Here is a 72,089-nt window from a genome sequence, read left to right on the forward strand (position 1 = left end):
AGTTTTGGCAGAAAGAGACAATCAGGCATACTCATCACTTGCTGCAGAATGAAATAGTTATTTTTAACCGAAACAACAGCGAATCAAGCAGCATAAGTTGACTAATAAAGAAATGACCCATAATTGAAATAAGTAACAGACCACAACTGGTCAAGCGAAAAAGTCAAAATGAGATACTTTCTTATGACTGGATTAGTTACTTGACATTCATTATGAAGTTAGCTGTTAATCATATTATTTCAGTGAAAAAACTTTCAAAGTCACATCTACAAGTAATGTCTTTGTGGCAAATTTTGTCATCACCTGTATAAAAATATGAATAGCTTAAAATAACTTATTGAATGTGTTGGCTTTCATTTTCAGTGCAAAATTTTGTTACTGATACACAAACTTACTTCAGTTTAATAGAATTAGTTTAATTTAGTTAGATTTTATCTTAACCTTTTTTTAGTCATCAGTTGGAAATTTTAAGTATATAAATTTAATAGGAACTGCAGAAAATGTTCCTGGTTAAAATAGAAATTCTTAATTGTGAACATTTTTAAACCATACTTGCATAGTAGATCAAGCTAAGTTAAAACCGTAGTTTCTTTCTTTTTGTAAATTTAAATTGATAAAAAATATATTGGTTACTTAACAGACTTAAGCTTATTTAATCACACAGTTGAGAAATAATCTTCAAGTATAGATAGATTAAGATATTAAATATAATGGGTTGAAAAGATCCACATTATATAGTTAACTTTTACTCTTACACTTGCAGTTATGAAATGATAAGTTATATGATAAGTTATAAAATTATTAAGAAAAATTTACTTTTGTTATATGACGTATTAATCGAACTAGCTCGATATCATTCACTTAAAATTTGAGCGCCAACTTTAGTATTTATAACAAAATGTCTTTTTTTGCTTTAGTATCAGCTTGTTCAGGGAATTTTAGTTATTTAAAAACATCTCTTATTTCAATTTAAATCGTATTTTATAAACTTAAATTTGGATATTACTTTTAAAATAAAAAAGCGTAGTCATCAAGAAAATGAAAATTTTTTATATCCTATTTTTTAGCTAAATGTTTTAAAGTTTCATATTTATGCTTGCGAAAAGTAAAAAGTTTTAATTCCAAAACTTTAAGTATGGATGAACAAGAAATAATACTAAATATAGCTTAAAAAACAATTAATAGTAAAATAAGACAAATTTTTTTCAATGGTTAAGTATTTTTTTAAAAGAGTGATAACAATCATATTATCTAAAATTATACAAGATTTCTAAAAAAAAATATTCGAATGATAAATGATTTATGCTGATATTCATTATAGCATAATTTTTAGAAAATATTTAATTAATATTATTTAGATAAATAATGATCAATTAAACAAAAGTATTTTTTGAGTACTCACTAAGAAAATAAAACTAAAACTTTAAAATTACAAATACAATTTTCTATTAAGTAATTGTTATTTAGTTTGATTTCAGCTTTTGAACTAAGTTTTCAGCAGAACTTTAAGATAGCTCCAAAATGATAAGAACTTGTATAAAAACTTATTAATTCTACAATAAAATTTTATTGTTTATGGTTAAGTCAAACTATGTTGTATATGTACTAAGAAGTAACAAAAAACTAACGTCACCGTTAAAAATATCTTTCTTTTATTTGCTGCTCAATTTATCAACCACATTTAATTAATATTTAAGTTAATATTTTTTAAAATCGTTTAATAAACTTTAGAATTATATAAAAATATCAGTTTTTAAAATATCGTTTACAACATTTCTCAGTTTTGAATTTTTACAACTTATAATTTTAATACTAGTTTACAAGGTATTCAAACTAAGTTTTATAAATACTTGAGATCTACAACAAATTTTTATTTTTCTTGGATTTTAAAAACTAGATAATATTTAATGTTTAACAACAATAGTGCTTTTAAACAGTTTTTTTAAAAAGTCTACAAACACAAACAACTAACATGTTTTGTATTAAACTAGAAATTTTGAATAACTATTACGATATTTTTCTGCGAACTATTTTATGTCAAAAAATTATTTTAAAACCGCAAAAAAAAACTAATAAACTCAAATATTATAAAACTACAGCAGAATAGAATCATTATAAATCAAAATAAAAAGAAGTATAAGTTATAAACCAATGTTTTATAAAAATAATACAATAAAATAATTTATTTCAGATAAATAAAACTTTATAAACAACTACATTTGCTTTGTTGAACATTGTTATACTTGTGTCATTCAAATAGCTTATAATCTATAGAATTCTCTTCACAAACTAAAAAATATAATTTTACAGTTTTATTCACAAAGTATGTACTGCAATATATATAAAAAATAAGTACATTATGATAAAAATACAAAATAATTTTTTTTTTCTACCTAACTGCTGACTATGATTTATAGCTCCAGCTATTGAAAGAGAGATAATCAAAAGTAACTTAGATATACAATTGAATTTAAAATAAACAGAAGGATAGTTTTTTACCAAAGTTCTATTTTGATGTTTTGTTAAAAGTTCTTATTAACAAATTAAAACTAACAATTTCTAACTACAGCTTATAAAGCGGCAGTAGTATAAATGACAATAAAAAAAGTTACCAGTCAAATTTTAAGTACAAATCGCAAGAGTAGTTTAAAGTTTAGTGTGTGACAAGCTAATCCTTAAGTAGTTTTTGATTGAAAATTTTTTGATTAACATTTAAAACGAATTTACTTTTAATGACAACCCTTTACTTCATCAAAACGGAACTAATTTAGGTAACTTTGATATGTTTTTAGAACTTTTTTAGTTATTAAATTGCACAAACGATGAAAATAAACTTTAAGTATACACTGTTTCATAAACAATTGTACAGTAGTAATTTTAATAAAAAGATGATTTTTGTACCTAAACTGTATAAACTATTTGATATTTTTTTATAAAAGAAGAATGTATTTCATGTCTCTTCAACCAAAAAACTTAAATTTCTATAAAACTAAATTAAAAATAACAATAAAACTTTATGATCTTTCAAAACACTTAAGTATCAATAAACGAAAACACTATTAATCTAAGATTTTTAAGGTTTTACAGATCAGTTTTTCCCTGTTCTGTTTCAGGAATATCTTTGAAAATTCCTGATATTTTATTTTCAGTTTTTGGGCTGAAAATTCGTGGTCGCTGGGTTACAACCGGTGAAGTTCTTGACAATCTCTGAAAAAGTTGGTTAAGTTGTTTGTTTTTGCATAAATTTTTGATAGGCAGTATAGTAGCTTAAATGTATAGAAAAACTAGTTCTGAAGTAGGTTTTATGCATAATTATTAAATTTAAAACATATGCAAAAGTGTTATATGTTTTTTTTTCAGTAAAAGTACAAAAAAAATGAGTTAACTCTTGTTTTTTTAATAAAGCTGTTTAATAAGAAGAAGAGTAATAAAATAAGTTGCAATCTAAATAATAATGTATAGGTTTTAAACTAACAGGCAATGGCTTAGGTCTCGTTCTTCCGTGGAAGCTCTTAGAACTGTTCTTTGCCATCTCCAACCCCAACTTTTTCTTCCTCATCATCACAGATCCTCCGTGAACTAATCTATGTTGTGGAGGAGACTCTCCATGAAGAATTTTTTGCTGATTTGAAGGCGATTTGTTGTTGTTTTCGTTCGAATTTTCACCACTAAGCGGCGCCTTGTTCAACAAATTGTTCAAACTTTTGCGGGAATTCTGCAGGGATTTGTTGTTCCGCACCACAGATTTCCGCATGAACTTAAAAGTTAATATAATAGTTTTGTGCAGGAGATTAATTAGAATTGTTATAATATAGATATCTATAATGACGTTCAATAAAGTTTTTATATAAAGTAATGGATTTATATGCCTTATTTTTAACTGATAGTGTTTATATTTTTTTTAAGTACTTGTAATATTTTTATAACAAGTACCTAAAAATAAAGTTAAGCTTATATCAAGTGACCCGCATACTAATGAAACTGCAAAATTGTTAGTCTATATTCAAAAGTGTAACAACTCGAATCACCTTGCAGGCTTCGTTGTTATCAGGTGGCTTGTCAGGTTCGTTGTGATTGGACGATTTGTTGAAGTTGTCAAAACTGACGTCAATTTCCGTGTCGAAGTCGCAGAGAAAATCAAAATCGTCAAAATTTTCTGATGAAGATGAAGAATTTTTCTCATCTGTGGGAATTTTTATTTATAAAATTTTCAAGTTTTAATAGGGTTTAAAGTACAACAAATTTAAATAAATTTAAATTTTTATTTAAATTTATGCAATAGATATTGTATGAACTTGTTTAAGTTGTGTTTTTAGTTGCTTGGTGAAATTAGAGTAAAAATTTTGTCGTAATTGCAATTTTTTTAATTTTTGTATTAATTAAAAAGGAATTTTGTTAGTAATTATAAATTTAGTACAAAAAACTATTAAAACTTTGAAATTAAAAAAAAAAACAATATGTTAAAATTATACTACTATTAAGAAAAAGCTAGTCATTTAGACTGTGTTGGGTTTTAAAAAGTACTATTGTGATTGTAAAAAAAATTGTTATAAAAATCAACACTTATAATGTGATAGAGAAAACATACCCAAATAATAAACATTTTAAAAAGTCTTTTTTTTTTTCTGATGAGTCAGTTTATAACTTTAGTTTTTATGTAAAACTAGTTTAGTTTGTTGTACTACAACAACTGTGAAAAATTTCGTTAACAAATTTTTATCACTTAAGTAGTGTTCTATTAATATATTTTCTCTTAGTACATATAAACTTTATAATATTTGGGTTCACATTAAAGCATTGATGTGAAATCATGCGTAGTATTAAACCACAGTTTTTTACGCTTGCATGTTTTGTTAAAAGGAGAAAAACACATATTTTACGCTAAATTGTTTAAATTGCTCGAAGCTAAATGTTGTAAGGAATGTGTATAGGTTTTTTGAATTTTAGCGAGCCAAAGTTTGCTTCAGATGAAAGTTGTGATAAGTTTTAAAATGAAAAGTTTTAAACTTGATGTAGAAGTCCTTGCAAACAAATGCGAAAAATTACGCCTTATCATAGATACTAAACTTAAAAGAACTGCTTTAACGCTGTGTTTAAACAATGAAAATTAATCATTACTAATTCGGTTGAAATTAAAAGATTTAGAAACGATTTTGTTCTTAACAAGATTAATTTGAGAGAACAAAGCCGTACATAGCGCGTTTGACATAAAAACTAGAAAGTCTTGCTAAATAAAAGATCGTGTTTTTTGTATACAGTTGCTTTTTTCAAAGCTTTAGCTTAGTTATTTTTATACTGTTTTAAACATACAATAGTTTTAAGTATTTATTTTTTCAAGTTTCAAATGTTTACAATAACTGTGTGCTTTGTAACTGCAACTGTTTTTTTTTTTTTATAAAATAATTGTTACACGGTTTGTTATTTTAAAATAAACAGTGATTCTATACTTATCAAATTATTAGTTTACTTATGACTTAGTTTATCTTTTAGATTTAATGAGAATTATTGTGTTTAAAAAATTTAATTACAGTAAAAAATACTTTAGCTACAGTTATTGGAAATTAAAAGATATTAGTAGTACTTGTTCCAAAAAACATATTGAAAATATTATTGCAAATTAACAAGAAAACTTTATTTCAAACTAAATAAAGTTTAATTTATAAACTAAAACCTACATACCCTTTTTAAAATAATTATATTTATTTGTAAAATATAGGTTTGTGTGCACAATAAATAAAGTATTAAGACTTTATTTGCATAACTTTTTTTGAAGTACTTCAAAGTTCAAGTGGAAAAACAAATAAAACAAAATTTGAATTAAATAATTGTTTGTCTTGTTCAGAAAAGCTTCTTTAGAATGTGTAAGAATACATAAGCAAATTTTATTTTCTCACATTAATAGTTTTTGTTTGCTATACATTTTGAATCAGCTTGTTTGTAGTAATTATTTCAATTTATAAGCACATTTAAATCGCAAAAATAAACCATGCTTCATAAAATTTAATACCAAGTTAAAGAGTTTATGATACATGACAAACTTGAGGTGTAAAGCTTTTAAAGTTTAACTATAAGTAATTTATAACACTTTTTTTTACTTATATTCGTATTTAAAGGTAGGACAAAAAAAAATTTTTCTTACAAGCTATGTCGTAAAAATTGAATGTCTATTGAAACAGTATAGCATTTTACACTCTAAATTTATTTGAAAAAATTTTTTCAAAACTCAATCCAAAATTAGTATCTAGAAAAACTTCTTAATTGTTCTTATAGATAACTGTAGCTCCTGAACTTAATTTTGCACCCTAGTTTTATACTTTTTAACATATAGTACCTATTTAAATAACTAATAAAAGGACTATTTAAATAACATTTCATGCGGAATGGTAATACAGTTGAATGCTGTAAGTTACTTCTGTAATTTGCTATTATTTCTTTATTTGGATTGAAAATACTTGGTCTTGATGCACTATGAGGTCAAAGTTTACGATTACTTTTATACTTCAATAGGGTTTCCCAAACTTTTTTTCAAAAGGCCCCCTAAATAGAAATTAAAAAGTAATGGCCCCACCGAGAAGATTTTCAAATTCAGTTGTGTCCAAATAAGACCTTTTTTTGCTCTTCATCATCAACTCTAGATTAAGTGTAAGTTTCAAATTATGACCTTCTAAATTCCAAGGGAGCCACTTGGCCAAGTTTGGAAAACCCTGTACTACAACAATAACTGCAAAGCTGATTAAACAATGTCCTAAAGGCAGTTATTTTCTTTAGTACCTATTTATGTTTAGAAAACTGCATTATAAAACTATTTTAGAATTGAAATTTCAAATAGGAGCAACTGTGCTAATTTTTTTTAGATTTCTTGTTTTATTTGGACACAACTGTTTTATTTTAATAGACCAAAAAAAGGCATCTTGAACAAACGTAAGTATGAAAACTTATAAAAGTTCATACCTTGTTTTGTATAAAACCTTGAATTATAAAACAAAACTATTAGCTATTTTTTGAACTACCTGGTATACAATATAACATCAAATAATTATTTAAATGCAAGATTTTAAGCTCAGTATTGATATTGTTTAATTATCAGGCTGGTATTTCATATTCAAGCTGTGATAGTAATTAATTTTTTCTAACTACCTAGTAAGCTTTTATTATATAGTATATTAAACTTTAGTTTATTGTAAAACAGACCATAAAACTGTTTTGTTGAGCTTAAACAACCTTTATTGAAAATAAGTTACTGAGTTTTACATTATTTTAAAGCATTTTTTAGATGTTAACTACTTAGATCTATGATGATTACAAGAACAATAATTGCTTTGTAAAACGAATACACTATTGTATTCTTAACTAATTTAAACTAAATAAGCTAGTAACTAATTGTTTAACTCGAGGTTATAGTAGTTAAGTACTTCGAACTTATAAGAAGTTTCTTCAACTTGGCATTTTTGCTTAAATCAATATTTACAACATCGTAGATATGATTTCTTGTTAATCAAAGCTAATTTTATATAATGTTGAATTTAATGGAATGAAAAATTTTAGTAAAATACTTTTGCAGTTTTTTAATGCTTGTGGAATACTAATAACACTAAAATATAAGTTAGCATTATGTGAATATTTAAGCATACTGTTAATATATAATTAGTAGTGTAAAGTACTGAAACTAATAAAAACTGAAACAAATTAAAGTTTTATTTTGCCATGAAAAATTAAACATAAAAATGATAAAGTAAACTATTTGCAATAGAAACAGAAAAATTAAAATGATTGAACGAAAATATTATCTGATGCTAAGGTAAATGAACTGCAATAAAATAAGAGTTTAAATTTTTCATAAAAAAGGTAATTATTTTGATCAGTAATAAAAAATTGTCAGTTTTAGTATGAAAAAGTAGGTGTAGTTATATTAGTGCAAAGTTTTTTTTTTCAGTTATTCAAAATTTATAATTAGTAAATAAAAGCAGATTATAGCATTTGTTAACATAAAAAATTACAATCATAAAAAGTGAAATAAGTAATAAAAATATAAACAAAAAAATATTACTGATTCGTAAAACAAAAATATACTTAAATGAAACTATCATACACTAGTATGAAGCGGTCATAAGCTTACTAACTAATGTAGGTCTTGGAAGCATAATATGAAATATATGCAATGATAAACTAAAACAAGCACCAATATAATGTTAACAAAAATTGGATCATGGAAACTAATATTATCTTAAAAAACTTAACTTTAAACACAACTAATTCAAGAAAAAAAAATAGTTAAACGCTTAAAAAAGAATTAGACTAATCATGTTTAGACTTTTACCGTAAAAAATAGCTTTATGAGTTTATAATGCATATAAGTCTTTGCAGCCATAAAAAAAATTAAAAACTTTATTGTCAAAAACTCTGTATAAAGTCAATAGTATTCATTTTAGTAAATAACTTCAGAAATATGTTGTTTTTGAAAAAATATTTACTATTTTAAAACATTAAATGGTTATTACTACCACCCAAATAAGATTGCATAAAAAATGAATATAGTTTTATAAGTTAAAGTTAGGAAGCCAAATGTATAAATATTAAAAGGTGCAATTTCTATATCAAGTAACTAAAATTTAAATTTAGCTTTATACCAGAGCTACAGTTGAAATTTTGAAAAATACTCAAATAACTTCACTCAAGGAGGTATGACATTAAACATAAGTAAATAATGATTAAACCCTATTAAAACCTTGTTATAAAATCGCCTTTATTCAACTTAATTGAGTTTTCCCTTTTATATCCTCTAAAAGGTTTGTTGAACCTAAAATGTATATTATGTTGAACCCTAAGTTTATTTTAGACAAAAATATATATCTAAAAAGTTGAAGGTATAAAAAAATTCCCATCATAAAAATCAACAGTGAAATTTTTGTAATAATACCTTTGAAAAATTATACGCATGCTCCAAAAAAGTATTACCCATTCTCATAAGAAATATAAAAAAAATTATCGCCACAAACTTGAAATTAGTTAAATCATTTTATTACACCCAAACTTTTATCAATTTAAATTATTTTTCAACACCAAGAGTAACAAAATTAAGTAAAAATTTTTCATTGCCATTAAATCACAACTCGCTGAGCATTCACAGCTCACAAAAAATTATAACTGAAACAATTGGAGCTCAAATATTTTTCATCACCTTGATTAAATATTACAAAAAACAATCCGCGTGAAAAATATTTCAAAATAATATCCGCAAGGTAGCGCTCTACTAACCTTGCTGCTGCTTCTTCCTCTGCACATTCTTCCTGTCCGTGCTCCTGAACGCCCTCGACCTCTGAAACTTCATCTCGGGGAATCCCCCTTCTTGCACCCCCTCCAAGCTGTCACCCACCAGCATCTTGATCGAGTCGTTCGGAGTGACCTTCTTCATGTCGGGGGAAATTTTCTTCTTTTGGGTTTTCGATTTTGGGGAACTCCCCTCGCTGACACCTTCCTCGTGCGAGAGTTGGCGCCAGTCCTGGTGGAGTCGCGGTCGCCGCTTCTTTATCCTGGTGAAGGGAAAGTTTCCGTTTTTGTAGCTGATTTGTGACGTCATATTACGAAGGTGGTTGCATCATGCGCGTTGTTGTTTGTAACATCATAACACCGAGAACACAACCATCATGCAAGTTAGTGAGGCAGGCAAGAAAAAAAAAAGAATTTCGGTTAGTGACATACACCAAGAAAAAAGTAGAATTAAATAGTATTTAGTTCAAATTAAAAAACAAAAAAAATAATTTATTTTGAGCTAGTGGCATATTATAAATTAGTCATATTTTATTTCAAGTTATATATTAGCTCAGTACTAAATTAGTACAATATTATATTTACAATGTAAATCAATTTAGAAACCTTGATTAATGTTAGTTTTACTTATATTGATGCTTTGTTGAAATTCTAATAGTTTCAAAACAATTTTGATACTTTTTAATGTTTAAAATAAAACTATGTAATTTTAAACTTAACCTTTTTTATTCGAATATAATAGCTAGTTTTTACTGTTAATCTTTAATTTATTTAAAATACAACATAAATAGGCTATCAAACTTTTATTTTATACATCTAATCATATACACTTATGAATGAAGCTAATCTAAACATGCATGATTTGAAAAAAATTTGATACAAGTTAAAGTTTAATAAATTAAATACAATTTATCGAACACTGATTGAAAAGTAAAGTTTTATTGAGCAAAAAAGAAAGACACAATGGAAATTAAAGAAAGTATTAAGAATCAAAAGTCATAACTTTTTAAAACGGCACTAAATATAAAAACAAGGTAAGTTACTAGAAGCGGAAAGGCTAAGAAACTAAAGAAAACTAAAAATTTAAAAACTAAAATACATTTTCATGTTGTTTTTTGTTTATTGATACATTAATTTTTGGAATATTTCATGTAATTTTTTAACATCTTTATATTATCATTTTTATGAAAACTTTAAAAATAAAAACAGCTTAAATTTAAAACTTTTTCTGTGAAAAGCTAATTCTAAAGCGTGATAAAAGCCAAGCCTGTGTTACACTACACTCAATAAGGAGAAAAATTTACAGAAAAATTTCATGTTAGTCATCACATATGCAGAAATATTTATTGCATGATTTAACTTTTTCGATATCTTTATACAACATTTCTTCAGTAGTAATAAAGTTAAGTGTTATTTTATTGAATAAATTAAAGTAAACATAATTTTGCAATATAAAAAAATAATTTTAGCAGCAATTAAAGTTAGGCTGCAATGAAAAATTCTTGAAGTAAAATTGTTTAAAAACACTATCAGTAAAAGTTTATTTAAGCAGCATTCTTAAAAGTTAAAAACTTCATATATTTATATCTATCCTTCGTTTGAAAGTATTTGACGATTACATTATGATTTAAAATTAAACATTTCATTTAAACTTTGATTTTATTTAAAATTCTTTTGAAGAAAATACAACATAAAAAAAACAGATGAAGGTTAACTTTCTAAAAAATATACAATATATTAAAGTAATAATCACAATAAGCAAGACTGATCAAATTGAATTACACAACATTAAAAGCAGAAAAAGTCACACAATTTTGAATTGTTGTTAGTTTTGTGCTAAGCGGTGTCACAATGAATTAAGTTAGTGAATGAGTGAAAAATTTCTACACTATTTAATCTAATAACTAATCTATAAATCTGTATGTACTTACAACACAGCATATTTCACTTCTGTTTAAACATTCTTTTTACTCAACTTAAAATATGATTAAATTTTACAAAAAGTTTAGAGAAAGTAATGAAGCATTTTACTTCCGGATGCAACTTAACTATTAATAATTCATTATGCATTTAGCGTTTGTAATTGATTTTAAAAAGTTCACTAAAATATCTTTTTTTAAGTTTAAAAAGTTGTTCACTAAAAGATTTACTTTTGCAAAACGTTTCTGAATTAAAAATTGTTTATATATTCCAGATAAAACAACTCGCAGTTTTATTTTTTGTAAAAATGGAACTCACTCAAAGTAAAATTTAACATTTACAACTGGAATCTACTCACAAATGAAACTTGCTGTACAGAATAATTTACATTTACCCAAGTTTGTTCTAAGTAAGCAACTAAGTTAAAAGCTACAGAGTTCTGTAGAAACTATTTTTTTGTAGAAAATAAAACACTTTAAACAATACGTTTTTAAAATTAAAAAACATTATAAATTTTATGTAAAAGCTAAACTAATAATAAGCTAAACTGATCTGGTAAAAAATGTGATCATAATCAAAGCTAGCTACACCACACAACTATAATATTGAACTCCAGAAAAATTTAGTAATTATATTCACCTCTGACTGGGTAATCTGACAAACGCGGGTTTCAGTTTCCTGAGCGTTCCTTCCTTGGGTAAATCCCCATCGTTGAAAAGATCCATGCAATTTTCAATCATCATTTCAACCACAATGTTGCAGAACTTTATCTCCATTATTGATGTGAGGCTTTCCTGGATTGATTAAAATATTAGATACAAATGTGTCTTGTTAGAATGAAGATAAATAATTTTTATAGATAATATTTCAAATAACAATGTTTTAATAATAATTAAAATAAAAAAATGTGTATATTTAGCTAGCTCAACATATTAGCTTTGTAGAACCACTCTACAATCATACAAATTAAATAAACATATATGTATATCACACAGTTGTTTAAAAACTTTCTCAGTTTTATATCTTTATATTTAAATCAAGATATATTGACATAATAAAAAAATGGCATTGCATTGTACAAACACTGCACATAGTAAACTATTATACAAATATGAAGGAAAAACAAACATACATAACTTATCAGCACTAATTATATATGATACAGTAGGTATGTTGAACTTCACAAAAAAGATACATATCACTTGAGAGTGAAAATGTAAAAAAACTAAAGTTTTATTAAACTCTATTTCCGTTAATGATGTCAGTTTTTAAAACCAAACTTTGTATTATGTTATTATGACAGTAATACTTTAGGCATTTTTTTGAAACGCATAAAAGTTTCGAGTCTAGAAAACAAGACAGATCGTTCGCAAAACTAATGCATTTAGTGTATTACAATGGAAGGTATCAAAGTAATCATTAAACTTTGTGTGACAAAAAAATAAGTATTTTAGCAACTTAAAAGTTGAGTATTACGTAAGAGTTTCCTGTGAATTAGTACTTGTTTCATAAGTCATAACTAGTATAAAGTTTGCAAGTCAAAATAAATTAGTATAAAAAATCAATTACTTCGAAACTTTTTTAACTTGAGTAATCAAAAACCGATTTTTTTAAACAAAAGTTTTAAACTACACTTAAGTATTTAAATGCACATAAAGTACGTTTACAATCTATTTTTGTTAGTCTAAAAATTTAAACAATATATAAAAAAATTACATAGTTGAAACGTTTTATAATAATCGTAAAAAAACCAGAATATGAAGTGTATATATATTATCAAAAAATATCTCCTTAAGTAAAGAAAAATATAATCAAAATGAAGTTAATAAAATATTGAATGTTTTGAATAAATTTTCAAATCATTTTTTTAAAAATAAACTAATTTTCTTTAAAACATTTGCGTTGTTCCTTTTTTTTTTATTCAATAGTTCAATAAACAAAAATTATTTAGTGTTATAATCACTTAAAATAATTGTAATGTTAGACTTTTTATGACTCTAGTATGATAATCATTGAGATAAAAATTACTATTTTTAATAGGCATTGTACACATTATGTCAATATTGACAATTTAACATGTATACTACTGATATGTGTAAGAAATCATGAGATGTTATCTGTGTGATAAAAAAACTAGTTTAAAATAATTTGTTTATTTAGAAAAATAAATAGTAAACAGCTTTAGTTTAGAGGTTTAGATAGAATAAGCTTTCATTCATCCTACTCAACTTGACTTAATTAAATCGATAAGTCAACCTGGAATAAACAAAAATTTGGCATTGAAATAACTTTGTTTTAATCAAACAATGATTATGCATATTTTAATTTATAATTTTTCATTTTAAATAACATAAAACAAAGTGTGATAAACAAATTTTATCAGTACACAAACTAGCCTAAAAGTTTTTAAACAATTTTGTTTAAAAAATATATAGTTATTTGCCTTAACTAAAAAGGATTGCTCAATTTACTGAATTTTTAAGAGTTTGATATTTAATATTGCTTGAAGAGGTCTTAATTTTTTGTCACCGAAACCGGTCGCAAATAAAATTTTTAATTTGCACATCTCTGTTTAAAATAAATATAAATGTTTTTTTAAAAAAGTATCTGAAATAAAGTAAGTATGTAAACATTGTAAAAAACATTAAACCACGAACTAAAAAAAGTAATTCTCTTTTCATCCTAGACAAATATATGCTATTTACTTAAAGTGAGTTTTGTACTTTACAAAAAACTTATAAATTTCTAATAAATCTTTTTTATAAGCATCTGAATAAAAACAATATTACATACATATGTTTGTAAAACACTTAATGAAAATAAAGTTAAATTAAGTACCTGACATGAAACAGTAAAAACTAGCTTTTTTTGCAATTATGAGTGCACAAAATGTTTTCAAAGCAAAATATTTTAAAAATTCATAGAAATTTCAATTTAAATATTTAATCTAAATTATTCAGTCCATGCGTACTTTATAATAAAATAAAAACTTTAATTAAAATATTAGTTTGAATTATTTAAAAACTTTAGAAATTAAAAAAGTTAATAAAAATTAATTGTCGGACAAATATTTAAAGCAGTAAAACTTGAATTTTTTTTTAACTAAATTTACATTAATTATCCAATTTATATATACTAATTACCAATTTGAAAAACTAACAAACTTTTTATAAACCACACAAAAAGATTTTAATTTAAATTAAAAGCCTGTGTTTTAAAATGTTTAGGTACTTTAAATTTTTTTTAACTACAGAAAAAACTTAATCTGGAACAAAAATTTAACTAAGTTTATTATTTTTATAAATTTCAAAGTAAAAATATAATATAATAAAACAAATCAAACAAACTTGTTTTTCCCTCAACAAAGTAGGGCCGAAGCACACGCCAACATTCATTAGAGACATTTTGTTGACGTGACTTTTCTGAACCACTTTGTTCAGATGGAACGTCAGTATCTTCAAAGCTTTCCTGTTTTGTTCTGGTAGTTGATAGACTAAATCGCGTACTCTGTAAGAAAATATTATTTATATTAACTTTATAAAAACTCTAAGTAGGTATTAAATTGATTATTGGTAAGAGTAAGACAAATTATTTTTTAAAGTTGAGGTAAAATGTATCATATTCTAATAAAACATAATTTTGAGCTGGATTCACAGTTTTTTTTTATGAGTATAAAACAAATAAAACAAAATAATTAATGTTGAAAAATAACTATTTTATGTCGGTCAAACTTTGAACAACTTTGTTTCAAAAATTATCAATACTTCTAAACGTTGTATTAAAGTTATCACCCAAACAAAACATGAATAGTTCTTAAATAAACAAAAAAAAAACCAAGTGCTAACTTTTCGTATCTGGCAGTGGGATCTTGCAGCTTTGCAGCGTCAACAAATTTCCTATGCAGTGCGAACGTGCACACCGGATCCGGCATCTTCCTGAAGAGATTTTTAAGAGCCGAGGTCAGCGTGGTGAAATCTGCTTGCTCAACAGAGGACAGATCGTATCTGGAACGAGGAGAATGGAATTAATAACAAAATGTTTGTGAGTCATAAATTCAAGGAGATAGATTTACAACAAAATAAACCGTTGTACATGTAACAAAAGAGAAAAATAAAAACAAAATACTTATATCTACAGCAAATATTTTCCTTTTTTTTAGCCATTAAAAAACAAGGATATATATATATATATATATTAAAAAACATTCAAAAAAAACCAAAACCAACTTGTCAGCAGTTTTAGGGTTCGTGCAGGTATTGATCAGCTGGTCCACCCTGGATACGACCCCTGACACCCGGTACATCCCCTCCGTGTCCACGCCCCTCCTCTCTATTTCACTCACCAGATTCCTCATGAGCAAAAGACCATTTTCGTTCAATTGAAACGTGTGCTGCTTCACCTTGGACTCCCGCTTCGAATCCTGATTGGAATTTTTAGTATTTATTATTAACTACTATGTTTGTTTTCTGGTAGGTGAAAAATTTACTGTTATATATTTAAAGTCTTCCAAAACAGCATGTTAATTTGGTAACATATATACAAATAAGTCAATTTCTATCAACAACTTTTTCTTAGCTTTTGTACAGCTTTAAGTGTTTATCTTTTTTTAGGAAAACACTTAATCTTGTTCATGGCTCATTAAATTTATGAACGGAACTTTTAAATTATACTCAACCCCTTAAAAAAATTCTGATAAAATTTATTATTAAATCATTTTCATGTTATAATCTTTTGAGTGGAAAAATTTCATTGTGTTATAAAGCAAAGAAAAATAACTAGTACAAAAATAATATATATACTGTAATATTAACTTACCTGTTTACTAAAATTTTTGCTCTGCAAAGGTTTATGCTGTTCACCCTATATATAATAAAAAATAAATGTAATTAATATATATATATATATCATTCTTACTTGTTTATTACTATCTCTACTTTGCAATGGTTCTGGTTGCTTACCGCCCATGGCTGCCATCCATTTTTTCCTGTCTTCTTCTGATATTGCCTGGCAAGTCAGCGTTTTAACCACTTTGCTGTCCATGTCCATCCCAGCTATGTCCTGTTTAATTGTTTTCGTATAACGTTTCAAGTTCGTTTAGTTGTTGACAGGAGAATAATGAAAAGTTGTGTGAAAACATAATCAATTTAATACAAAAACTTAAACAAAAATTAATATTGTACTACAAGTGAATAACCCAATAGAGTTTACCTTTGCAAGTTTTGAAACAATAAATGAGCAAGTTGCATTTAGGAGATCAAAATAAAATTAACTTTAAGTACAAGGACACAAAACAAACCAGTAATTGAAAAAAAGAGTATTAAACTTATCACAATCAACTTCGTATATTTAACTTCAACTTTGAGCTACATTGAGCTAGGGTAACATAGTAGAACAATATTTTTTTAGGTTTACTTGCTTATAAATGTTTTATGAACATTTATCAAACAAACCTGAACTTCGAGATCGAAGCAGAACCGTCTGTCGATCGAATCGCTACTTCTTCCCACGCACGAGTGCACGACGATCGTCTCCAGCTGCACGTTGTGAGGCTGCTGTGACGTCATAATCAGGTTGTTCGTGGACGGGTGGAAGGGAGGGGCCGTTTGGAAGAGCTTCGAGCCGGAGTTGTAAGTGCAGAACAGCTTGCTCCACTTCGTGCCTGTCAGTCTGTGGTAGGGAAAATATTTTGAAAACTATTGTAAAAAAGTGAAAATTAGAAAGCACTCATTTAACTTTGCTCAATGCTTCACTTTGCACCGGTCAGTCTGTTGAGGAGAGTTGAAGTATTTCGAAGTTAATAAATAACAGCTTGAGTGAGCTTGACTTATTAATGTTTGTACTAACTGCTAAACTACTTTTTGCATTTGATAAATAAATAATCATTTTTTCAAGTACAGACTAGTATGGTACGTTTTTTAAGTTGAGGAAAAATATGAAAATGCTTGTTTATGGATAAAATTGGTTGACCAGTTCGTTTTGTAGTATAATAAATAGTAAATAGTTTTGTTATACTATTAGTACTACAATAAACTTGCAGCACATTTGTTTTATTTCGTGCCAATTAGTCTGTGGGAGGGAAGTGTTGGAAGAAAAAAAATTGCAAGAATTTTGATTTATTTTTATTGACGTAATAAAATACTCAATTCGTTTTGTATTATTCATTATTAGTTTACATTTACTGCAACTTCAAAACAATTTAGCTCACTAAGATTATCTTTAAACGGAAATATTTTTCATTTAATTGGTTATTAATAACATTGTAACATATTTAATAAGTGCTATACCGGTTAATTAGTTAAGATCAACAAAAACATCGGCGAAATTCTACAGAGCCGAAGCATGGACTTCCACATGCCGTAAGACTATCTCAAGTTAACAAATATTGATCATACCGATTCGATCACCAGTCTAAAACTCATTTAACCGAAGGCTTGTGGTCTGATTATCGAATTGGTATGATTAAACCTTTGGTTAATTATTTAGTAGTTTTTTTAAATAAAGTTTGCTCCATTAAGTAAAATCTAGTCTGTAAAAGGAGATAGATTTTATTATCTAGATATAAGTATAACGTAATTAAGTAAAAGCTAATTGTTATAAAGTCTACTTAAGTTGTAGAAGCAGATAAAGTTTTTGAACAAAAATCTTGGTTTTTAAGTTTTGTCAAAATAATTTGTTCTTTTAAATAAAAAAAAATAGGGTTTTTAAAATTCATTACTTAAATTAATTATTTTCTGTGTAAAAAATCACAGTTTAAAATGATGAAGAACAGACGTAACTATTAATAATTTCGGAATTTTCACATTTTACTTTATTTTATGTGAAAAGAATTCACAAACTATACATTAAATGTTAACCCGGCTAGGTATTTTGCATCTGAAGTAAAGTTAATGAAACGGAATTTCATATATAATTATAAAAAACAAATAGATTTAAACACTTAGATTTGACCTGTTGTCATACAAAATTTCAATTCGTTTACACTTAGATCTTTATAAATTTTTCAAATTGTTTATTGAAATGTAAAGAAGTAGCATAAATTTATGCAGACTTTTTAGATTTTAAAATATGTGTTTAAACAAGGTTGTTATTACAAGTCACTATCATTATCAAAATAAACATACTTGTTCATTTGTTCGCACTATTTTTTTCAAACTAAAAGAAATACATTACATACAGTAGCTTTCATATTGAAATTAAACAAATATATAATTCATTAGTTGTATATCAAAAAATATTTAAATAGAAAACAAGAACATTTTTAACAGTAGCTGTAATAGTATATAAAATACTTAAATTAAAAAACATGGCATAAATTAAAATGTGGTCATAGTAAAAGTTGTGGTTTGTAGTGGACAATGTAGATGTAATCAGTTATTATTTTCTCAACTTCGTATAATAGTTTAAGTTTATAGTTCTTTGTCAACTGCACTTGAAAAAACCTAAGGAAACTTTATAAATTTACAATAATACACTCTAAACACAACCTCGATCCAAAATTGACAATAAAAATTACTCTATTCTATTCATAAGTTCCTATTATACAACAGTATTTACATTGAAAAACATTGGACATATTTGAACATATAATAAAAAGTGAGGATTTTAGTGGTCGTAGTAAATATATCATCAATAATTACTATCTCAACTTCCAAACTAAGACTATTTTTAGTTAATGAGCAAAATGTAACAGTTGTACAAATTTATTGAAAGCTCTAAACTGCTGTCAACATTTTTAAAGTAAAATGTAGCTATAAAACAAAAACAATAATAACATAGACTTACTGTAACAGGTAATACAAATTTTAGTTTATAATATATAAGTATATATGTCAATAACTTTAGTTTGTATTTTATAGAACTTAAGTTGTTAAATCATTTTAAATACCAAACAACTAAACTAAAAGCTATGTTCTTATTGAGTATCAGAAAACAAACTAAAACCTAAAACTTTAAATGTAAATATAACTTGTATGTATTATCAAACTAGCAAAAAGTTAGCCAGGTTTAGTAAAGTACTTCAAACTGGTATAAAATTATTGTTTTTATATATTTTGATTGACAATGAACAAAGACGTTCAACTTTGAAAGAAGCGAGTTTAAACCCATTAAATATTTCTGTGCGCGCCATTTCAAATCAATACAAACAAATTTACTTGTCTGTCGGCGGCACATCAAAGAAAAAAAGTTTTATGCAAATTCAATACGAACAAGAAACGTCACTTTGTCATGAAATTGTTATCGATTTGCATAAAATTTGTAGGATGAACAAAAAGTTTTTAAACTAAGGCTGTATTGACTTTTTGTTTTTTATGTTTGATGGGTATTTAAAGGAAAAACAAAAACTTCATAATAAATACAATTCGATAATAATAACAAATTATTAGAATAAGTGTCATTTTGTCATGAAATTTTTTATCGATTTGCATAAAATTTGTAGAATAAACAAACAGTTTTCAAACAGAGTTTATTAGTTCAACGGCTTTATCTGAATTATTTAAAATGTCACTTTACAAAGTTTGTTTTAGTTGATTATAAAAATTGATTATTTTACTTTTCGTGGAACAAACAAGTTTTACTCAACTGAGGTTGAGCTAAAAACAAAGAAAAAATACTTAGTTATGAAGTTTTTACACAAATGCTTTGAGATAAACAAGCTGTCTTCCTATTGAGGTAACACTGACAGTTTATGTCACCTTGTTTTTAGTATTTAAAGAGAAAAATAAAAACAACTTTTATCATACTTCAATCAGGAGCTCTCCAAAGAAATGTCACTTTGTTTTTAAGTTTGTACTTATTGATTTTTATAAAAGTTATTCGGGATAAACAACTTTCAACAAAGTTTATAGAACGAAATACATTTTGTTTAAGACTTTTTTTTTGGTAGAATAAACAATTAAAAAATTTGTAAAATTTACTAAAAATCCTACATTTTATTATAATCTTGTCTAATGTTTTTTTTTTAACTGTTTAAACATTTTTATTCATAAAAAACACCTGTTAGAAATCTTATCACATACTTATATATACAGTAACCTCTCGGATCTTTACGCACTCGTGACGTTACGCACTCTCGTTTAGTTACGCATTTCAGAATTCTATAAAATTCAGAAAATAAAAACTTTCATTTTTTTTAGTATTGCACAAATTAGGTTCAATGTATATTTTTGAATTAAGATATGCTTTTGAATGCTAAGACACCTCTCTATATCTTTAGACTTTGTAAATTTATGTTCTTTGACTAATTGATAAACATTTATTTATACCTCAGTATATCAGAAATTTTGTTAACAATAAGAGATTAAATCAAAATTCTGAAATAAACATGACTGTGTTTAATAATAAAAGTATAATAAAATAATGAGAGTTTAAAACACAAAGAAATAATACAGCAGTCTTGCCCTATATATTAATAAACACCATTTTATAATTGTAAAGAAATGCTTAATTATAAATTGAATTTGCTAAGTAGAAAAGAATATAAATGTCACATATAAATAAAGATAATTTCTACTTATCATTAAAATAGTAAAACTATTTCTACTCGTATTATTATTTTATAGAAATTCAAATCCTTTTTATTAATATATGTATAGTTTTATCTGTTGATTTCATATTTATAAATTAAGTAAACAAATAGTTAAAAGTGGGAAAGTGCCCAGTCTGCTTTTAACTAGAAGCAATATTAAAAAACAGCCATTATAGTGAGTATTTTTGGTACCTCTCGTTTCTTTACGATCTCTCATATCTTTACGCACTTTTTCTGTAGACACAATGTGCGTAAATAAGCGAGAGGTTACTGTAAACGCACTAAGTATTCATATAATTTACACAAATTTATATATCTTTTAAACAAATGAAAATGTAATCAAACTCAAAATAACGTTTATCATTTAATAAACACCACCTTTTAAAAGCTTTTAATAAAAGAATATTTATCTTTAACAATCTTTCTTATCATTGGTGATTTATAAACATACAAATAAATTATGTTTGTTGGTAAATAAATAAACAAACTTATTAAATGTTTAAGATTATAAACTAGATGTTTGACATAAACTACAAGGTACATGTTACCAACAAAAATTTATTAATACGTACCAGCCTGTATAACTATTGTAAAAGTATCCGCATAATAATGTTAACTTTTGTTTACAATCAAATTATTTCTACTTTTATCAACTGTACACAAGTTTTCGCAATTAACAAACAGATACCTGTTTGAACTCTTATCATTAATATACAGGTATCCACACAACAACTTCAATACATATTAGTAATCATATCGTTGATATACAATTGTTCACATAATTTATTTTTGTATTTTTTAATATAACCAACCTATTACTGCTTTTATCATTGATAACACATGACTATTTACTATCTAAACCAACCCATCACTGCTAAACACAACTAATTAATATATTTGTTAAGTACTTATTTTATTTGTCGAACAAACCTGTTTGAACTCTTGTCGTTAATATACAGGTATCCTTACAATTTATTTTTGTATTTTTTAATAATTATTATACTGAATATTATACTAACCTATTACTGCTCTTGTCATTGATGTACAGGTACCTGCAAATTTTATTTTTATGTTCTTTTAATACAACCAACCTGTTTGAACTCTTGTCATTGATATACAAGTATCCGCACCGATCCCACCTGGACATGTCCTTGTTGGGATCGTTCTGCATCTTGGACATCAGCTGGTGGGACTGCTCCCTCGTCGAACTGAATTCCGCCCTCGTTGCTTCTAACTGGTCCTGTTTAATTTTATATTGTAAATTAGTTGTATATTGGATGTTTATTAAATATGTTACTAAATTATTAAGGTCTTTTAAAAAACATAAAAAATATACTAAATTAAAGCAATATTTTATTAAACAGTTTTAATGCTTGTTGTTATTATCGTGTTGCTTCTAACTGGTTCTGTTTAACTACAGTTAAACTTTTAGAATGAACGAATTTTTAATTGTTTTGTTAGACTATTAAATTTTCATAACATATATAGAAATTATACTAGAAAATAAAATAATTTATTTTTACAAATATTTATAGTTTTTTCATTTAAGGTTGTGTAAGACAATTAGTTAATTTTTCGCTTAAATATTATTTTTCAATTAACTATTTAAATACAGTTGAACTGAGCTCTACACTTTTGCTTTAAATCAGTTTAAAAATTAAATTATTTTCTTTAAAATGGTGTTTTAAAAACAATTTAAATACTATGCGCATAAAATATTCGTACAAAACATTACTATGCTATAAATTATTTGTTTAAAAACGTTAATTTATTTTTTTCTAAAATGTTTTAAGTTTAATGTTGATCATGGTTATGAAAATGACTGTTTACAGTTTATTCGATTGTTTTTATCATAACTAATCGCTAAAAGTAACAAAGGTCAAAGTATGAAACTTTTATTGTAGTATTGTTTTTTAACAGCTTTTGTCAAAACAATACAATTGTTTTTATCAAACTAGTTTTAACAACACCTTTTTTAGTTTAATATAGATAAATACTTAAACAATATTTAAACATAAAAAATTAGTAGCTGATAAGTACCTTTTTTTTCAAAAAATAAAAAATTATTTTATCTTTAATGTTTTAGATGCAGCAAATGTCTTATAATTAAAATCTAAGTTCATAAAATACTAGATTTAATTAAAACAATATTTCCAACAAAGTCAAAAACTTCAACCTAAAGTAAATCACTTAAATAAAAAAACACATAACAACTTTTAGAAACAACTTACAAAAATTATTAAATAAAAATTTATAAAAAAGACCTTATAATGTAAGAAGAAATTTACGTTGAATAAATTTGCATACAATGCTTATGACTTTGAAACTTATTTATAAAATAAAGGAAATCTATTAAAAAGTATAAAATTATAAGAAATAAACCTTAAAAAAACCTGATGATTTCATATAAAATATACCTTCATATAAACTATCAAAACATTTGAATAGAACAAACTTATCAGACCATAATAAAAACTGTTTTATAAAAAATAAACACGAAATAATAACAACATAAAATTATTAACCTCAAAACATATGATGATTCCAAAATATAAATAACATATTTACAATAAACTGACTTCGGTCTGTTGAATGTACGGTTTGTGTTCTTGAATTTTCCTGTTTGAACTGTCATAGAAATCGAAGAAGCTCTGAAAAGTTTAATTTAGTTTGAAATTTCACGTATCGTGTAACCGCATTTTCGTATTATGGCAGCCAGTATAAGCAGTTTTATACAAAATATATATAATACAAATAAAAACTTAATTGAAAAAACGGGAATTTTATCAAAGCACATAAATTTTGTTGTTTCATACTTTCAGGCTCAGTTTTTAAGCCAACAAAGCTTTTTCTTCAACTTAAAAAATAATGAAGTTATAAACAAGCTTTTATATTCATAAAAAAAACTATTTAAACAAAACTTAAAATAAAATATTTATATAAAAAAGAAATAATTCGAATCGCAACTATTTATAATCGGTACAAATATAAACAAACACGATATTAAATCGTGATCAGTTTATGTGTACTTTGATATTTCTATAACTGTTATTTATTATTGTTATGCTTCGATAACAAAATTTAAAACTAGTTTATAAATTTAAAGTAGTGTAAAGCAAACACGATTTTAGTCTATAATCTTGTTATAACTTGTACTTTGAACTATCTATATTAGTTCTAACTTTTTATAATATTTCAGTAATATATACTAGAATAGAACTAAAGGGTTAAACATAAAAACAGTTAAAAAAATAAAACGGAAAACAATGGTTAAAATAATGTTTAAGTTTGAATCATTTATAAAACAACTTTATGTTTTTTTAATTATTTCAAATAACAAAAAACATAAACAATAACTTATACTTTGAACTATCTATATTAGTTCTAACTTTTTATAATATTTCAGTAATATATACTAGTTATAGAACTAAAGGGTTAAACATAAAAGCAGTTAAAAAAATAAAAAGGAAAACAATGGTTAAAATAATGTTTAAGTTTGAATCAATTATACAACAACTTTATGTTTTTTAATATTTCAAATAACAAAATACATAAACAATAACTTATACTTTGAACTATCTATATTAGTTCTAACTTTTTATAATATTTAAGTAATATATACTAGTTACAGAACTAAAGGGTTAAACATTAAAGCAGTTAAAAAAAAAACGGAAAACACTGACTAAAAAAATGTGTAAATTTCAATCAATTATACAAAAACTTATTATTTTGTAGAATTATAAACTACATTCATCATGGTGGTGAACAGCTTGACAAAGTTTAATTTTTGTGTGATCTGGGTTTCCTGAAGAGAAAACACGTAGTTGAGAGATTCTTTGTGGAACCTCGCTTTTGTCTCTAACAACTCCAAGTCTTGATCCTGTTTGAATATTGTACAGTTTTTGAATAGTTTGATTTAAAAATTAACTTCTATTGAGTATCAAGTAGTTGTTTATAAGTTTTTGTTTTACTATTTAAAATGCTATATTTTAATTTTATTGTTATACTGATTACTATCTATCATGCACTTAATATATCAAGATGTTTAAATTTCATTGTTGGTTATAGGTAGGTGTTAAAAATGCACGAAGGGACACTTTTGCACGGGTTAAAGTTTTTTTCTGTTATTTTTTTTTTAAACAACTTTGTTACCTCTAACCCTTACCCGTGGTTGGTACTTTTTCTATTGTTGTTATTATTTTCTTTATCTTTATTAATATCACTGTTACCCCTAACTCTTACTCTTGGTCGGTTTTTTTTTTACTCTCGTGCAAAATTGACCATTCGTGCAAAAATTTTTCGTGCATATTTTACCCGTCCCTGTTGTTTACACGCATATATATTATTTTCTAAAATAGTCTTACTTGAATTGTACAAGTACTCCCCAGAACTTTAAAAACAAAAAAAATACATGGGTTGGATTTAAATTTCTAAATTTTATAACAACTTAGTTGAAGTTAAACATTTTCTTTAACGAAATTATCAGAAAGTTTTAAAAGATATTTGTGTTCTGCAGTTCAAAATTAAATAGTTATGTTTTATGCAAAACTTTACAAGATAGCTATTATAAAATCTAGTTATAAACATTGTACAAAGGCATGTTTAATAAACAGTAACTTTTATTACCATATAAATTATTTGTTAATAATAAACTTAGGCATAAACAATACTTTTACTGTACATAAATACATTAATTAGTTTGAAAAAATTAAGAAAAAATATTTATAACGTTGTATGAAACCTCTCATAAGGCATCACAGTCTAAAATTTACTTAACTGCTGTAAGAAAAAAAATAGAAACTGTTTTTTATCTAATCACTATGTACAAACCAGACTTTTGCTGGAACAAAAGCGATTATAACGTCATTAGCATTTAAAAACTCACAAGGAACTTTCCTATCTATTTTCGTAAAAATTATTTCAGTCAATCTATTTTCGTTTGATTAATATTCACTCTTTTAGTTATATTCAAAAAAAACACTTAGAACCAAACTTTAAAACAGTAGGTGTATCAAACAAATATTTTTATAACTTTGAAATTTTTTATGACGCACAACTCTTGAGATGACCGGCCACTTAAAACCACTAGAATTTTCCGTATTAGTATGACGTCACATTGAAAACTTACTGTGACATCACAGTTGAAAGTTAATGATGCGTAGTTTGCATTATGTCAACAAGGCATATATGTTTGTACGAACTGTTGTATTGTGCTTGTTGTAATTTAGCGCGAAACTTTTGTACGAGCCTTAGAAAACTTTTGGAATTTTTAAATAAAATAACTATATTTAGTATGACTAAATAAGATAATTGCATTATGTATTATCAACTAGAAATGCATTTGAAAAAAAAAATTACTTATTGAAAACATTTCAGATTTCTTTGCTAAAATTTCTTTATTAAACTTTTTTTTCATAATTACGTAATTTGTTTTTGTCTTAAAAACGTGACCGACTTTAAGGGAAAGTGTAGAAGACTTGTGAAAGTACTACAAATAAAATCACGACAAAAATAAAAATAAAAGCTGTCACGAAGTTAAGTAACTCTTTTTTTCTAAAGTCATACTTTAAGTTTCAATCAACTTTGAACGTTTACGAAGTGTGAAAATCATGCTTTAAACATTTTGATTTTATTTACGCCGTAAGTCGAATATAGTTCAGAAAATATTTGACGCCACACCAAGCGTGTAATGTGCATGAAATTAAGTTTGAAGAAAATATATAAAACAATAGAAACATCCAGTATTAGGCAATTAAACTTTACAGAAAGTATTCTAAACAATAGACTTGTATGTTATCACACTGTAAAATAAAAATATAAAATTCGGTTTAAAAATTTTTCTTTATGAGCTAAAAAAGCTTGACCAAAGTGCAGAAATAAAACAAATGAGAACTTTTTGAAAATTTAAAATATTTACTTTGAAAAGCTTTTTCAAAATTGCCAACAGTTTTGTTAATTTTAAGTTAATAAAAAAACTTAAACTGTAGAGATGCTACTTGAAACTGTAGAGATGCTTTGATCTAAAAAATAACTTAATGAGTGTCTGTTTAATCCTACACAAACTGATATGAACACAAATATCACTTCACAGACACTGACATTTTGTAAGTGATAATCACAATTATCTTTTGACATTCAAGACAGCCACAAGACATTAAGCAAATCTAAACTTTGAGTGCACAAGAAATAATTTTTTTAAGAATTGTATGAAACGCATCATGTTGATAGAAATATATTGTAAATTAGTTATATAACAGGCAATACTTATGTTAGTTTAGCTAAACAAAGTTTAAATATATGATTTTAAGTGTTAGAGCTTTTAAAATCTTAATAATTTTGTTATATAAAACAATAACTTTAACTAACAAAAGTTAGTAAACAACTATTTTTAGCCAGCACTTAACAGTTTTGTAATCATTTATTTTTCCTTGCATTTATTTTTTAAAATATTTTTCTTCATTTTTTATCCAAGTCTGCATAAGTGATTACAAAAAAATTGATAATAAAAATTATTATTTTTTTTTCTAAGAAGGAAGATCTTTAATTAATAATGTTTATTTTGGTTGGTATAAAAAGTTAAAAGATGTTTTATGAAAAGTATAATGAATATAATTACATCATAATAAAAGCAGACTTGTTACGCCTGGTGTGCACACAACTATATTTATATATTGTGCAAAGCTTTAAGAAACTAATAAAGATAGAATTAAGAATAAACAACTTTATTTTAACAGAGGCATAGATGTGTTTTGAATCTTATTGTCAAAAAATAAAATCCCTAAAACTTTACAGGTATGTAATTTCTTGCAAACAGGTCTTTTTCTACCAATTGCAATGCTTAATGCTTTTTATTATAATACATTACAACAGTAATCAAGCTTAAAAAACACAAGTAATTACATATTCTTATCCATTCTATCTATAAATTAGACAAGCTTGCTGACCAACTGCTTGTTATAAAGCAAGAACCACCCTAATTGACTTAAACAACAGTACTCGATTGAATTAACAACTATAAGAAACAAACCTTCAAAACTTGTTCCTTCTTCTTGTGAGACAACGCCAAGTTGGACTGCAGACACTTGTAATAGAGATCACTCGATTTGTCGAACTTCTTTTTCTGCTCTTTGTAGTTGGTGATCTCATTCTTTCTGAAGCTGTGATTAGATTTTGATTTTTTATCAAAGCATATCATATACTTAAAAGTTAGCTTATAAAACAATCACGCTTGAAGAAAACATCAACTTAAAAATTAAATTTACTTTTACTTAAATTAAAATATTCTATTTTACCTTATGAATTTAAAAAATACCTTCTGTTTGAAAATATTAAAGATATATGCATCACATCGTGCAAATAGCTGTTTCTATTTTTATATAAACTAAGTTTCAAAATTTCATAAGACATTCAAGCCTAAAATAGTGATTGCTAATTAATAACACCTAATAAATTTTGTATTTAAAAGAAGGTTCAATTTGAACAACACAAACCTTAAAAGTTTAAAATAAAGTTTTCAAATACAAAGTAAGCAACTAAAGTACCCAAAAAACTATTTTTTTTGATGAAAGGATTTTTTTTTAAACAACACATGTGCCATCAACATGCTATTACACAAACATATCAACCAACTTTTCCAGAGGCTCCTGAAAGTTTTTCTTGATGCTGTCGATTTTTTCTTGCCAGTTCTCTGACACAGCTTCGAGCAAAATGCCATACTCGTTCAGTGTTATTGCTGGAAAAAGAAAATTAAAATTTCAATTTCATAACTGTTTATTCAAATGGTAAAGTTCTAAACAATAATTAATGTGTTTTTTTTGAAGTTGTTGCTTGAAAAAAATAAATAATAGTAAAAATAATGTGAGTAAATCATTTCACAACAATTGCCATATAAAATATCAAACATAAGTATCATGTGTTTTTATGCTTATTGATTAATAAAAATTTGATTTATACATAATGTATAAGCTATAATTAAAGTAAAAATCTAAAAAACAGATTTTCTTAAGTTTGTGTACTTAAAAAATTTGTTTTTAAGGATATTCTGTAAATTTAACTTTTTAAATGTTACGTACACAGAAAACAGACTTTATAAAAAAAAAAATTTAAAATACAATGCAGACTTTGATCTAGGAATATAACACAAATCAAAACAATTCATACAAATAGTAAGTAATTTGTAATTTTTAACCAGGTATACATGGTATTATATGTAAGTAATTCTTAATGTATACCATTTTAAAAATTACATTAAGTTATGTTATAAAAACTTATAATATATTATAATTACAAATTATCCTCGATTCTTGTTTTGAAAAATAAGGAAAAAAAAAGCATTTTACAATGGATCAAACCTTATCAAAAAAAAGTATAAATTTTGTAAAAAAGTTTATCATTTTAATTTAAACTACTAGAAAAAAATTGTTGTGTTCCAGATAATGTATATACCCTTTTTTTGTTAAGTAGTCGTTTCCTTCATTTTTACCATCTATTATTATATAACTAGAAATTAAAAATCACAAACTTTTGTTTAGTAACAAAGACTAGGAGTAAATCTAAAAATAGGAATGAAAAAGTATTAAAACTTAAGAAATAATTTAAGTGATTAAAACCAAATCTTACTAAGTGATATATAATAGTAAAATAAAATTTAATGCAATTTAATTAATTTTACTTCAGAAAAAGTAAAAAAAATTGTATTACATCTTTAAAAATTACAATGAAACTTTTATGTGAACTGTTTTCAAAATTTACTGCACTTTTTTATTTTTGGTTTTGGTATACTCATAAAAACTCGCTTGTTGTTAAATTATTTAATAATATGAGAGTCAGTGATAAGAAAACAGTTTAACAATAGTTTTACATACAACCACTGAAACAGCTAAGAAATATATAAGTACGTCAGTTTTAAAAGTTTTAATTGTAGGAATCATAACTACTATAGTTTACTTTATAATTCATGGTTGTCATAATTCAGAATTAAACATTAAAGATAAATGAAAGCTTACAAAACTTTTTTTTAAAGAAACAGTTTAAAAACTTACCTCAAAACACATTTGAAACAGAAAGCACAGAGTGTAAACTATTTACAGATTAAAAACTTTGCACTAGTAAACATAAGCTAGCATAACATATTATTACTCATAGCATTACTTTACAAAAATTAACATTTGCCCTAAAAAGCTTGAACTATGAAAGATTAAAGTATAAAGTACAAATAAATTTATATAGATTATTGACTAATTAACTTTTAAGATACTTATTGTTTTTTTTAAGCTTTCAATCCAAACTTATGCTTTCACTGTCAATTTTCATTAATAGACATAGATACAGAAAATTTTTAATGTTTTTCTTGTATAATATTTATTCTTTCAAGACTTTTTTATGCAAACTAAGTTTCGGTCAAAGACCTTGTCAGTGCTTATATAAAAAATCTTTTTCAAATAGAACTTTCTTGTATGTTAAAGAAAATTAATAAAAACTAACTTAATCTTTCTTCTCTGTCTGTCATGTCTTCGCCTATGCGGTGGAACTCGAACCCCTTCAACTTCGCACTGAAGGTATCGAGTCTCTTGTGATATTCCATAGAAGCCGTCACGAGGTTCTTGCTTTCCTGTGAAAAATATTAATTGTTAAACTTTTTGGTGCATGTAAAAATTTTATTGTTATATCATCCTTTTATATTAGTCTAATATTTGTCTGTTTCATAATAAAAATTTCTGCTTTGAAAAATTATTTAGTAAGTTTTTTACTGTTACTATATGAAAACTTTACTTTTTTCATTAAAAACAACTATCAATAAATACTATATGTTTAAGGGCATAGGGGGGTTTGACTTTTTTTTTCACTAAAAATATTATTGGATCTTATATGAAAAAATACAAGCCAGTTCTTATATAATAAAAAAATCTTACTTAACTTTTGAGATATTGTCATTTTTATAATAAGGAATGTTTCTTGGAAATTTGAAAAATCACTAAAAAGCTATCTTCTCCTTAATTTTTTGAGCTAGAGACCTCAAGCTTCCAGAAGTTCTTTTTATATTTTAATACCTTTGAATGTTGCGATTTTAAAAACATTGAAAAAATAAAACTTTTAGATAAAAATAATAAAAATAGGTGGTATTTTTTTTAATTAAAAGAAATTTCTGCATTCAATATAGTCTTTCTGTAAATTTTGAAGAAGGTTGTTTAAAAAAAGGAGGAGATAGATTTTTAGTGAAACAATCTTTTTTTTGCGTTTTTAGTTTGAGCCTTCCATTAGGTTTAAACCTACTGAGGTCACTGACTTTGAACGCTCATAACTCAAAAATTACATAGAATTTTTTGAAGCGGTTAAAAATGTCTGATAGCTCAGATAAAACTCTTAAAATAAGATCAACTTGTAAAAATCAAAGTGGACCCCCCCCCCCCATATCCTTAATCTATTACTGAAGCACTTTATGCTAAAAAAGCATTTTTTTACAAAATTTACATCTCAAACAAAACAGTATTTTTTAGTTATTGTTATCAAGTATTATAAATAGTTATACTAAAAACTTCACTCAATATTTTAAGTTGATAATGAAGTCACAAAATTAATTTAAAACATTTTAACTAGGATATTTATTAAAAATTGTGTCTTTTAACACAACACTATGAAAGTTATTTTTGCTATCTTTTACAAAAAACAAAGAAGTACTGCTTTACTATACTTTAAAAAGTTCATTTTAATAAAGCATAATTTTTTATATCAATTTGCTTTATTTATAGTATTTAACGACTCTCAAAATATTTTTACTTTTGCTTTTTTTTTTTTATTAATCAGTTTTGCCTTTAAAACAAGACTTATTAAAACATATAAATATTCTATAATTATCTATAAAAATTTTAGCAATTCCCATAATAAATTATATTTTTCTGAATATCTTCACCTTAAAGATTTTTAATTATTTGTATTTTTTAAAGGTTTGTGAAACCATTTAAAAGACAAGGTAATTGTCAATAAAAAAACATAATTCTTTTAAACAGCAAAGTAAACACCTCAAGTAAAACAAAAGTAAAATACCTTTAGAATACAATTTATAAAATAAAATCTTTACAATCAATAAAACTCCATTCACCTTGATGAGACCTTTTATTTCATTGTTGGTTCTGACAATGGACTCCTCATGTTCCTGAACGCTCTGTCTGAACCAGGGGCTGTCGGAATAACAATCTGAAAACTCCAGCGGCTGTAGAACTTGCAGCACCATTGCAAATATGTTAACATAAAAGCTGTGAAAACATATGTTTCTGTTTTGTTTTAATCTAAAGTACCAGCAGTACCACTTCACTTATTTTTATATAGCACAAGTAAAAGTATTTAAAGTTAGCACTAAACATATGAGATCTGTTTTATATAAACTAGTTTACAATAAATAAAGAAAAGTGCTTCAGTTATTTTATCAGACGTTTATATAACTTTAAATTGAAAAGTTCTTTGTGCAACAGGTCCTAGGACCAAAGAGCGTCTTTTTGTGTCGTTCAATATATTTTAATTACGTTTCACTGGTGTTCTTATGTAAAATCAACACTTATTTACAATTACAGTTGAGAAAAAAAAATTGTAATTTACTGTGAAAAAAGATTGATAAAAATTTAAACAAAAATGAAAATCTTCAAGCTTGTAGTGCAAACTATGAGTCAATATTTATTATGGAAAAAAAATTATGGGCAAAGGGGGGAGAGTTTTTGAAGAAACTTTTCCATACATTGACAATTTTCTTTTTTTTTAAACAAAATAAAGTAGTAATAAACTTTAAAATTTCTAACTTAATTATTTTATTGAAAATTAGCAAAAACAATAAAATTTACAATTATTTTTTATAGTCATAAGACTTTTTTTATCTATTTTCCAAGTACATAATTGTCTTATTATTGCCTAGAAAATTTCTTACAAATTTAAAGTATGCTTCTACAACAATGCAGTTAGAGATATACTTTTTTCTTAGTTTTGAGTAATTAACCCATCCAAAACTTCCCTTTGTTTGTTGTATAAAAATAATTTTCAAAACTTGGCAAAAGTAAATACTTTAACTTATTTATTAACTATATATTCTAAAAGAGAACCATTAAAAACAATATACCTTAAATGAATTATTAAATTTACCATAAAACAAGCAAAGATTGTTTTTATTGTAAAAAATATTGGAACTCCAAATCCATGGCTTTAACAATTAGACTATTTTAGCAACATAAAAACACTCAAAATAAGCACTACCAATAAGATAAAGTGCAGTACATAAAAAAGTAAAAAAAAACTACAAACTGTTACACTAAAGTTAAATACTTGTGAAGTTATTTTAATAATATTAAAGCAATAGTAGTAACATTTACAGTCTACAAAAACATCTACAAACTTATGAATTTGCTATTAAAATTGTGTGTAATAAAAACTAATACTTGCAGTAACCAGTTTAAAGTTCACCAAATAAATAAGCTCACCAAATAGTGTAAAGCTCACAAAATAAACAATTATTTTCTGCTGAAGTCCAAAACAATGTAGTCAACCAAAAGTTTGCAAAAATGAAATTTGAACTTATAGTATGTTTTGTATGATGAAATGAGTTATTTTTGAACTTAAAAAAGTTTATAGTAAAAGAACTACAATTTTTTGTATCTAAAAAATTATAAGTTATATAAAACTTATAGGCTTTTTTATAAGCTTTTTTAATAAAAATAAGTGAAACTGGTTTAATAAAGTTAGTAAAAAAGCACATTCAAAACCAAAAATACTATATAATATGCATTGATGAAAATAAAACTTTATATTTTGAATGTAGTATTCAGTACTCAATTACAGACAACTTTTTTTTGATTGATAATAAAATGAAAACTGATTTTACAAAAGTTTATTATAACTCTAAGTAAAGCAAGACAAATATCTATAAAAATCAAAAAACTAATTCAAAATAAATTAGTGGTAAAAATAAAATTAGGCTATGTCAAAAAGCTTACAGTATCAAAGTTTAAGTCAGGGTTTTCCAAAGTGTGCCAAGTAGCCCTCTTGGGGGCTATGAAAGAAATTTAAAGGGTCATGAGCAGTAAAGGGGCCAAAGGAGGGAGCATGATGTCATAACTTATTACTTACATTAAATATTATGGTCTTGATGATGAAGAGAAATAAATAAAGGTCTTAGGGTTTTTTATGGTAGTTTTGAAACTTATACTAGATATTATGGAAACATTTAGAAAATATAGGGGCCACAAGCAGTAAAAGGGGGAGCCACACAGCCATAAGTTAAAACTTACACTATAAATTTTGGAGTTGATGATAAAGAGCAAAAAAATGTCTTCGGCATTTATTTGTAGTTTTGTTGGAGGGGGATAGCTTTTTTTAATTTGAGGGGGCCTTTTGAAAAAGTTTGGGAAACCATGGTTTAAATTATCAGATGAACAGTGCTGCTAATGGTGTTTTGTTAATTTCTTTTAGGTTTTGTTTCCATAAAAAACTCTATAAAGGTTTTTAAATAAGAATATTTAAATGATAGCAAAAAAACTTTATTATTATAATAGATACTTTTAACTAATCAGAATTTTGTTACTTAACATATAAAAACTATTTAAAATTCTAGTTTTTTTGTTATTTTTGTTCAAAATTAAAGGTTTTTTTAATTAAAGTTTTTTTCAATATTTCTCAAATTCCAGGTATTTCTAGGCTTTTTTTGCTTAAATTGTCACATTCCAGGGTTCTAGGTTTTATGGCCACCCTGTATGGGTGGTCAGTTTAAATAAATAAAAACAGTAAGTTACCACCCAATATTTACTCAAAAGTAGAAAAAAGTTTATCACAGTTTTTTATCATATAAGCAAGTAAATAAACTTATCATTTGAAAAAATTTATAAACTATAAGGTCCAGAAAAAAAATCCAATGACTCTCAAGAAGTTTACAATGTAAAAGTCTACATTTTACATGAAACATTTTTTTATATTCAGTAGCACAATAGCTCTAGCAAGTACTTTTGACTAATTAAAACAATATACTTAAGAAAAATATTATTCAGTGAGCAATGGCTCAGCTGTGAATAGGTTAGTATGGCAGCATAAAAAACTCAGTTTAATGTTGCAATTTTTAAGCTTGTTAGTCCACCCAGGTTAATAAATATGAAAAAAAGGTTGTAGTATGGCCAACATCACATATAGTTTATAAAAAATATTTACATAATTTTAAAACTTTACCTTCCTAAAAATTAAGTTATGATTCATACAAAGTTATAAACTATGTTTGTTAATCCCTCAAAAAAATAAACAACTGATCAAGTATTTTTTCAAATACTAATTTAGTTTGGGTTGTAAGCTTCCTTTTATAATGGCTAAAAACAGCTGAGCTATATTGAGTTCGTTTTCTTGAGATAAAACTTTAGAGACTGATGTTATAAAAAAAATCACATTAAATACCATATTTTATGATCTTGTTAAACACTTTACAAACACTTAAAACAAACTGAGTAGTGTATAAGATTAAACTTTGATTAAATAAACACATATATATCTAATCATAACACAGCATAGTTATATTCAATTTTTTTTTTAGAAGATTTGTTAAAATGTATAAGTAAAACTGTTTTAACCTCTTGCTCTTAAAAAAGAGCAAACCTTGTTTTAACTTTTTACTTTAAGAAAATTTAAACTTTAAATATTTAAGAAACTAGCTTGCTAAGACATGTTGATATTTAACTTGTTATTATTTCAAGTAATTAGATCTGAAAAATTTAAACAAAATAAAAAATAATGATTGAAAACAAAAAACTTTTTTTTTGTCAAAAAATTCAAAACTTAAAAAAAAACATTTTAATACACCAATTTCAGTTATAGTCAGTTTTAGAGGACGTATTTCCCTTATTAAATTTACTATTTTCAGAGGTACTTTTGATATTATATTTTCAAAGTTTTCCCTAATTAATTCAATTTTCATATTAGTAGGGCTAGGCCCTGCGAACATTTACATTTATTATCAAAGTCAGTTTTAACTTTTTATTTAGTTTTTTTATAAATTTAACTTATTAAACAATTTTTATATTATCACTGTTACCTTTAACCCTTACCCTCAATCTGTAACTTATTTTATTTTTAAACAATTTCTTTTTTCTAAATTATTATTTGTGTTTTATTTTTTAATTTTACTATCACTGTTACCCCTAACCCTTACCCTCAGTCAGTAACTTTTTTTACGTTTTTTTTAGTTAATAATTTTAATTTGTTTAGTTTTCTTGTTTTGTATTAGTTATTTTCATAAATCAGTAGCCCTGCTAATATAAGAAATTGAATTTAAAACCCAAAATTGACTATAACCCTAAATTTATTTCTTAAAATAATTCTAAAACAAAATCTTAAAAAACTGTCTGAAAAAATATGATTTTGATACATGACATTTACTTTTGATTTATTCAAGGTTTTCCAAAGTGAGCCATGTAATCCCTTTTGGGGCCATTACAAAAATTTAGGGGGCCATAAGCACCAAAGGGGGGCTTAAATAGTAAAGTAGGGCAAAAGGCCATAACTTAATCTTATACTAAGTATTCTGAAGTTGATGATGAAGATCAAAGAAAAAATTGGTAATTACCTAGTATGATGTCGCACCAATATAAAAAAAAATATACTTTATTAGAGGCTTATTTCAACACAGGCATTAATTTAGCTCCATTAGCATTTTTGCATTTAAAAAAATTCCAAACATTAGATCCAATTATTTTCCTTATCTTTAAAGCTAACTAACTTTTTTTTTAATTCTATTTAATGCTCCTTTGCCTTTAGTAAAAAATAAATATCCATTGGATTTGGGTTTGAATTTTTGTGGGGCAACTTGAAAAAAAATGTATTTTTTTTAGAATTCTTACTCTGACGGATGTATAAGCAAAATAATATATTTTTTATTAACATTCTTACTTTGCTGTGTTCTCAAGGGTTGTTGTTTTTTTTTCCTAATTTCTAAAATTTTAATAATATATACAAACATGCCCAATTGTAAATATCAATTGTAAACCTTCAATTTTCAAACTATCACTGTAGCAAAATAAAATAAAACTTTCAAACTTAAATTTATACAGTTGATTATTACTATTTTAAATGGCTTATGCTTTTTTTATATAAACTGTTTTTATGTGAGACATGACCCATGTACGTTTTACTAAAATTATCATTAATTGAACATGTAATCCTTCATATTTCTTTCAAGAAATTTACAAGTATGCTATCATATGTTTTTAAATTTGGTCAAAGGTATAATAAGTAATAATGTTAATTGGCAGCTATAACTCATTATTACTTGTTATGCATTCAAGTTTGAAAACAATTGTATTTCATTTTTTGTATTTCCATCAACAGATAAATATTAAGGGTATAGGGGAAACGGGAGTAAATAACCTTTTTCACAACTTACTCTTATTATATAGAGTTTTAATAAGCTATAAGTTGCTTTTTACAGATTTTTAAAACTCAAAATAACTTTTGAGATATAGCAGGTCGAAGTTAGAGATTACAATAGGTTCCTTATGAGAGGTACAATCTAAAACAGCAAATAACTAGATATCACTAAAAATCTATTTCCTTCTACAATTTTTGAGATAACTACCTCAAATTTTCAGGAAATGTTCCTTGCAATATTTGAAAAATTCTGTCTAAACAACAATTTAAAATATTAAAAAAAAAAATTATGACAAAAAAAACAAAAAAAAATCAGTTATTTTTGTTTAATTTTATAAACTTTTTTTTTAGTTTAAAGTATATCTTAAAAATCTAAGTGAAAGCTTGAGGTAGTTATCTCAAAAAACTTAAGAGAATATAAACTTAAGTGAAGTAGTTTTTTTCCCTGTTCCAGTTTGCACCTCCCATAAGGAACCTACTGTAGCTTACGACTTTGACTTACTATATCTCAAAAATTATTTTGAGATTTAAAAATCTGTAAAAAGCAACTTGTAGCTTACAAAATTATATAAAATAAGACTAAATTGTGAAAAAGTGGTTTATTCCCTCCCCCTATACCCTTAATATTTATCTGCTGATGAATCAACAAAAAATGAAATAAAACTGTTTTTCAAACTTGAATACATTAACAAGTAATAATGAGTTATAGCTGCAAATTAACATCATTACTTATTATACCTTTGATTAAATTTAAAAACATATGATAGCATACTTGTAAATTTCTTGAAATAAATATGAAGATTTCATGTTCAATTAGTGATAATTTTAGTAAAACGTACATGGGTCATGTCTCACATAAAAACAGTTCAGATAAAAAAGCATAAACCATTAAAAATAGTAATAATCAAGTTAATTAAGGTAAGTTTGAAAATTTTATTTTATTTTGCTACAGTACCATTAGAAAATTGAAAGTTTTTGAAATTTACCATTGGGGATATTTGTATTTAATTTTTAAATTAAATATTAGGAAAAAAACAACAACCCTTGAGAACACAGCAAAGTAAGGATGTTAAAATAAATACAAAATGTTAAATTTTTTTTGGCTAAAACATTCATTAGAGTATAAACTCATAAAAAATAATTCAAAGGGGCACCATCTCAAAATTCAAACCCCAATCCAATGGATTTTTTTATTATTAAAGGCAAATGAGTGTTCTCTAGAATTAAAATAAATGTTAGTTAGCTTTAAAGATAAAGAAAATAATTGGATTTAAAGTAAGAACATTTTTTTTAAATTGCAAAAATGCTAATAGAGCTAATTCAAAGCTTGTTATTTCAACCATTATTTTAATTTGAAATTGACATTTTGTAAATAAATAAATAATAAATTCAAGCTTGTTTATTGTAAAACAATAAAACTTGAATATTCAATAACTTATATTTTACAATTAAATCGATTATATCGACTACAAATCTAAACTACAAATCTATAAAATAAAAGCAATTAAATATTTGACAGTGTTGCCACTTGTTTTTTTAATTTTTTTCCAGGTTTTCAAAACTTCCTCTAGATTTTTAAAAGTACACATTTTTGGATCTATTTTAAGTGTTAAGTTAATTTTAAGGTAAAAAACTGTGTTAAATAGGATAAAAAGTTGAAAGATACTGTAAAGCTACTTTAAATGTGTTTTTGAATAAAAAATTTTTGATGATGACCAAAAAACTTATCTAAATGAAAAATTTTTAGTATCATAATAAAAAAATTTCTACTTGACATGTAAAAATTGTTTAAAGTTTTAGGTTTCTCAGGTTTTTTAGTGATGTTTGTTCAAAATTCCAGGTTTTTCAAAGTTTTTTTCACAATTTCTCAAATTCCATGTTTTTTTGCCTAAAATGTCCAATTCCAGGTTTTTTCAGGTTTCCAGGTAAAGTGGCAACCCTGTATTTAAGCTTTAGTAGTTTATAATAAATAGTTTTAATTCTATTTTTGTATTTAAAAAGTTTGTTTAAAGCAAAGTATCTTCTGAAATTGAACACATTAGGCATTAATCATAGACTTTTAGCTTAAAATTATGTTTAAAATAAGGTTGCCACTTGTTTTTAAAAATTTTTCAGGTTTTCAAAATTTCTTGCAGACTTTTAAAAATACACATTTTTAGGTCAATTTTTAGTTAAAAGATAAGTATAAGATAAAAACCTGTGTTATATAGTATAAAAAATTGAAAAAATACTGTAAATCTACTTTAAATATGTTCTTTAATATAAAAAAATCGTTGGTAACAAAACTTTTTCATTTTTATGATAGACTTTTTCAGTTAAAATTGAAATTTTTCTACTGAATATGTGAAAATTATTAAAATTCCAGGTTTTTCCAGGTTTTTGTTTTTAAGTTTCCAAATTCCAAGTTTTTCCAAGTTATTTTTGCCTAAATTATCAAATTCCAGCTTTTTCCAGGATTCCAAGTAAAGTGGCAACCCTGTTAAAATAGTCATCAAAATAATGTTATTTTAGTTTGATATTGGTGCAACATCTTGCTAGGTATTTAACAAAAAAGGTTTTGGGGTATCTAATGATAATTTTGAAACTTCTTTATAGAAATAAAAAAGCTATGGCTTCCTCCAACAAGATTTCTCAGAAAACTACCATAAGATACATGTAAGGCATTTTTTGTTTCCCATAATATCTAGTATGAGGCCATAGCTTATTTATTTCTTTAAAGAAGGCTTTTTGAAAGTTTCGAAAACCCTGCTTTAACTGATTAATTGAAATTTAAAATAAATAGCATTAATAAAATTAATAGTTTTCATAGCTTTCTATTTGAGCTTACCACACAGCTTCTGGTTGTTGCCAAAACATTGAAAAATATTTTTTCAGATGAGGTGGTTTTACATAGCTCTACCTAACAAATAATTTGAGACTTTTACAGTTTTACTCTGTCCAAAGTAAACAATAAAGGGAAAAACGAAACGAAGAAAAGAAATTTTATTCGCACAATGAAAACCATTTAAGTTTTAAGATACATTGCTTTCCAAATATGTAATAAAAATGTTGTCTGTTTTTCTTTGAAAACTGATTACAAAAAATTGCTACTTCTTATATATTTTGCTTTTCTATATTAGTTTACTGACTGCAAAGTAAAGTATAAAATTTAGTTTTATTTTAAAGCTTTTTTAGTTATATATTTCTTACACTGCTTATCAACTTAGGTTATGTAAAAGACTTAAAACTTGCATTTGCTTACAATGTAAAGCAAGAAATTGTTAGATCTTGTGAAGAAAACTCTAAAAAACAATTAGTTTTGTTCTAATTACAAATACAAAGGCTTTTATTTAAAAAAAATAAGGAATACTAAGATAAAATTTTGAATATATAAATTTATAATACAGTTAAAAAAGTTTAATTTATATAGAAAGCCCTAATAAACTGGACAAAATAGAAGTACAAAATGTTTTTAACCTAATGAACAAAATAACTAATTTCACTTATTAAACACAATAACAAAGAAAGTTCAATATTAAAATCAATAGCTAAAATGACTGATAAAATTCAAGGCTAGTAATAAGTTGACTTGTTTTATGACTATTAATGTTTTTTATCTTAATTATTTTCCGAGAAAAAAACTTATTTACTATTTTAAGTGTTTGTTGTGGTTTTTTACATTACTATTTTGGTATAATTAAACTCCTATATATAGACTTTCATTAAGTTTGTAAAAACTGATAGTTTTAATTAAAAGAATATATTTATTTTTTACTTTTTATCTAGTTTTAACAAATTTTTTTCTTGGTGGATACAGCTTTATTTTACTTTTTTTTAATATTGCAGCTTTATGTTATACATTTATTGTTATTTTATTTTATTTTTTTTTAATGTTAAAGCTTCAATTTATTTTTGCTTATTTTTTAAAAATTTGAAATAAGTTTATAGTAGAGTCTAAATTCTTAAACATACTTAATAAAACTTAATATTAATCTTTTTAAAAGCTATTTTTGATTACTTTTTTCTCTTCTTTAATTCATACAAAAAGTAGATTATTTTGTAAAATGTTGATAAATTTTAAATAAAAAACATTTCAGATAGAAACTTTACCTTTTGACGTAGAGCTCAATATAAGTTTTATGTGTATATAATGTTAGGTATATGTCAGTATAAAAATTATTTTATTTTTTAGAAAAATATATAATGTTGTAAAGTTTAATAGTTTTATTTTTTATTCAGTTTTTCGTTTTATAGTTTAAATTTTGACGGTAAAGTTTTTTTTTTATTTGTAGCTTATTATAATTTTGATTAAATAGGGTATGCAATGCAACTCAGTGACAGAGAGGTCTTTTTGCTTATCCAGGTCCTTAAACTAAAAAAATTTTGAGCAATTTTTCGTTTTTGCTCAATAAACCACTAATAAATTGGAAAGTAATTAATTCTTTAATTATATAACAAGTTTACATGGTAAACTTATTAAAACATTTTTAGACTTATAGTTTGACAAAAAGTATAAAATATTAAAATATATAACAAAAAAGTTTTTATGTTTAAATAACTTATTATAAATTTATAAATGATGTGTTTTGATAATGTTATTTTCTTATTTGTGTTAGTTTAAGGGATATTTCAATGTCAAAATTTTCAAAAGATAAACCGTGGGTTCCATGTAATGTAAGTTAACTTATTTACTTAATATGTTTTGTAGTATTTGTCACAAACTCTAAGTGAATAGTTAGAACCAATATTAATTACATAAACTGTTTAATTTTGTACACAATACTAGTGTGAAAGTTATTATTCTTAAAAGATTGGTTTTAACTTTTAGAATTATTCAAACATTTGTAAAATAAATAATTGTTGATAAAAATAGCTTTTTTTATTAAACAATAAAGCAAGTAATGCCTATAAATTTGACTTGTAAAAAATGTGTCAAACTTAATTAACTGCTTGTCAATGAGATATCAATTCATTGATAAAACTGGAAGAAAAACACAGTCAACGAACAAAAAAGGTGAATGGACAGTTTATTTTGTGCTAACAACTGAGAATAAGGTCTCTAAATTTCGATGTATCAGTCCTATTTGAAACTGTTTTGCGTTTTTGTTTTTTAAACTTGCACAACTAGTATTTAATATTTTATGGCTTTAACATTTATTATTGATCTAGATCAGGGGTCGGTAGGCAGTTGGTGCTTGCGGGCCAAATTTTAAATTTCCATAGTCTTCGCTAGTTGCAGTTTTAGTTTTAGTGATATTTAAATAACCTTTTGGTTTTAGTCACATTAAAAAAAGTATTACTTTTATTGAGTTTATTATTTTAAGCGACTTTTATTTTACATATTTATCGAAATAAAATTCACATTGACTAATATACTGAAGCCTTAACATACTACTTACTGTCTTAAAGACTAAACAAGTTAACTTATTTTTGTTTACTATTTTACTTACAATCTAGTTCTATATGAAAACCAAGCTTTAAAAACATTTTTGGGCTGTAATTTTATACATTTTTTATATAAAGAACCGCCTTTTCATATTTTTAAAAATAGTAACTTATGAAAATAAATTTTGAGTTTTGAATAGCTTTCAATCTTTAAAGTTCAGTAATTATTTAACTAATAAAAACTATACCTTTTTGTATGGTAAAAACACAAAAAAAAAAAAACATAATTCATACTTTAATAAAATAACTTGTTAATAATAAATTAGTCTTTCACATGATCGTCACTTAAAAAGAAAAAATTACTGAGTTATATCAAACATATCAAACAGTTATATATATTATATATTTTTTTTATTTAAAGTTGAAAAAGCTGAAAACTTGCTGTTAATCAAACTTAAATACCTTACTGAAATATCATCATTAAAAAAAGGTACATAATATGTAAGTAGGCTAGAAAAAAAAAAAAAAATAAACTACACTACAGTCATAAAAACCATTATGAGAAATCAAATATTTATTTAAATATAAAATTCTTAAACAGGTTTAACCTAGTTTGAGTTTATCAAATTTTTTAACCAGCATGTTTGTTTGGAAACCCTGTTAAGTATAAAGCTCACAAAATAAAGAGATAAAAAAGTTTATCACAACTATCAATTAAACATATTTAAAAACATATATTATAAGTCATCTTGAATAGACAAATAAGTTTCTGAAATATTTTTAATTGAAGGATAATTTCATTAAGCCATTAATGAAATAGAAAAACTATTTTTTTATTGAGCATTATAGCTATTCTTTATCTGTTATAAAGTACTGCGTTAAAAAAAATTAATGTGAAATATAAAACGAGCAATAAGAACTAAAATACGTTATATATGAGTTATTGCGAAAAAAGAAATAAAAAAACAATTTACCTAAGTCAGTTTCAACAAAGCACATGATTATCTTCTTGTAATTACATAATGATCAAAAAAATAATTGTTAAGGCAAGTTATAAAGTAACAAAAGTAATTACTAAAATGGAGATACCGTTTAGAATTGAAAACTTAAAAAAAATGTTATGGCGGTAGTAATTTTTTTATTTATTTCTTCAACAACAACAAGAATTCGTGTTTAGAAGATGTCTGTAGATTATGAAGCCATAAAAGATAAATTCGGACGTTAATCAATCTGTTAAGATGAGAGCACTGATACAACAGAAACTGCTCATTTGAGAATTTTTATAAGAGGTGTTTTTACTAACTTTTAAATTTAAGAAGAACTTCTAGGTTTAATTCCAATGCAAAGCACAACAATAGATAAAGACATTGTAATAGCAAAGGTGCAATGCAGCAGTATAATGGGTGTTGACTTTAAGTATTTGTAAACAATGTTGCTACTGCAATTATTGCTAGACACATGATGGCATAACATGATTTCGTTTAAACCTGATCTTGAACTTATGTTGTTTATCAATTAACTTCATTTAGAAATAAACCAGGAAGCATTATGTGGGAAGATAACAAGCTTAGAAATTTTATGAAACTAACAACTTAATTAGTGAAGACAACTTGTAAAACAAACTCTTACCACCGAGAGTTTTGAAAAGTAGTAGAAAAACGAAAAGTCAATACGTTGACTTAGTTTACTTTTGCCTTGTTCTTTGGTTAAGTTTTTGTTTGATATTGTAACGAGTTTATAAGTTAAAAAATGAAAGTGTTCCTTTTCTTAAACGTAAAAATATAAATAATACTGCTTATAAAGATAAAAACTTGAAACTATTTTTAGCATTACTGGTATTTTTTACATCGCCACTTAAAAACCTAACTTGGTATTACAAAAAAAAAGTTATTTTATGAGATATAGTACAATATTATGACTTTAAAAACAAAGTTAAGACTATAGGGGTTTCAGATAAAAGAAAAAAAACATACAAAATTCCACAACCTTTGAAAACATCAAACTAAAAATAAGTTTTGACTTTTTAGATGCAATTGAAAACTTACCAGATGAATTTTCCACACAACTTTCTGACCTTCAATTATGAAAAAATGAATTAAGATCCTATTAAACTTCCACAAAAAAAGTATTTTGTTAAAGTGTAGCGCACATTTACAACCACATTTTAATAAGTGCGATAGCTTAATTGAATTTATGGAGTACTATAACTTATTAAAGAACGCAAAAAAAAAGGCAAAAGAAACAAAAATTTGCAAAAAATACTATTTGAAAACTGAAAAGATATACCTAACAAAAACTATTTTAGTTTATTTCATATATATACATGTAGTGTTTCTGTATACATTTAGATATTACTTATATATTAATACATAATTATTAAACTTAACTTAACTAAATATTAAATAAAAAAGTGATTCAAAAATTGAGCATCTGAGTACATTTGTGTGCAGAGGAATTAATTTAAAGTGCACAGAAAACTTCTAAAAAATCAAAATGTGTCGAAACCAAGATATAATAAACCTAAGTTACTTTTACTATGTAATTTTTAATGTGTTTTTGTACACTTTAATATAACATATAATTATAACCAACTATAAAAGAAACATATGTATAAATTACATGTTAAACTAATAACTTAATTTGTAAAGAAATGAAGTTTTCGTTAATTACTGTATATTATTCTTGTACATAATAGAAAATTTTTGCATTTAGTTTATTTATTAAATATGTTTTATATGTTTAACTTATTAGTTACAAGCACTCTTTACATTTCAGAAAATATCTTGCTGTTGTAAAAAGGAAGTTATTATGAAACTGCGAATAAAATTCTTTAAGTAAGTTTCTTAAAGTACGTTAAGTGAGCAGTATCTGTTGAATGCCAATCTGTCTTTTTCATATTTTCAAGCCAAATTAGTAATGTATTTTAATTTTATTTAAATGTTATAGAGCAGTGCTTCTGAAATGGGGTTCCGCGGAACCCTAGAGTTCCGCGACGCCTCTCAGGGGTTCCGCGAAGCCTTTCGAAAATTAAAAAAGAATACTTATTTGAATAAACATTTTATGTAAAATTAAAATTAGGGGTTCCGCGGAAAAGTTGAACTTTGGAAAAGGGTTCCGTCACTAGAAAAAGGTTCAGAAGCACTGTTATAGAGGACTTAAAACGAAATTATTTACTTTTCGCGGGTCGCAGTTTGCAGAACCCTGATCTAGATAACAAAAAATGTACTAGATTTATTAAAAAACTTCAAAAAACATTTATTTTTAGATATCTTAAATAAACAGTATGACTATGCTTTGGTTTTTATAAGAAAACATTTTTTATTTACAATTAAGTATCAATACAATTAAATTTATTTAACAGTAGTCTGTCTTAACTGAAAAAATAGTTTTCAAATAATGAAAATTTAGAGCACTTTAATATTGAAGAGAGTGTTGTAAGCGATAAAGCGTAGCATAGGTAGAAATCCGTATAATTACTGAAAACAGGTTTGATATGATACTATTTTGACATAAAGATAGTGTCTTTATTATAAATTAACACATAAGACCCTAAAATATATATTGAAAACACTGTTCTACTATAACATTTTATTTCAAATATATATAAATATATAATTTATTGAAATCTACGATTTTAAAAATACTGCACATATGTTTCATAAAGACAAAAAAGATTGTTTTTAATCTTCAGCCAGTTCAAATTTAAAAATAAAAAGCACTTTAGTAAACAATGATATAAAAGTTTACAAAAAACAAAAACAATATGACGTAAGAATTGAACATTGTACATTACAAAAAATCAGTACAAAAATTAATTTTTGTACTGATTTTTTGTAATGTACAATGTTCTAAGGTGATAAAAAGAGCGCAGCCAATAGCAGATTGTAATAACCCTGTTTGTTGGCTGTTCTTAAAAGAATCAACAGCCGTTGTGTATGCATTAAAAAATGAAGGTTGTTTAAATAAGAGGAGTATATCGACATATGAAAAATCTCCTCTTAAAATACAATAAATTTTGAAGTATTTTATAGTCACTTAACTGTTGTTTTTGTTAATTTTAGTTGTTAAAAAGTTAGATGGTAGATCGATTTTCGTACTGAATTCTTGTATTGCACAATATTACGTCATACTGTTTTTTGTTTTTTTGTATAACTTTTGCTTCTATGTTTAGCAAAGTCCTTTTATTTTAAATTTAGCTAGCTGAAGATTAAGGCGTCTAGTCTTATGAAACTCGTGTACCAGTATTTTTGAAATCTTATTTTTCTAATAAATTATTTTAAAGCCCTTCAAGTGTGGCTCAGTAGAAGGTGTTTAAGTTTAAACAACAACCTTATTTTATATATATATATAAATATTGGAAAAGTGCGATTTTAAAAATACTGGCACATATGTTTCATAAAGCTTTATGAAAAATTAAAGTTTTATAAAACATATGTACCAGTAGTTTTAAAATCGTACTTTTCCAATATACATATATATACATATACATATTTATTTATTCAATTATATAAAAACTATAATTCAAACAGCTGTTTCACACATTGAAATGTAAAATTTCATGTGATCTTCAGTGAGTTGTAGTTTATTATAATAGTAAACAGAAATTTCGATTTTAGAATTTTTTATGGTAATTATGACGTAGTAATGGTACAGTTTATTGTACGATTAGTTGAATTTGAAATTATAATTAAATAAATAAATATTAAGCTCCAATTTGATTTGTCGAGCACTATCGATCAGAACTTTGTATAAAACCTTTAATATACATATACATATATATAAATATAATAAGGTTATTATTCAAACTTGAACACCTTTTACTGAGCCCACTTGAAAACTTTATGAAAAACTAAAGTTTTATGAAACATATGTACCAGTAGTTTTAAAATCGTACTTTTCAAATAAATTATTTAAAAGCCATTCAAGTGGGCTATGTAGAAGGTGTTCAAGTTTTTGTGTTAGGGTGTTCAACCACAGATGTTTTTGTGTTAAAATTTTATTTCGACTAACAGCGTTTTAAAGCTCTCAAATAAATTTAAGAACAGATCTACGGAGTATCGAAAAAGCTCTAAGAATAGCTCTAATACACATATATATACATTAGTAAAATACGAATTTAACATATCTAGAACATATGTTTCATAAAACCAAATGCTTTAATCATCAGCTAGTTCAATTCAAAATAAAAAGCACCTTGGTAAACGAGAGTTCTACAAAATATAGATAATGTAGTTAATAATACTTGTTAACAAGTACAGCGAATTTTTCAAAATCAGCTAAATGTACAAAAAACTGTTTTATTGCTACGTCATTATTATTATAAAAAGTTTCAAAATCTAAATTTCTGTTTACTACTGTAATAAACTTTAACTTACTGAGGAGTACATGAAGTTTTATATTTCATTTACGAAAAAGCTGTCTAAACTATTATTTTTATTTCTCCAATCCAACTTGTCGAGCACTATCGACCAGAACTTTTTATAAAATCTTTAACATATATATGTATATCAGTGACGTACCATGGTATATTGGTCAGGAGGTGCGCAATATTTTTTTCACAAAATCCCCTAACTTAAGACTTTTGTAATTAGCTATAAAAAGTTCTTTTTATAAGTGATATTTTTGAAATAAATTCTTTAAATAAAACAGACTCGAAGTAATTTTTTAAAAAAATACTTATATATTACAAAATTAAACAATAAAAAAAAGTGTAAATTTCATTAGAATTACTTATACTTGCACAAATGTAAACTTACTAAATAAGAATTGTTATCACTACTTACAGTAAACTTTATATCCTTAAAAACGAATATGTTCAATAAAACGAAAATATCTATTTTTTTTACGAAAAATTTGTCAATCTCTTTAATATACAATCAGGGGCGTATCTAGACATTTTTTTAGGGGGTTCACAATCTTATTTCTTAATTTTCCGCTTAAGTAAGCTTTTCTTAGGTATGCACTGCCAGTTAAGTACGCATTATGCGTACTACGCAATATGTAGCCGAAAAACTCTGTGTTTAATATGTTTTTTTCGGCTTAGAAATTAAAAATAAAACATATAAGTAGTAATAGAAAATATTATATTTTTTACTTATTTTACTGTATCAAATTTAGATAAATTAAAACTAAAAGAACCACTAAAAAGTTTTGAACTTACAAATTGTATATAAAAATTCAAATCCATTATTTAAAACAGATATATTACATACAGTTAATTTAATTAAAGAAAATAACGAACGTTGTATCATGACTAATATAGGTAATTAAAAACCAAAACTTGCAGGTAGTCCTAGAATTTTATAATCATTGGTTGAAAACTTAAAAAACAAACTTAACAAATCTATTGTATAGTACAACACACAAAAAAGAAACTTTAAAAGTTGTCGAAAATAAAATTGCAAGTCAGTTAAATAAAACAATTGAGAGTATAATTTTTACGAGCATTATCATTAATTTTTATATTTTGTTTGGAACAAAATTAATAAAAAGCCCATCTTGAATAAAATTTTCTAAGGTATATAAAAACTTTTGAACTTTAAACGATCCAAAAATACCAGTAAAACAAAATGTAAAATCTTGATAATAAATCTTTTGTTTTTATTTTCTATTAAAATATAAACCTGAAGTTCTGTGCTGTTATTATGTACAATGTAAAATAATTTCCTAACATAATGGAGCTAACATGTAAATTGTAAAATAAAAACTTTTTTACTTAAGACACTAAAAACAAAGAACTATTTAAAATTAGTAATAACTTGTCTAAATAATAGAAAATATGCTAAATGATATGTAAACATGTTTAAACCATTATAAAAAGGTGTTTCACAATTTATTATTGAAAAATATTTGAAAAATAAAATATAATAATTAAAGTTAATGAAAATTTCACAAATATTTACTTTTCTAAGAGTGCCAACGAAGCTAAGTTCCTTATGTGCTTACCTGTACATTTATGTCCTTTTGTTGCATCAGTTAACTTGGAAAGAGAGTCAAATCTAATTTACATAAAAAATTAGATGTAGTTGTAAAATAAGTATATTCTTTAATTTACACGGAGAAAAATACAATAAACATAATATTTAGAATATCTTAATTTTTTTCTGTAAATAACTATTTTTATAAAGTTTGTTTTAGTTAAACTACAATATTTTAATTTACTGCATTATGTGTATAAATATAAAAACCTCAAACGAAAAACCTTACAATTAATTTATTATATTAACCTAGTTGTTTTCATATAGTAAAATATTTGTTCCAAATTAAAAATGAAGTACCTACTTAAATAGTTAAAACCTCAGCAATAAAACCGGCTGACCATTTTTTAACTAAATACTTTGACCTTTAAATAGAAAACATGGAAAGCAGAAAAGTTTTTTTTTCTGATAAAGCAAGCTGTAAACCTGGTTCTATACATAGGTAGTTTTTGTTTACTATTTAAAAATTCTATTTAGTCATGATAGCTCATTAAAAAAACAGTAGTTAAATTATAGCTCTAATTGCTAATAACCTAGTCTTTCGCGATTATTACTGGTTAACACAACTTAGTTTCTATTTTTCGACCACTTGATAGTTAGTATCGTTTACTCATATTTATCTATTATTAATCTTGTTGTCGCTTTTAATTAGTGTTTTAATTTATTTTTTCAACATAATATTGAGAACTTTTCTTTTTTTTAATTTAATTTTTTGTTAAAAATTATTTTTACTTCTTTTAAGTTAGTTTACTCAAGTATCTAAGACTGTTTTTTAACTAAGAGGTCAACTGTAAATTATTTTTACAAAGCTGGTTAAAAAAATGTTTTAAGTTTAAATGGAGATCGGGTGCCGGGCCGCAGTTTTTAAATTTTCAAGCCGAAAATTGTGGACTTTGTTTTAAAAGTATTTTTAATTATCAAAAAAAATCTCAAATTTTATGTTTTCTACTCTTTAGCGCTGCATAATTGAATGAAAGTAATTAATAGTTCTTAATAGAAATTTAATAAGTATAATTATTTCTATGTTTTTAAAATTTAATGGTAAAGTTTTATAAATTTAGTTTGTAATAAAACTAGTTTATTTTGTATCTAATTTACATTGTTATTTTATATCAAGTTCAATTATTCTACATAGTATAGTGTTTATTTGAATTTGTAAAAAAAAATAGCTTTTAGTAATTAAGTTTAAAATTTTATTATTTTGGGTAAGCAGTTAAAGTTTTACCTTTTTTTTGAAATCAAAAGTTATTTATATTTAATTTTGAATTTTCAAGCGAATTTTTGTTATCTGCTTACATTTTTATATAAACTATTAAAGATAAAAAAAAATTAAATAGTTGTTAAAACACTCATAAAAATTTAAGTATAAAAAGAATAAATTTAGTAATTTAATTTTTCAATATAAAATTAAATACATATAAAAATTGCATATCAATTTTTTATAATTCTTCTTATTTAGTGATGGTTCGTCTAAAAGCTTTAATGAAACCCAAAGGTTACAACTCAACTCACACCATTGAAATTGAGTTAAAGGGGAAAGCTTTGATCAAAGAAGACTTGTTGAAACAACTACAAAAAGTGTACGAGTCTGAGCACCAGTGGTTTATAGACATGAAAAAACCAATCGTAATCTACCTATTGAATAGGTATTGACGTTTTATAGATTAAAACAGCTTTTTTTTTTTTGAATCATACTATTTAGTTATAAACTAAAAATTTCATTTAGTTTTACATAATCTTATTTTAAATTTGCTGTCTAGCAGAGTATCAATAATTTTTTACTAAATTAATTCAATACGTTAGTTTTAAGAAATTACTTCTGTTACATATAATTTTAATGTTAGATATATATTTACAATTGTAAAGTTTATTTTTCAATAAATTTTATCTTTGTTATTTTAAAGTTCATGTTTTAGGTTATCAAAATTTTATCTTTTTGTTTAAAGTTAAATGGTTTTTAATTAAAAGGTCAAATGTCAGTTATTAGAAAATGCAGTTTTAAAAAAAAAGTTTTTAGCCTAAATTTAGAGCTGGTGTCTGGTCGCGGTTTTTTTATTTACAAAAATTTGCAGCTCAATCTCTTACATTTGTATTTACAAAATATACTTTATTTCAGAGGAAAAAGAACTCCTTCTATCGGATCTCTAACAGATGAAAAGTCCCAATATAAATCAATTGCTTCTCTGTGTAAAGCGCCTGGTGTTGCTGATGATGATTTCGTGACAATAAATTGCGAATTTTTCACTAAAGACTGAATGTGATCCAATTAATTTTTTATTGTATAAAATAATGTTTATAAATTGTATAATTGAGTTTACTAAATAAATTATGTTATTATTTTTTGTACTCTTATATAGTTTTTAGGTCAGGGTTTCCCAAACTCATTTAGTAAATCGTCCCCTTTTCATCAATTTGATAAATAATAAAAATGTTAGCTTTATACCTGTAAATATGTATAAAAAAACACTGAAAACAAATCAATATCTAAATATTAGTTTAAATTGTTTCCATAGTTTAAAGTCCAACAAATGTTATCAACTACCTAAAAAAAATAGAAATTTAAAATAAAATATACTTTAAAATATTACAAGAGTTTGGTTTATACATTTGCTTTGTTTAAACATATTTAAAAAACAAGTGAGTCAGAAAATCAACAAGAAAAATAAGTTTTTACAAGCAAATAATAAACGTGATCAAAGATTTAAAAAGTTAAAACAGGATTATAATTTAAACAACTAGTAGAAAAATAAGTTAACTTTTAAATCAACAATTTTCTGAAATTTTAAATAAAATTGTGTATCTACTGTATGTATAAGAAGTAAACTATAGTGTATGTTTAAATATCTAAATAAAGTAAACTAATCCAAATTTTATTCAACAGTTGTCATGACAATTAATAGTTTTTAATAAATTTTACAAACTTTAATTTCAGTATTAAATACGACCATGAGTTTGCAGAAAAAGTCAAATTTATTTGTTTTCTCATTTTGCCTTACTTTAGCATGGCATTTCTTTCTTACCACTACTTTATTTTAGAGCAATAGTTTTTATTGTAACTAATAGAGAGTTTCTTGGTCTATTAAACATAGTAAAAGTTATAAAGTATAAAATGTTCTATGGATAAAGTCTTACTATAATTAGATTAGACTTTAAAAAAAAAAAACATCTTATAATACATAAATCAACCACTTAAAGGGATACGTCAACTTTTTTTCTTTACAATGTTACCTTTTTCATCTTGAGTTTAAATGTTGATGAAAACTTAGATCTACTGACAATACAGAATACTTCTAATTATACAATGTTTAAAGTAAAAAACAAAGTTATAAAACAATCAGCAGTCTGAGTTATCTTGTGATCTGTTAACTGTAGCTTACTTGAAACTCTACAAAGTAAGATCAAGTTGTTAAAAAAAACTATTTACCTTCCCCTTTCTTTATGGTCTTAATGAATTTTAAAAATCAAGAGTAAACTAAAGCAATGGTCCAGCGTTTTTTAATAAAATTAAGTCTCAAACTCTATTCATTCAATTTGTGTAAATTAATACAATTTACTTCAGAGTGTCACGAGACTTAAGAAATTTTTTCATGATATTTTGTACCTTGATCAAATTTAATTAAATAAATATAGTCATTATATGTTTCAGCGTAATTTTACATTTAGCTAACAACAGTTTGTCGACAAAAATGAAATTTTTGATTATAGTTTTAAATTATGGATTGAAAAGTGATTTTTAAGGAAAAAGTTAACTTTTAAGGGACAACCTACTTAAATTAAGAAAAAAAAAAACAAAAAAGTTATGATTAAACCTTTAAGAGTTATATAAATTAAAATTATAACCAAATCTTTGATATTTGAACCATTATGTGCAAAATCAAGTAGAGTTGTATAAAGTGCTGCCAAAAGAAGAAATACTGTTTTTGCCCAAATATCTAATTTGAAGTCGAAAATGACTTTTTTTTTAAACTTAGAGTAAGTGTAAACAAATATTTTGTAAAGAAATATAGTTTAGTTTAAATATTTTTTATGTTTTGAACTTTTTTAGCAAAAAATAAAAAGTGTTAAAAAGCCTCCCCTGGAGTTAAGAGACTCCCCAACACATTCTTGATTTTACTTTCTTTAAAAGACAAAGAAACTTTCTGTTAAACAAAATAAAATTTACTGCTCTAACAGTAATAATAAAAAAGACATACTATGCTGAATTGAGAAAAAATAAGAAAAAATAGAAATTTGGCTTTCACTGCAAATAAATGATCGTGTATAATAGATGTAACTGAACTAAAGTCAAGTTAAACATAATTAATTTATAGAATTATTGTTTTAGTGATTAAACTAACTTCGATTAAACGATATGATTAAACGAAATAAAGTCTACTATTTTCTTAAGCTACTTCATTAGAACATCACTATTAAGTATTTTTAATTTTTTGTAGCATGTTTACTAAATTCGTTGTAAGTAACTTTTAACTGCTTTTGAAATTAGGTTACATTTACAACTTAACAAAAAAATATTAGGTTGTTTGTAGAAAAACTGTTACTTAATTAAATAAAACAACCAACTTTATTTAATGCAGACTGTTCACAGTAAAGTTCATTTTTTTTAAATAACAAACTTTTTAGCAAACAACGAATAGATGGAATTTGGATTACTTCTCAAGGCAAAACTATTTTTATCTTTTAGCAAACGGCTAATTTACAAAAAAAATTAAAAAAAATTATTTATTTATAAAAAATTTGAATCCAAATAAAATTTTATGATTACCACATTTTTCAAAATACATTCTTTTTTAAATGAACAAACTTTCTATCAAACAACGAGTTGATAGGATTCGGAGTTGCTCCATCAGTTTTAATAACTATTTTTTTTTTTAAACACGACAATTTAGTCAAAAATGATTAAATTAGAACTGAATTACAATTTTATTCAACTTTTAAACATCTAGATACAAAAAACGTATTATTTTATTATGAACTACTGAAAAAAGATTTTGTTAACAAACTTTTTAGCAAACAACAAACGAATTGATGGGATTCTGATTATTTCCGTCAGTTTTAATCTCGTGTTCTCTCTCATTTAGGTTCTGAACTTCAGCATTTCATCATCTGAAATTTGAATGCCTTCCTTGTATATTATCTGACAATATCTGTAAAAAGAATTAAATATTTGTATAATGCAGTATATGTCAGTATATATGAACACTAATTAATTAAATACAATATGTAGCAATGTCTATAAAACAATAAGTATATGAGAATATCTGAAAAAGTTAAAGGTATAAATGAAAAAATAAATAAAATCGATAAAAAATCTTTTACGTAAAATATTTGCACAGTATCAGGCAACACTTATAGAAAGTGATAAAGATTTGTACAGTATATGTGAATAAGAAAGACGTTTGCTTAATATCTGTTAAAAGTTATAAATTTGTATAACATTTCTGGATACAATTTGTAAAAACGCTGCTAATAATGTTTATACAAATATTGCAAAGTATATGAAATTTTTTTGTTCAATATGTGGCATAAATTTTTAAAAATGTTTTCTAACCAATAAAATAGCAATGTCAATGAAAAAAATTGTAAAATGTTTTTTAAAAATGTTGGATAAAAGTATGATAAAATGTATACGTACACTTATTTTTTACAAACAAAACAATTTTTCACAATTAAATTACCTATGTTGTGTTATCCTATCAGTTTCAACAACGTCAACATTTAAATTTTATTTTAAATAAATTATTTAACAAAGAAAATACCCATGTTGTGTATTCTAGCAATTTCAAAAAAAATGTCAAAATACTGTTTATTGAATCGTACAAAACTTATTGTGAACTACATTTAATACATATATTTTCTAAACATATAATAACCTGTGCTGTGTTCTTCTAGCGGCTTCAACAACATCAACATTATAAAGTTGATGTTTTTATTAGCATATTTTTGAGTGAACGCTGTATATCAATGTTGAAGATAATTTATAGAATTTCGACTTTTCCTCGTCCAATTTGGTTGTTGAGACTAATTTCATCTCAATACCTTTCGCTGTTTTACCTGTTGAGTTTTGTTTAAAATTATTAAAACTTTTTCTTAAAGAAATAATGAAATAATTCTGTTTCATTGTTTGTTTTGTTATGCATATAAATTGTTTGGTTTATTTGAATGAATTTAAAAGTTATGATTGCCATTTTGTTTAATTTTATTAAAAACATAAACACAGTTTCATTTCGATACATTTCACTGTTTTTCTATGGTGTTAATTAAACTTGGTTACCATTTTTGCAAATAGTAGTCTACTACAATGATGCTTGGTCAGGCAAAGTTCTACAAAATCAAACAGTTCTCATTGTAGTCTGTTTAAGTTATAGTTTAAAAAACTAATCATGACCAAATCAAAAAAAAATAAATGATTTTTTTTTACTAACTTATTTTAAAATCTATTATAATCCCACAGTTGTTTGTCGTTTAACAAGTACCACAAGCCTTGTGCCACAAGGTAAGAAGTTGCCAGAGTTTAAGTACTATAAGCTCGTCATGCGACTGCTTAATAAATCATGTGGTGAGCGACTCGATAAACAAAAGGTTCTAGGACCAAACATTTTTAGCGTATTTTGTTATCGTTCGACAAAATATAAAATTACTTGTCTATTTGAATAGTAGTCAGGCTAAGTCAACTAAGTATTCATAAGAGAAATACGTAAAACTTTTTTTAATACAAATAAATTTTAAATCTAACAATAATAAAGGCCTGAATGCAAAATGGAAAACAGATTTAAATTTAACATTTTTAAAACTTTTGCATTAGTACAACACTAGAGTATACATATAAACTTATGTTTTTGTGCCTTAAATGTAGTTAATAATTTGAACTGTTATATTATTTTTTAAACTAAATTGTTTTTTAAACAATTACAAGGTCTAAAAAAATGTCATTCTTAGTAAAGTAAAACGTTGTTTTCTTAATTGCTTAAAGTTAACGGCATAATTACTGCAAAATTTTATTCATGTTTCACTTAAAACATTACAAATCGTAATTTGTATTTTTTCTCAGTAAAATGCTGAGCATGTTTTTTATATAACTAATTACCTTGTGAAAATCTCTTAACGGCAGGCTAATGGCTTTTTTTTCTGCCATTATTTTTATAAATAGAACGTCGTTAACAAGCGTTAATATTTGTAAACAAATATAAAAGTTTCACTCCATTAAACATTTAGTAGTTAAAATGCCACCCAGAGCTTTCAATAATAAAAACTGAAAAACTGGTCGGATTCCGGTTAATAACATTGCCTGTCCGATGCTTTGTAGTAACCTTTTTCAAGTTTCATTAATATTAATTTGACTTTTACACCAGTACATTCATCTATTTCTTCTTTATTACTTAACATTAACAAGTGTGTTTATACAGTAAACTTTAATATAAATAGTATCATTAAACATATATTTTATGAACTATTATAATTAAATATTACTTATACACTCAACATTGTTTTTTATGTTACACATATTTATAAATAAACAATCACAATGGATGGAAGTCTTAATGCCATAAAGAATCTTTAGGAGACCTCATTTGTCACAATGAGTCCTGCTTGGTTGCAAATGGAGATTCACATGTTTACCGACAAAATTCGTGAAAAAAGACGATACATTGGTAATCGCTGACACGAACATCATTATGTAGAAAAGACTTTGCTAACAGTCACAACCACTCAGTGAAATGCTTAACCGTTTTAGCATTTAGTTGTTTCATTACAACTATGGTATTAATTGCAGGCACCACCCGTTTTATCTCAACGAGGAGTGGAGAAAAGAAGACTTGGCTACAGAACTATAGAACTGTTTTAAGTTGCTAAAAACCAACAAACTGTTAACTTTTTTAGAGATTGAGTAACATAACTCTAGGATTGTGTATACTTTTAACTTTTTTAACTAAAATTTTAAAGCTTGTATGTTTTATTACATGTTTTTTGAATTTAGTTCATCGTTTCTTTAGTATTATGGTATATGTAAAAAACGTTATAATATCTTAAAAACAAAATTAAATTATTAAACAAAAGAATGAAAACTTTTTTTTATTTGTTTTTTTAAGTATTAGTGGGATATGGCTAATTGCTATTTTTGATTTACATTGTCATTTTAAAAGTATTGTTGCATAATTTACAATATCAACAAATTATTGGTACGTTTTCTAATAGAAGGAATCTTTAGCTTAATATTTTACTCCTTTGTGTTTTTTATTTTTCATGTTTCGTCGCTTAATATTTTTTAAACTATTTTCTTTTAAGCGTACACTACAGGTTAACACTACATCAATGTTATTTTAAGCTATATGCCTTGTGTTAAAAAAAAACTTGTTCAGTGTTCCACGTAATCGATTTTTTCGTGGTATGTATGATATTAACATCTCTAATTTTTCCAGTCTCTCACATAATTCTTAAAAATGACTGGAGTTGGGGAAGCGCTAAGAAATTGCGTTATTGAAGTTCCTAAGCCTCCACAGTCATTTCTTTTTCGGAGTGTAGCAGTCTAACAGACATGCTCTGTCATAAATTGAGAGAATTAGCAAAACGGAGTTGATAAACCACTATATATACTACGCATGAGCGATTACGTTACTTTTCATAGCCTTGTTGCGTACAATAAAGTCACATTTTTACGTTTTACTTTGTTTTTAGTCTTATTTCTTTTATTTACGTGTTTTTAAGTTTTTAGTTGTGTTTTAATACTTTATACTATGAGTTCAATTAATAAATAGTTGTTGTTCGTTGTATTTTCTTATCAGTTTTATTTTCTGTCTAAGAATAGCGCAGTAGAGGAGTGCACGACTATTCAAATTCTGACAATTCAAATTCCGACAACTCAAATTTGGACAATTCAAATTCCGACAATTCAAATTCCGAAAATTCAAATTCCGACAACTCAAATTCCGACAACTCAAATTCCCACAATTTAAATTCCGACAATTCAAATTCCGACAACTCAAATTCCCACAATTCAAATTCAGACAACTTAAATTTGGACAATTTAAATTCCAACAACTCAAATTCCGACAATTCAAATTCTGACAACTCAAACTCGACAATTCAAATTCCGACAACTAAAATTCGGACAATTCAAATTCCGACAACTCAAATTAGGACAATTTAAATTCCGACAACTCAATTTCTAACAATTCAAACTACAAAAAGTCAAATTCGGATAATTCAAACTACGACAATTGAACTTTTTAAATAAGACGACTAAAGTGTATACATATGGTTTAATAAATTTTATAATGAGAATTTAAAATTTTATCAAATATTTTTTTTTGATTTGAGATTTTATCGTTTTTATAAAATTATTTTTTTAGTTTTCAAAAGATGTAAAAATTTCGCCAAAAAATAAATAAATTATTAGATATAAACGATTATAAAGATAATATTTAGATTTTTTTGAATAATTTTAGACTTGAAATTAAGTAATTTTTAAAAATATGTATTATTTTTTTTGTAAGTATATAAATTATCATTTTTATTTTTGTTTATTGAAAGATAAAACAAAGCGGTCAAAAAGTTTGGTCTAAAGACCTAGGGTACAAAAAAACTTTTCGGTTATCGAGTCGTACACCACATGCTTATAATAAGTTTCTTACGAGCAATTACATTATTTTTTTCTTTTCAATATCTAAATTCTTAGTAATAAAACAATCAATTAAACGAAAGAAAATAAAAGTAAACTAAACAAAATTAATTAAATGTTGTGTTTAAAATGTACTTGTTCAGCTACATAAGAACTGATAAATTTATATAACTTTAAACAGATTTATAAAATAAGACCAACTATACTTATAAGAAACATGTGAATAATTGAATGATTGATTACAAACTCTATAAAAAAAGTTAAAATGGAATACGCTGAATAATTTTAACGTTTACTTTTATCAGTATTTTGTTCTTAAAATTTATTTTTTATTCTATTTAATAATTTTTCCTGAAAAGTGAAAACAACTTTACATTTAAATAGATAAATAAACTATTGTATATTTTTATAATAATTTTAAAGAGTTTAATTCAACCATAACTGAATTTAACTATTACAAACGAAAATATAAAGATATTTACTGTAAAGTTTTAGCTTTTAATAAGCAAATAAAAAAAAAAAAAAAAAACAATAATAGTATTAACAACATAAGCATAAACCGGTTTGAAAAATAACAATAAATTTTTATGTAATGATATAAAGTAAATTTACTATTTAAAAAGCATAGTTCTATAAATTGATTTGTTTAGATTAGATGTTATTAAAACAAAAATTAGTTACTTATCACTGTTTTATATTAAGTTAATTTTTTAATTATATTGGACATCATCAAAACATTACTTAACAAGAAACTGCTTAACAAAACCTCTTTTCCAATGCATATATAATATAAATAAGAAATAAACTGATTACAAATAATAATTCGATAGTCTAACTAGAATTATGCAATGTAGTCAATTAAAAGAAATTGAGGACCGATTCATGGTGACAAGACCAAGACCCGAGTTCTTATTGCAAAAACTAAATCGAGTATTACAATACAGTATTTCGATGTCTTAGAGCTGAAATTGTTTTTTTTTTACCATATTATCATTATACTTTATTTTCATATGCTAACATAATTAGAAAATATCATTTAAATAAGTAACTTTATCAACATTTTAAACTAAAAATGTTTGTATTCTTTTAATGACATACAATTTTATAGTCAAACTTTTCTTAATGTAAACATTATATTTATTAATTTTATTTATTACAAAATTTAATGTTTACAAACTGTTGGGAATACGTTTTTAGCACTTTTTTATAGTGATTATGCTTATGACGATATCAATTTAATTCAGTTATGTAGTTAAAGGTATTACTTTCGTTATAAAAAAAAAACTATGCAAATTAGTTTAAGTCGAACTATTACTGTTTATATTAAAACTAAACCACAGCTACATGATAACTTATTACTTTTTTATTAACACAATTTAAGGGATAAAAAATTTTGTCGTTAATTATTTTTAATTTTTATTTAGTTATGTCAATTGATGTCGATTAAAAAATCTACAAAAAATAAAGTTGGTAATTTTAAAGCTTAAAACATTATTATTTTTATATACTACGAAATATTTTCAAATTTAGTGTAGTCTTTACTCATAAGAAGTTTAAATTTTTAAAACTTACTGCACAAAACTTTATAAATCCATAATAAAGCATTATGTTAAAAAGTAAACAAGCTGCTTGAAACCTGCTTAAATCAAAAGTTGTACACTAATTATTTAAATATAATCAAAAGTTAGTAACAGTTTTATTTATAACAATAACTTGTATAACATCTTACATTTTAATAGTTACAATTACTAATTAACTCTAATTGGTAATAATATTTCTCCCATAATGCATTCATACAAAAAGTAATATAAGTGTTCAACATAAATTGAATTTACATCAGTAGAAAAATAAAATAAAACAATTTTTAATAAACTGGTTTAAATTTTAAACTTAACCCTAAATATACATATAAGAATAGTTGTGTGTGAATTTCTGATACGATGAACAGGTAAAGTTTATTGAGGCAAATACTAAATTTCTTTAGTGAATTAAGTTTACTATGTGAGGACAGAAAGAGGAAAGCTGAAAGCGTGCTCCAAAGGTTTTTTGTATAATTTCACCTCAAAGAAAAAAAATGATCCAACAATGTCATTTTACAGATGTGAAGAATATTGGAAAGATTTTAAGTGTCCTGCTAGGGTTAGTATAATAGAATTAAATTAAATATAATAAGTAATGTAAATTAAAAATTTAATCTTTATTTAAAACTTTTTCAATTAAAACAGGGTTGTCCTTTTTCCTGGAAAAACCTGCAATTTGAGAAAGTTAAAAAAACATGGAATTCAAACAATTTTTACAAGTTAATTAGAAATATTTAGATTAGACTTAAGAATCTACTATAAAGATAAACATTTTTTGTCATCACCAATAATTTTTATATGAAAAACACATTTGAAGTAGCTTCACAGTATTTTTCAATGTTTTTAAACTGTTTAACACAGTTTTTTACCTTAAACTTAAATTTAAACCAAAAACAGACCCAAACAAGTTCAAAAATGTTGCTAAAGGCTGTTTCTTCCACTTCACTCAATGCATTTATCGTAAAATGATAGATCTCGGCTAAAGCAACCATATGAAGCTGAGGATGGAAATTTTGCCCACTCAATTAGGCAATTAAGTGCATTGGCGTTTATCCCAGAAGATGATGTAGCTGGGGCATACCTCTTACTTAGGCAGTCTGATCAATTTGATCAAAGACTTGTGCCTCTGTTTGCATATTTTGAAGACACCTGGGTGGGAGTTCCCGGAAGAAACCGTCAGCCCTTGTTTCCGATTTCATTATGGAACGTGTACCTTCAAACACTGTCAGGAGAGCATCGAACAAACAATGCTCTAGAAGGCTGGCACAGAAGTCTTCAGAGTAAGTTCAACTGCGCAAATCAAGTGTTTTTAAGTGCATTAAGTTATTTGAAAGAGAACAAGGACTGATCTCTGCGAGAGTGGCTCGTTATGAAAGCGGTGAGAGTCCTCCTCTTCCTCGGATGGACATTCGGAAACGAGAAGAAAGGATCAAAACAATCGTGGAGAGATAACCGTCAATGGATAAACTTGACTACCTTAGTGCAATAGCCAGGAATTATAAATTTTAATGTTGTAATAAATTGTTCACTTATAAATATTAGTTGTTTGAGTTTGTAAAATTTGAGGAGCTTAGGAATGCATGTATATTTTTCGAAATTTTTTTTAATATTTAAGTTTTTTATCTTAATAAGACTAGCATTTAATGATGTAATATTAGTTAAAAAAATATTTAAAAAAGCAATGATAAAAACTGGTTATGTAATATTAACACGTGAACAGAATTTAGAATTCTCCCACTTTAAACTGATTAATAAAAGAATACCATTGACTAAAAAAACAATTTAATTGTTTTTTGAAACTATTAGAAACGAAAGTGTTACACTAAATACTTACCTAGAATATCATGCTATAGGTATACATTTAATTTAGCGCTATGTTACACTAATCTAATCAAAGAAAAATTGCCTTCAAAACTTTGATAACTTGAATAAAGAAAAAATGGGCAACTCCAAATAAAAAGTAGCACAACTTAAAATCAAATCTAGAGTTAAATTACACAAGAATGGTCAATTTAGTGTTTTTTATTGCATCGAAAAATAATTATATTCATTTTAATATTAGAAATGATTTTTTTTATTAAAAAAATAACATAGAATGAGATTTTACTGTATATGTAGAGTTAAAATTATTTTAAATAAAACGTTACGACAATGTGACTTACATTAAAAAAACATTAAAAAGTTTTATAAGAGAACAACTATTATAACGACATTGTATTTATTGAACATACATGCAAACGTGTTTTAACTTATAACAATTAAAATTTTGATTTTAAACATAAAAACTTTATACAAATCGGATAAAACATAACCGCAAATGTTCCCCTTGTAACTGCTGCTCTTAGATTCTATGTCCTTGGATAATAAATATTTTACTTTTGACCGAATTAATACTATATTAATAAAAACAAAAACTCGATTACTAAAAATTTACTCAAAAGTAATATTTTAAGCGAAAACATACGACTTTTAATTAAGTTTTCAGAATCTTCTGTTTCTTGCATCCTTTTGCTGAACAATATATTAACAATATTTATAATATTAGGTATTGTAACCGCTCTGTAGCAGTAGAAAGTCATCTTATTTCATTTTCTTCTCTTAAGTTCTCTTTAAAGGTAACGAACTCGTTCGAGTTTGGCTTTTTTAATTGACTTACTGTTTGTTAGTCTTTGTTTTTTATTGGTTTTTTTGGGTTAGTTTTCGTCGCTTCGGTTGTTAAGCCGAAGTGTTTCATATCGAACTATTTTGTTAGTACAATTCGTTGTAGTTTATTGCAAACTTATTCCTTGTAAATACAGTCTAAATTATTGACTCGATTTCTTTATACAAGTAGTTTAAGCTTTCTTACAAACTTAAAGACATACTTAAAGATAATCTAACTGCTTTGTAAAACTATTTCAATAAACAGCAGTTTAGGTTCCATCAACACTTATAACCAATTAGATTAACAGTATTATTCAAATTTATTTTCTATATACCTACTTAATTATCTAACGAGGTTAATCTAAAAGTAGCATACAACTACCTAAGGATATCATTTTAATACGGCATTATAGCTAGTAACCGCCAGGACTGCGTATATATAACCGAGCATATCTCTTAAATTGGTTTGTTATAAGTAAACGTATTACCACTGATCTTGAACTAAACACAATGTTACGACGAAAAATGGTGTATTTATCACTATACATAAATAAAAATTCTATTTTTAAATTAAGTATTTTAAAGTCAAATTCTTACAGTTTTTTTATTGTAAAATTATGGTACAAAATTTTGTAATATTGACTGTAGCGGGCCGGATCCGGCCCGCGGGCCGTATGTTGCCAAACCCTACTCTATAAGAATAGGAGATTAAAAGCCAACACAACATCTTAAAGACTTCAAAATAAAATTTAACAAATTTAAAAACACATCGCTAAAAAACGACAAGTATATCGAGATATACAATTAAAAATTACGATAAAAATAAACTCTTAACATTAAACTTTTTATAAAATATAATTTTCCTTTGATTTTATTTTTAAACTAAGTTTTATTATTAAAGATAATAATAAATAAAACAATCTCAAATTTTATAATATTTAAAATAATCTTAAACAGTTCTTTAAAAAAATTGGATACAAGGTAAGTATGAATTTTTTAAGTATTATAATTGAACGGTGATGAATAAGAAGATCAAGCAGTATGAGAATAAAATAAATAAAAACAGAATGTTCTTTAGGATTAAAAAACTAAAAAAGTCAGTACAAAGACTACTGCATACGTCAGTTCAATGTCGGAACCGAACAACGTTTCGTCCAAACTTATTTTAGAAAAAAATAATCTAAACAAATGCTAGTTTGGATTCTTGCTTTTAAATTGTAGAGTAAAATGAAAACTTTTGCAGTATTTTTGGTATTTAAGAAGTAGTTCAGAGGCCAATCAAATAAGTAGTTAATGTAACTCAGTACTGCCATAATGGCACTTTAAAAATATTAAGTAGTGGGGAGATGAACTTGCTGAAATTATTACTAGTAAATTGTGACAACAGCACCGCTCTCTTGTCAAAAATTATTTTCAAGAAAATAAAAAGACAGATTTTACTTCTCTGTACAACGAGTTTTAAATCTAGTTTTTCAAGTTGTAGAGTAAAGAGAAAGACTTTGGTATTGAAGAAATAATTGAGATCAAATTAAGTAAGTGGAACACACTACTGTCCTTTAAGAATATTAAGTGACGAGAAGATATAAGAAAATAATAAACTGTGGTATTATAAATGTAAGCCAGTAATAGATGAAAAGTATGACGGCACTTGGAGAAAAGATCAAAGACAAGTTCAAAATTTTGTTTTTAAAATAATTTGTTCCTGATCAAACATTAGTTTTAAGTTATAGAGAAAGTGAAAAACTTTAGTACATACAGTTCAGAATTCTGTTCCAAGTGTTCAAGGTAGAAGGTTTTAAAATGTTGAAAAACGGCAAGAGATGTACGCGACTGGTCTCCTTTAAGTTTTACAACTGCAATCACAATGACCACAGCAACTATTGCAAAAATTTCAATAATTAAAAGTTGTTTTTGTTTGAATGAAATTTCAAGTGAAGTAACATTAAAATTTAATCTCACAGCAATCCACCTCAAGCATTTTCAACCGATCTTGAGAACCTTCAAAGACGAGTTATTCAAAGTAAGGCTATTTAGAATAAAAACTGGAAGTTCTGAAAGATTCTTTCTTAATAACTGTCATTCCAGCAACATTAGCCGTGTGAATAACAACAGCAACAGAAAACTTTACGATTTTTTTTTAATTTCCTTTGTAAGTTCAGATACGCATATAATACAATTGCTAATGATGGAAAATTCAACTGTTTTAGCATAGAAAAAGAGTCTTGCTTAATAACAGTCATTCCTGTTACAAGAACTTGTATACGTGAAAGAAAGTAGTTTTAAAACAAAAAATTACAAGAACTAAATCAAAACACTGAAAATATTTAATGAAGAGCTCCAATTTTGTGAAAGAAACTTGGAGTAAAAGCAAATGCTTAGATCAGGGTGTTAAAAAAATTATTGTACCATTCAAATCTCGACCAACCAAATTATATCCAAAGTTAAATAAAATATTCTATCATTGGTTGCACAATGACCTTAATTATTTCAAAAATTCTAAAACTTTAAAAACTTTTAAAGATATTATTAAATTCTATCATGATGCAATGAACAAAAGTGATAGTGACGAAATTAATTGTAGCAGTAATGACTTAGTTACAGGTCATGGCATTAAAACACTGCAATTGCTAGATGATGAAGCAAAATAAGAAAATAAAGCAGTTCCTTAAATTCAATTGCTTAGACCTTTAAAATTAATTGAAGAACTTGAAATGTCAATTATTTAACCTACAACTTCTCAATTTTAAAGAAATGTTTAAAAGTCAAGGTATTTTTTATTTTTCTGCTGGCAATCTTGAATTAAGTATTGTTGATAATGAATACTATAAAAACTATGTTAACTCTTAAATGATCAGATATTTTTAGACGACCTTTTTAATTCCTCAGTAGATGAGCCTTTTATAAACACTGTTAAAAAAAGAAAATTAAAGGTTAAGTTGGTAGTAATAAATGAAAAAACGTACGTGCAATCAACAGATAAGGAAAGGTAGTAATTTCAACTACCACATTTAAAAATTATATTTAAAGACAAACGGTACAGAATGACTGCAAACCTTTAATCTGAACTAAGAATTTGAGCAGATGAAAGACAAGTTTATTTAAACAAAACATTAATCTATAAGTGACAATCTGTCACTGACAACTTTCAAAAAAAAAAAAACATGTATAGCTCTGCCCGGCTTCAAAATTGTATTGACATTAATAATGCAGGTGATTTTTATGTTCATTTGTTATTTTCATTAAAAATGCCTAGACTTGACCTGACTTCACTGGCAGTCTGTTTCGAAATTTCACTGACAGACTGGCGTTTTATTACTCAGTTTCCTTAGGTAGCACAAAAGATTCTTCTTTGAGAATAATTTCTCAGATTTCCATATGTAACCCCATATTGGCAGATCACTCCACCCTTTCAATAAAATGGTGCTTATAATTTTTTATAAAGTTATTAGAAAATGAGACGCACAAAATTAATAAGTGAGAAAAGTTGAAACACACTTTTCATGGGCATTCTTAATTGAAGCCTTTAACAAATGTATCTTAAAACATATATGCAGAGGTCTTTTGAGCTATTAACTAAAGTAAAAGAAATGTCTGATTTTTTTTGCTGTGGTGGATTTCATGTTATTAAGAGTATAAGTTACAATTTGTCAAAAGCGACAACTTCCAAAAACATTAAAAAAAAACTTATGTATAGCTCTGCCAGGCTTCAAAATTTGTACTGACATTAATAATGAAGGTGTTTTTCATTTAGTCATTGTTTTTATGTCTGAATATGAAACAGATCTTTTTTAAATAAGTTTAAGCATAGTTGACCACCAAAAAGATAATCCGAGCCTAAATTTAAACATTTCAAATGACTATGAAAGCCAAGGTAAAAATTTTAATGACTTTTATATAAAGTTCCAAACAACTATAAATAATGGCTTATTTTTCATTATTATTTTTAAAATGTCTTTTTTTGAAGCCGAAAATATACCTAGAACAGAGTAAAAAATATCATAATACTATTCGACCTTTAAGGTGAAGACTGGTCATGCTAAGTTTTATTACATCGTAAATAAAACATATTATCATTGTTTGCACAATAACTAAAACTATTTAAAAAACTCAAAAAAGACTTCGAAAATATTTTAAAATATAGAAAAACTATATGAAAAGTCTTTGAATTAAAGTGATAGTTTCAAAATTAATTATATGGTAATAGTAACTGTTAGGCAAAGGTATTACAGCAAATACTAATAAAGTAAGTATATTTGGTTAACCAAGTATTTTGGGTAAGAGGGGTTTAGAACATTGTTGTCCTAGTGGTCCCTGCCAAAATTGGCTGAATCTTTTAATAACAGTTTAGTTGGAAGGTTATATGTGAGTCCAACGGATTTGGTGATTGACCTGAAAGTGTTTAATTCAAGGCGAACGTAGATGTTTAAAGTATTGATCCTGAGTTTTTTTTTTCAAATTTCAACTTTAACCGTAAACTTTTTATTCATTTATAATGAATTTTAATCATCAGTTTAATATATAGATTGTTATTACATTAAAGTCTTAAAAATATAAAACTTACTTTACTACAAAGCGTTAGCAGATTTATTTTTCTAATACTTCTTCAAATATTAGTTTTAAGTTTATTTTATATGCATAATAGAACACATTTAAGTTTTTGCCTTTATTTTTACAAAGTTTCAAAAGATCTAAAAATGTTATCACACTAGTTTATATTAAGAGAAGTAAAATACTAGTTTTAGAATATTTTCAAAATAAACTTTGCAACAAATTTTTAATATGCTACATAGTAAATTAAAACACAGGCGAGTACGCGCAACGAAAAACGCTTATTTTCTTTGTTACGTCACAGTGTTCCTCAGACCACTCATCTTTGTCGATGTCGTAACACGCCACCGACTGCGTCCCGTTTCCGAAAACGCGAATTTTCCTCCCAACAACGTAAGCTTGAACCCCTTCAAACAGTTGGTGGAGCAGTTTAGTTCGCTTGATGGCCGCAAACTTTTTACCGAACCTTTCCAGCACTTCGCTGTTCAGCCCGAAGAAGCCTCCCACCACGAACAGCTTGCTCCTCGTTGCGACCGAGCGATGCCCGTGCCTGCCTTCGATCATCGGCGGCATCTCGAACCACTCGTCGGCCGCGTGATCGTAAGCCTCGACCGTTCTGTAATCGCGACCGCCGCGATGCCCGCCGGAAGCCACCACTCTCCCGCCGAAAACCGCGCACGCCGTCTTCAACCTCCTCTCCCTCATGCTCGCTATTTTCCTCCACCGCCGCTCCCTCGTGCTCAGCTCCAAGCACACGTCTCCCCTGATCCCGTCTTTGCGCTTGCTGCGCTCGTTGCACCCGATGGCGAGTATGCTGTCCATGAAAGCGCACGCGGTGAAGACCAAGTTGCGGTTGTCGTAGAGCTGCGCCCACCCTTCCTCCCAAGCGTTCGTGGCGAGCGAGTACCTGTTGACGCTCATTTTCTTGCTCTCGTCGCACATGACGTACACGTGCTGCTTCACGCGGACGACGTTGAAGTAGTACCGCTCCTCGATCATCGCAGGGTGCTTCCTCACAGCTCTCAACGACTCGAAGTCTATTTCGCGCACGTCTTTAGTTTCCAACTCTTTTTCTTTGTCGAAACCCCCGAAAACAAACATTTTAAACATGCTTTGGGTGCAATACCTATTTTTGCAGTAGTTAACGCGCTCCACTGGCACAGACTTTTCTTTATTTTCTAAATGATCCTTGATTTTTGTGACGCAACAGTTGGTCGAATTCAACCACGTGTTCCGTCGGTGCAAAACATGTTCAAGAGCGTGTTTCGACAGAAGGTCTAGTCTCACTCGTGACAAAAGGCAGCTTGCAAACTTCATCCTTTGACCAGGGTTGCAGCCGACCCATGCGTCTGCTGCATTGAAAACTTCCAGTTCCGAGTCTATTTTCAGTTCGCAACTAGATAGAATTTTGGTCAGGTCTTCAAATTCTAATTGTGAAAAGCTTTTGGTTTCTACGACCATTTGAAAACAGCGTTCAATAAATTTCAAAGTTTTTGCAGCGACACTGGTGAGTGTGAAACGGTTTGCTATGCTAAAGTAGGTACAAACCTTAAAAAGACTAACTTTATTATTAAGATAATTGCTTAAGTCTTTTTCCACACCTTCATTCAAGGAAATAACATTAATTTTTAGAGCCGATACAAATGCGCTGTCGTCTAACTCGAAACTTTCTGTAAAAATTTAAACTATTAGTAATAAAGTTATATTATTAAAATCAAGTAAAAAGTTTAGTAGATAACTTTTTTAAATGCTTTACTTTTGAACCAAAAAAACTACATTTGAGAACAAACTAACAAGATTGTAAAAAACAGGTGGGGATACTGGAGTTTTTAAATACCAATTCAGTAAGAAACACATTCTACGTTTAAAATTTATTCGCATGACGACGTTTCGACTTTCAATAAGTCATTATCAACAAATTACTGTGCAAAAATAAATAAAATTAGTGATAAACAACTAAGTATACAAAAAAAAAATTTCTAAGTGATACATTATATAAAAATTTTATAAATTAAGATTATAAACTCTAATAAAATAACATTTTACATAAGTACTTACAAATTGTTAAACTAATATATATCAAACTAATCAAAAATTCTTAATGTATGGGTAATACCCGGTTTAATTAATTGTTTATTTAAAATTGGATTATAGCGTTTAATTAGTAGAGCTTCACTTATCATGGTCTCAAATTTATTTCTACATTCTTTCAAAATTCCAAAATTATTAGCAGTTGTTTTTTCATTTTTACAAACATTACAATTGCTAATATGGTCCGATACCGATGTTTTGCCCTTTAAATGTTCTTTAATTCTTTCTACTAATGGTCGTGAAGTGAATCCAATTAATTGGATACTCTTATCATAAGAGCATTTATACTCATAGACCACGTTTGATTTTAATTCATGGGGTGTCTTATCTTTATTACTAAAGTAATTGCTTACTTTTGTTGTGGTAAAAATTACTTTGAATTCTTCGATGTAGTTGTTTAGAAGCTTTTCTAGTTTCTTTTTATACTCGATACTAGGTTTTCCAATATAAGGAATTTATTCGAAAAATTCCACAAAAAGTTAAATAAACTACATAAGTCTATCAGCTTCACATATGAATTAGGTGGAAACGAACTCCCATTTTTGGACATTAATATCAAACTAAAGAGAGAGGAAATAACAACAAAGGTACATAAAAAAGAAATTGATACAGATGTCATTTTAAATTTTAGTGCAGTGGCACCAATTAAATGGAAAAAAGCTCTAATACTGTGGTTTGTAAACAGAGCGAGAATTATAGCTTCTACGCATAACATTTACAAACAAGAAATCACAAGCTTAAAAGAAAAATTCTTTAAGAATGGTTATCCAAAGAAATTTGTTGATGACATAATTGAAAGATCTCTTAATATTAATAAAGACTGCACTAAACAAAAACTAAGTAACTCAGACTTCAAAAATGTTGTAAAGGTACCTTATATTGGAAAACCTAGTATCGAGTATAAAAAGAAACTAGAAAAGCTTCTAAACAACTACATCGAAGAATTCAAAGTAATTTTTACCACAACAAAAGTAAGCAATTACTTTAGTAATAAAGATAAGACACCCCATGAATTAAAATCAAACGTGGTCTATGAGTATAAATGCTCTTATGATAAGAGTATCCAATTAATTGGATTCACTTCACGACCATTAGTAGAAACAATTAAAGAACATTTAAAGGGCAAAACATCGGTATCGGACCATATTAGCAATTGTAATGTTTGTAAAAATGAAAAAATAACTGCTAATAATTTTGGAATTTTGAAAGAATGTAGAAATAAATTTGAGACCATGATAAGTGAAGCTCTACTAATTAAACGCTATAATCCAATTTTAAATAAACAATTAATTAAACCGGGTATTACCCATACATTAAGAATTTTTGATTAGTTTGATATATATTAGTTTAACAATTTGTAAGTACTTATGTAAAATGTTATTTTATTAGAGTTTATAATCTTAATTTATAAAATTTTTATATAATGTATCACTTAGAAATTTTTTTTTTGTATACTTAGTTGTTTATCACTAATTTTATTTATTTTTGCACAGTAATTTGTTGATAATGACTTATTGAAAGTCGAAACGTCGTCATGCGAATAAATTTTAAACGTAGAATGTGTTTCTTACTGAATTGGTATTTAATAAGATTGTATTATAAACTATGTTATGTAGAAAAAAATATCTAACTACAAATCAAAACAGGATACATAGTTGTAAGCCTTTGCATTTAACGTTTAACGAAACCTTACTAAAGGTTTTCTATCATTTATACCAGTACTTTTTACTAATTAATTTTCTTATTGTATTTAATACTTTAACTACAGTTTAATCAAGCAATAAATTGAGGAAACTTTTATTGCATAATTAGATTTTAATTGTAAATTATAGTGAAAACTTTACGGCAAGTTTTCATTTAGTCCAAATAAAACTTCATTAAAAGTTTTATGTTATTAAGTAGTAAACAGCAAAATATTAAAGTTAACATTAACTTATGTAGTAACAGTAGTAATTATCATAAACAACTATAAATTACATATAAAGCCCTTTACTCAAAACTAATCAAAATGTTGATAATTAAAGCTGATCAACTACAAATATTTAAACACCAAAAAAGCACTAAGTACATAAAGCAACAATAGTCAAATTCTTATTGCCTACAAAGGGTAGGTTTTCTATTTAGAACACATATAGCTTTCATTTTAACTACGTCAAACACTTTATTACACCACTGAT

General features: G+C 25.6%; 2 protein-coding genes across 2 annotated transcripts; both read right to left on the reverse strand.

Moving 5' to 3' along the window:
* Nucleotides 1-3,081: 3,081 nt before the first annotated feature.
* Nucleotides 3,082-31,959, reverse strand: LOC145835569 (rho GTPase-activating protein 10-like). Its single transcript, XM_082943229.1, has 17 exons — nucleotides 31,812-31,959; nucleotides 30,197-30,323; nucleotides 28,343-28,445; nucleotides 27,741-27,870; nucleotides 24,462-24,593; nucleotides 23,293-23,364; nucleotides 21,805-21,953; nucleotides 16,638-16,854; nucleotides 16,102-16,245; nucleotides 15,414-15,607; nucleotides 15,033-15,191; nucleotides 14,535-14,694; nucleotides 11,827-11,981; nucleotides 9,256-9,560; nucleotides 4,029-4,183; nucleotides 3,476-3,757; nucleotides 3,082-3,207 (listed from the first exon to the last, which is right to left on the reverse strand). The coding sequence occupies exons 1-17, from the start codon at nucleotides 31,941-31,943 to the stop codon at nucleotides 3,082-3,084; spliced, it is 2,742 nt and encodes a 913-aa protein (XP_082799355.1). The 5' UTR covers nucleotides 31,944-31,959.
* Nucleotides 31,960-68,067: 36,108 nt separating this feature from the next.
* On the reverse strand, nucleotides 68,068-69,282 carry LOC145835577 (kelch-like protein 7). Its single transcript, XM_082943243.1, has one exon. It carries the CDS (start codon nucleotides 69,280-69,282, stop codon nucleotides 68,068-68,070), a length of 1,215 nt encoding a protein of 404 aa, XP_082799369.1.
* Between the last annotated feature and the right edge of the window lie 2,807 nt (nucleotides 69,283-72,089).

This window comes from Thalia democratica, chromosome 1, assembly GCF_965202585.1.
Source record: "Thalia democratica chromosome 1, ktThaDemo2.hap1.1, whole genome shotgun sequence".
NCBI classification, from domain to species: Eukaryota; Metazoa; Chordata; class Thaliacea; order Salpida; family Salpidae; genus Thalia; species Thalia democratica.

Excerpts from the sequence above, each read along its gene's own strand:
- LOC145835577 (XM_082943243.1), bottom strand. The coding sequence starts at position 69,282 with ATGGTCGTAGAAACCAAAAGCTTTTCACAATTAGAATTTGAAGACCTG.
- LOC145835569 (XM_082943229.1), bottom strand. The coding sequence starts at position 31,943 with ATGGTGCTGCAAGTTCTACAGCCGCTGGAGTTTTCAGATTGTTATTCC. Across the intron at positions 27,871-28,342 it reads TTTCAGGAGCCTCTGGAAAA|CTTCAGAAAGAATGAGATCA; the intron begins GTTGGTTGATAT and ends ATCTAATCACAG. Across the intron at positions 23,365-24,461 it reads TGTTCACCACCATGATGAAT|AGCTTCTTCGATTTCTATGA; the intron begins GTAGTTTATAAT and ends TAAACTTTTCAG.